This window comes from Colletotrichum fructicola, assembly GCF_000319635.2.
Source record: "Colletotrichum fructicola Nara gc5 chromosome Unknown KSG_Nara_v1_contig11, whole genome shotgun sequence".
NCBI lineage: Eukaryota > Fungi > Ascomycota > Sordariomycetes > Glomerellales > Glomerellaceae > Colletotrichum > Colletotrichum fructicola.
In genome coordinates, this window is record NW_027094061.1 from 1225503 (window position 1) to 1286273 (window position 60771).

The window sequence follows — 60771 nt, forward strand, 5'->3', positions numbered from 1 at the left end:
CTTTTATCTGTCCCTACCCTTTTCCCTCTATCTATACCTACTCCTCTCCTCTTCATATTTTTAACCCCTTTTGCTCTCTCCCTCTGCTCTTATGACCCTGACCTTTTGTCCTTAATAACCCTAAAAATCTATCCCTAACCTTTCCCTCTGCCCTGCTCCTAACCTTTTTCTTTCATCTGCCCCTTCTCTCTCCCTCTACCGTCATAACCCTGACCTTCTGTTTCTTAATAACCCTAAAATCTATCCCTAACCCTTTCCTCTTATCTATCCCTGACTACCTCCTCCTGCTCTGACCTTGACCTGTTTCTTTTGTCCGTCTCTACCTGCCCCTCTTGCGATAATCCTACCCTTCTCTCTCTCTCCCCTTTCTTTCACTCTTCCGTCCATGTTAAACGTAAACTTACCAATATATAACGTGACCTGCTATATGTAACTTCTTTGTCTTGCTCATCTCCTCGTCTTATCTGCTCTGTGTTTATTCATGACCCTAAAAACCTCCCTCTCTCCACTTTATTTCCTCCGTTCTAAAATCACTTCTGACTGGCTACTCTGAAACCTTCCTTCGTAACCCAAATTCTCTTCCCCCTCCTCGCTATCCCTGCTACTCCTATGTCATTATGGTCTTGATCTGTGGACTCCCTTATCTGCGTCGTCTTTATCCCTTCATTCACTGTTGAAATTCCTTTCTTCTGTCGCTACCTCCATCATCTCACTCCTTCTTTCTTAACTTACCTGCTTCACCCTATTACTCTACCTTTTATTTGACCCTGGCTTATTATCCAACTGTGGAAATTGTAAACTGTACTTCCACCCTAACCCTAAAATCTTATACCGCTATTCTGGCTGTCCTGTATTATGTAGCCTTGATATGTAACTCCTAACCCTTTTTACCTGCTTGGTCTCTCTTGCTCTGTTGGACCTCTTGCTCTCCCTCCTACTCTCTCCTTCTGCCTGCCTCTGGACTTTTCAACTCTCCCGTCAATCTTCTTTCTTCACCTCCTGCGTAACATTAAACCTTGTGATGTGGAAATGCCTTATACTTTGTTCTGCTTATCTTTCTACTGTTATTATATGCTGTGTGTTGTGATATCATGAACCCTTCATCATATGTGGACTATATGTCCTCTTTGCTGCCTGTGTTTTCTGATATAACCCTAACCTGCCTATCATTCGCTTAATAACTATCATAACCTTGAAATGCGCATCAAAAACTGACCTTTGAACTATACTATTATTATTCTATTTTGACGTTCTCTCTGGCCTGGTATTGCTTCTTCTGAACCTTATGTTAAATTATATATAAACTGATTTTGCTGTTTTCCTTTTGAATATCGCCTTACTGATGATTTTGTATACAACTGTGCATCTTTTCATAATATCCTAACCTAAATTTCCTCTTATTACTCTGTTATATTCAATCTTCTTTTGGCATTATACTGATGTCCCTGTTGTATTTCCTGGATGATTATGATTATCTTGGCGTTTGTGCTTATACGCTTATCGTTATGTGATTGTATATATAACTATACAATCTGACGATCTTCAATGTATAACCCTGACTTGGACGGTTATCTCCATCTATCCTACCTTAACTTACTTATACTACGTTCTATATATGTGTGGATGTTCTGTCTCTTTGCTCCTTCTTATTGGTATGCCTCTGCCCTCATTCTGTTTGATATATCGTCTGCATCTGCTCTCAACCTCCTATCCTCTACCTTTATGTTTTTCTCCTCTTTCCATTCTCTTCTCCTTTTCATTTTGTTGTTTTTTCTTATACTCTACATATCTGGTATATATACTGTGTCATCTTCCTTCTTTGTGACGTGTACGAACTGAATGCTATTTAACCTTTGGAAAATGCTTTGAACCCGGCTGTGCACTTTATTGCCCTATTACGTACGTACACTACATTTTTCCGCTCTTTTGACTGACATCTCTGCGCTGTCCTTGACCCTTTTCTTCCATCTATCCCTAACCTTTTCCTTCGTCTATGACTCTGACCTTTTTCCCTTCTTTTAACCCTGCTCTATCTACTTACGCCTCATATATCTACTTATTGATAAATAAATCTCCCTCCTTCTTTACTAACTTGTTGTGTTTATTTCCGTTTCCTTACTGATTCCCCCGTCTCTTTATTAACTCTGAATTTCCTTATCCACACTCTCTCCTCTCTGTGAATCCCCGTTCTGCCTTATTGACTGAAATTTTCCTTCATCGCCCTCCATCGACCTCCATCGACCTCCATCGACCTCCATCGACCTCCATCGACCTCCATCGATCCCTATCGTCCTCTGTTGTCCTCTATCTTCTTTTCAACTTACTATCTATTTCTGATACTGGCCCCTGAAATATCTAACACTGCCTCTTTGCTAACGTCCCACACCCACTTCCGGACCACCCCCACATCCGGACCACCCCAAAATGCCTCATCGAAAATGCACACCGCCACTTCCAAACTTGAATAACTTCACCAGTTTTTACTCAATCGTTACCAAACTTTCTACGAAGCATAATAACTACACGATGGTCAATTATACTGAAGATGAACTTTCTCAGGCACTTGAGGCTATCGCAACCGGTACTAGCCTACGAAAAGCTTCATTACAGTATGGTGTGCCAAAGACCACTCTACTACGTCGAATTCAAGGGGCTCAGCCACGAGATGTTGCCTTTTCTGATCTGCAAAGGCTTTCTCCAACCCAGGAAAGCCACCTGGCTGAATGGGTTCGAATCCAGGCTGCCCTAGGCCTTCCTCCAACCCATCAGCAACTCAAGGATTTTGCTGAACGCATCCTACAGATCCATGGAGACTCCCAGCCTCTTGGAAAGAACTGGGTGCAGTCTTTTATCAAGAGAAACCCATCTGTAAGGGTCCAAAGAAGCAGAGCAATCGATTCCCAGCGCATCAATGGAGCTTCAACTAATGTAATCAGGCAATGGTTCAAGCACCTCGCCATACCTGAGATCATAGCCATCAAGGCCTCCAATCGATATAATATGGATGAGACTGGTATTCTAGAAGGCAGAGGATCAAATGGGCTTGTTCTTGGATCATCAGAAACTCGTTCTATCCGCAAGAAACAGCCTGGATCGCGTGCTTGGACATCTCTGATCGAGTGTATCTCTGCAACTGGCAAGGCACTGCCTCCACTTGTTATATACAAGGGCAAGAGTGTCCAGCAGCAGTGGTTCCCTCTAGATCTGACGCCATATGAATCCTGGAAGTTCACAGCTACAGAAAATGGGTGGACTTCAGACTCTACAGCTGTCAAGTGGTTGACAGAGGTCTTCATTCCTTCAACCCAGCCAGGGGACCCCTCAGAGGTCAGATTATTGATCTTGGATGGTCATGGAAGCCATGAGACTACTGCTTTTATGTATACATGCTTCAGGAACAAGATACACTTGCTGTTCTTGCCAGCACACACGTCACACGTCCTTCAGCCACTTGATCAGTCGGTTTTTGGGCCCCTCAAGGCAGCATACAAGAAGGAGCTTGGATTACTGGCTGAATGGGATGCTGGTACAGTTGTGGGCAAGAGAAACTTCGTTATATGCTATAGCAAGGCGCGTAAGGCAGCCCTGACAAGCAAGAACATCATCAGTGGCTGGAAATGGACTGGTTTGTGGCCTGTCAGTATGGCTAGACCCCTCATGAGCCCTCTGCTGCTTGAGAACACATCAACCCCTGCCAAACCAGCTGGTCAGGTCTGCAAAGGGCTCTCTGATGGCAAGGCAAGCGAAAAATGGGCGGCAGATACATCAGCAGTCCCTTGGTCGACCCCCAAGAAGAGGGATGAGCTTCAGGATCAGTTCAGCCTGTTCAGTAAGCTAGATAACGATGAGCATACGCAGCGCCTGCTTTTTCGGAAGGTTCAGAAGGGCTTTGATGAGAAGGCATACCAGTTGGCAGTAGCCCAGCGAAAGATTGAGGCACTGCAGGCAGAGGTTGATGCCAGTAGGGCCAGGAAACGGAAGAAGGTCAAAATGAGCCCAAATTCGAAGTTTGCCGATATTGAGGCTATTCGGAGGGCTCAAATCGAGGCGGGCGAACTTGAAAGTAGCACAGATGAATCCAGCGAGTCTGAAAACCCTAGTGACAGCGAAAGTTGCATCGTCGTGGCATCATAATACATATAAATATTGGTTGAAGTTGATGTGTATAAATGTGAGGGCATCAAAAGTGGGTGGTCCGGATGTGGGGGTGGTCCGGAAGTGGGTGTGGGACGTTATATTATGTTTGAATCCTTCCCCTGCTCCTCCGCTCCTCGTGACTTTCCATTCTACATCCCTTTTATATTTCTATCCCACCCTTTGTATTCTTCCCTTCCTCACCTTTACTAACCCTGCTCCTCTGATTATCCTCTTCCTTCCCCTTACTAACCCTATGTCCCCTCCGTCACTCTCTGCTGTCTTCTTTCTGCCCTCACTTGTTATGCGAACTTATCCTGTGTGAAAACGTTTGATACTCCGTTTGCTATTCTGCTTCCCTGCTCTACTTCTCTACCCCTTACTGTCTAAGTACAATACTCTTATATACTACCCTTACTCGCCGGCTTTACCCTGCCCCCTCTCACCCGTCTGCTACGCCCTCCACTGCCCTCTGCCACAACTGACTCGTCAACCGGCACAACCAAACTCTCCTTCATCTCTATCCCTAACCTTGGAATATCTATCCCCTTCTTGTATCTGTCTCTATTTTCCCCCTCAACCTCGCGACCTTTTAACCCTATTATCTCCTACTACTCTTCTCTATCTTCACTATACCCGCACTCTCGCCTAACCATCATCCCAACCGTTTCTCAATCCATCACGCCTTAAACTCTTGCTTACCCTAATCTTAAATTCCTGCCTCCTTCTCTCTAACCCCTCCCCTATCTTCATTATCCTCTATTTCAATCACCCTTTTATTCTAACCCTGTCCTGTTCCTCTACTTGTTCTTCTTATCTTACCCCTCTATATATTGATGGATAAATCTCCCTCTCTTCATGAAACTGTTGTTTTTATTTGCGTTCTATTACTGATTTCTCTATCCTCCTATTTGCTTTGTCTTTCTACTTCCTTTATCGTTTTATCGACTCTAAATCTTCTTACTTATATTCCCTCCTCTTGATGAATCCCTGTTCTGCTTTATTGCTTGAAATCTTCTTTTATTGCTTTCTTTCTGTCATCCTCCATTAACCTCTATCGACCCGGATTAACCTCTATTATCCTCTGACCTCTCATCTACATCCCTACTACACTTCTCTACTCCCTGCTTTCTACCTCTGTTGCCCTTATATACTAACCCTACTCACCCCGCCCTCTACCGCCTTCTGCCACAACTGACTCGTCAAACGGCACAACTTGCTTGACTGCACCCCTCCCCATTGGATCATCTGCCCTAACCACTCGTACACCTCCTTCTCGCTTGACGCCCACTCCTCTAAACCGTCCGCCCTGCGCATCGCCCTCACCGTCTCCTCGTACACCCTCGACCCTACACCGATCGTCGCGACGGCGAACATCGTAACCATCAACCCTTGGTACTGGCATGAACCGCCCTCGACCTCCCTGAACCGCCCGCCGTCCTCGCCCAACGGCTCCCATCGCTGACACCAACCCTGCGGCAATCCGCAATGGAAACAACTGCTGAAATTCTCCATCATCCGTCCGTCGAACATGGCCTCCTCCATCTGCCTCCTGTACTGCGCCGTCCACCCCCACGCCTGCTCCCCGCGGCCTGGGCAATCGTCCAACGTGTGCCCGTCGCTCTCTCTCCGGCGTATCCCGCAATACGTGCACCGTCCCGCCCATCGCGCCAACTGCTGCTTGAACGTCTCCCCCTCCTCCCCTAACCCTGAACGCTCTGCCCTGGCCTGCCACCGGCGGAACTGCCCGGCTTGCTGACTGCTCTCGAACGCCGCCCTGATCTCTTCGTCTCTGGCTCCATGTCCGTCCCCGCCGTCTGCCCACATCACCTCCGACGCCCTCTGCCGGCATATGTCGCATGCCTCTTCGCCCTCCTCGCACCCTGGACGGTCCACCCGCCCGTCCATGACCTCGTCTAACACGATCCGCCGGCATACCTCTCCCCTGATATATGTCCTTGTTGACACCTCCCATCGCCCTCCGGCTGCCCTCCCATCTTTCTCTGCCTCCCCTACCTCCTTCTCCTTCTCCTTCTCCTCCACGACTGCCCTACTGCATATAACAACCGACCGGCTTGGCTGGCCGTCTCGCGCGGCACGCCCGCTCTCCTGGACGAAATCCCGCAACCGCCGCGGCATGCCCGCGTGGACCACCAACCGCACGTCCGGCACGTCGATACCTAACCCTAACGCGTTCGTCACCACGATGACGCCCCGATTGGCGCCGTCGCCCCTCCTCCACGCCTCCAACCTCGACGCCTTGTCCTCCGTGCTGTCGATGCTGCTGTGGAACGCCGCGCACCCCAACGCCTCGGCCATCCGCTCGACGCCCTCGATCGTGCTGCTGTACACCACCGCCTTGCCGCGTGGCTGCTGCCGCAACCAATCCCTGACCTCCTGGCAACCGCGCTCCTCGACGGCGCTCAACTCGCCGTCCTCACCCTCCCGAACTGACCCTAACCCTAACCCTGACTTTGCCCGGCGCCTGTGGCTTGCCGCACCACAACCACGACCACGACCCCCACCCCCTGACCCTAACGCAACAACGACAACCCCGTACTCGATATTCCTCCGCGTCGTCGCCTCGCGGAACACCCGCACCCGCTCCGGCCGGATCCCCGTCACGGCGAAAAACTCCCGCTCCTCCGCCGGCGGCAACGTCGCCGTCAAACACACCAACTGCGCCCCGAACTCCTGCACCGTCCGCCCCAACGCCCGCAACGCCGGCCGGAACCCCCTCGACCCGTCCAACACGACGTGGCACTCGTCCAACACCACCCGGTCCAACTTGCTGCCGCCGCTGCAACTGCCCGCCGGCGTTGGCTAACTGCAACCGCGTGAACCGCCGCCGCCGCTGCCCCTCGAACTCCTCGTCCGCCGCCGTCGTCGCCGTCCGCCGCCGCTTGGTGGGTGCCCCGCCGCCCCGGTCCTCCGCCCCGAACCCCAGCAACCGGTGCCACTGCCGGCTGACGGCCCGGAACCTGTCCCGCAACGCCGCCGTGCCGAACGGTGCCTCCTGGTACAACCGCCCGTATATCATCCCCGCCACGTGCGTGCCGTGCCCTGCCTGCAAATCCAATGCGCTGTCCTCGACCCCCACGTCGTCGTCGTCGTTGTCGTTGTTGTCGTTGTTTTTGTCGTCTGCCCGCCCGAACGCCTCGTTCAAATACCGGTTGGCGATGGCGACGGCCATCTGCCGCCACCCGCTGATGTTGATCTTGCTGCCGATCAACCGCTCGCTGTGCTGCTGCATGATCCGCCTTGCCTTGTCTGACGTCCACAACCGTTCGTCCGTCCACGGGGCCCGGCTGGGGGTGGCGGGGGTGCTCTCGTCTGTGATGGTGTTATCACGGGCGTCGTCGTCCTCGGTGTTGTTACGGGCGTCGTCGTCGCTTGCTGCCCTGCCCCTTACAACCACGTCGTCCGCCCATAAAAATGCGCTCTTCCGGTCCGTCTGATGGATAATGCCTCCTACCTGCTGCCAAAACGGCAACACTAACTATAAATACCACACCAACAACTCACTGACCTCGCGCGGCAAATACCGGTGTATCACCTTGGCCGTCCCCGTCTGGCGGTAATTCTTGTGGTACGACGTGACAAAACACATCATGCTGTCGTGTGCGAACACGTTCCTGACCCCGCCGTTGGCCGTGTTGCTGTGTCTGATGCCTGCTAACTCGGGTGCCCGCGCCGGCTGCCCTGCCACCATGTGCATCAACATCCACAACCGCTCACGGAACGATTCCAACGCCTGTCTGTATGCCTGCACCGTTCTCTCGCGGTATGGGTGGTGACTATTGCTGCAGTTGGACGTGGCCTCCTCCTCCGCCTCTCCTGCTGCTGCTGCTGCTGCTGCTGCTGCCGCCGTCCCTCGCGTCGGGTCTAACCACGCCCGCCGCCGTGCCTCCGACTCTGCGATACGCCGTGCGATCCACCCCTTCCCCTTGCCCACCCACGCCTCGTTGCGGTCGTCGTGTAAAAACGAATACCCTGGCCGGTCCTGGCTGTGGTCGTCGTGCATGCTCTCCCACCTGATGGCGGGCAACGCTGCTGCCAACGCTGATCGGCCGCCATACCCATCGCCGTGCCCGTCCCTCTCGGTATCATTATCCCTATCCCCATGCCCATCCACCATCGCCAACTGCGCCAACAACGACCGCGCCTCCTGCGCTACCCCGTGGAACATCTCGGCCAACTCGCATACCCGCACCTGCACCCGTCGGAACGATATCCGGTCGCCGCTCCAATCCACCATCCCCGGCGCCACCGTGTTGAACCGGATGTGCATTCCGTACGTCCGCGCATCGTAAATCCAACTCATCACCCGGGGCTCGTCGTCGGGCCGCCCGGGCATCCGCGTCATGAACCGCCGCACCTTGTCGCGCACCAAATGGAACACGCTGCTGGCCTCTTCGTACGCCGCCTCGGCCCCTTTGGTCGCCGTCAACGCCGCCACCTCGTCCTGCCGCTCCAACCACGCCTGGTACACGACGAACATCTTGGCCACCTTGATCACGGCCGAATAATTCGTCGTGTACTCCGTCGCCTGGTGCCACCCGCCGTCCTCGCGGATGCCCAACACCGCCAACGCGCCGATCATCGCGCTCTCCTTCTGGCTCTGCTTGTACGGGTCCTCGATGATGGCGATGATGGCGTCCAAACACATCCTCTCGACCTCCTCCGCCTGCGCGGCCTGCCTGCTGCTGACGTCCGCCGCGACACGGCTGGTGAACGCATCCCACAACGACCCCTGACGTATGGTGAACCGATACGGCGGCCGCTCGCGCTCCGGCCACTCGTCCATGCGGAACCATATGCTCACCATCTTGCGCCAAACCTCCTTATACCGCTGCCACGTGTCGTCCTCCATGCGGTTATCGAACGGCCGCACTGGCTTCTGGCCGATCTCCTTCCGCTCCGCCTCGAACAACGCGTCATGCCCGACCTTATGCGGGGCTGCTGTTGCGCGTGCCTTGTCGGCGACGCTGTTGAACACGGCCCACATATTTCGTAACGTCTCCTCGCCGTCCTCGATCGGTTGCGTGGCCTCCTGCAACTGCGTCCTGTTCAACCCTTCCAAATCCCTCGTCCACCCGACGCGGTACAACCACCCGTTCGGCTCCAACTTTTCGTCTACTATACTAACCTCCTCGCGCGCGTCGGCCTCGAACCGCTTCTCTTGGTTCTCATGCAACGCGACAAACCACGCCGTGTCGTCCGTCCCCGGCCCCGATGGCTCGCTTTGAACGGCCACCCCTAACCCCCGCCCGACCTCGAACCATCCGCTCGCGGCCCGTGTTAAAAAAAAACGCTAGCATGGCACGCCTGTCGTCCACGGTAAATCTCTGACTGCCGTGGCTTTCTTGCGCACATTGCCCCCCTTCTGCCAATCATTCGCCCACCTGTGTTCTGCCCGGCAATGCTCCTGCATGTTTCGCACGCGGCGGCACACATAACGGCACGCGTGGCAACGCAAACCGTCCGCCCGGGGCGGTGCGATATGGGCAACTGGCTCGACCGTGGGGTCTGGGTATTGAAACGACTGTAAATCGGCCTGGCTGCGGATGATGCCGGGAATGTCGCCGACTAATCCGGCGACCCTGCTCCTGGCCTCAGCGGGGATTGACCGATGGTTATCCCGCAAATGCGCCGTGGCTTCGTTGGCTAATACGGCGTACTTACACAATGTGCATATCAAAATGGAATACTGCGTGTCGTGGACGAATGGCTCCATGTTTGGCTATATGTATTGGTTACTTTCTTCTATCCACTGTCCATAACTCATTCTTTTCCTTCTCTCTTTATAAACTCACCTTCCTGCCCCTTAATTCCATATACTTTCTCCTTGATCTACTTTCCTCCCTGCCTGCGTTCCATCGCTCGGTCGGGCTTTCTGGCCTGGCTGATAGTCCTGTTATGTGATTGGCTGGTTAATGCGGGGATCGGGACGACATCACAAAAATATCTACTACCCTATTTCCCTATTTCTGGACTCAAATGACGAAACACAACACTGAAAACTGGGTTCCTATATTTGCACCGATTGCGGCTTCAATTGCATGCTACTTTTACCTATTTTACTACGGAAAATCTTAACGGCTTCCACCCTGCTGTGAACAACGGTTTCCGCCCCTACAGCACCTGTCAAACACCACAGGGGGGCTCCCAGCTGCTGCTGCCCGCCAAGCTGTTATTGCCTGTGTCCTCCCAACAGCCCTGTATGGAGCTGAGACCTGGTATGCAGGTTTAAGTAGACCAGCCAGGAACAGTGGCACTACTACCGCTAGCAGCAGTGCTACCAACCAGGTAGCTACTGTCAGTACAGGACAGAAGGGCCTGGTTAAGAGTGTTGGAAAGGTTATCACAGCAGCAGCAAGGGCTATCCTGCCTGTCTGGAGGACCACCCCAACCAGCAGCCTTCTCCGAGATGCTGGCCTGCCTACAGCAAAAGTAGCTCTTGAGGCAGCACGCTTATGCTTTGCCACGCGCCTACAGAAGGTTGACCAACAGCACCCCTTAGTCCCTAGGCTTTCACAGCTAGGACGGCAGCAAACAAGGTTACAAAGAACAGCAGCCCTCCTACCGAAATGCTCAAGGCCGTTGCTCCTACAGCCACAGCATCTCTCGGGATCACAAGACCCTACAGCTAGCCAGAGCAAGGAGAAGGCAGCTAAAGCGTTTCAGGACTGGGTTAAGACTGTGCCAGATAACCACACAATTATCTACTCAGACGGCTCTAAAGCCCCTGATGGGGCTACAGGGTTCGGCTTTGTCATCTACCGCGGCAATAAACGGATAGCCCAAGGGTGTGGCCGTCTCAGCATTGCAGAAGTATTCGATGGCGAGGCAGAGGGGGCGAGGGCAGGGCTCCAAAGGGCCCTCCTTACCTCCCAAGGCCAGCCTATACACATCTGTATTGATAACACCAGCGTCATCCAGGGGATACGCGGCAACATCCCGGACTCCTCACAAGCTGCCTTCTTAGAGATTCAGGCAGCAGCCAGGATACACAACATACAAACCCATTGGTCTCCAGGGCACCAAGGTATCAGAGGAAACGAGGAAGCAGATAACCTAGCTAAGGAGGGCACAACCCTGCCAGTCCCTAGGGGCCTACTGCCGACCCTATCAGGGATTAGGCGGCTTGCTAAAGAACCTAAACAACGCCAGCATAGGAAATGGTGGAAGCGAGAGGCAACCCCCCGGTATACCCAGCTAGGGCTTAAGGCCACCCTTGGCTGCCCTCCTGAATTAGCCCTACCAAGAGCTATCCTTCATCATCTCCTAGCAGCTCGATCAGGCCACGGGGACTTTGAACAGTATCATCAACGCTTTAACCACACAGAAGCACTACTCACCTGCTCCTGCGGAGAAGCTAAGGAGGTGGACCACCTGGTCTACTGCCGAAAGACGCTAGTGAGGAGGCAACGGTGGCCCACCCTTCACCCTTATAGTCGACGGGAGCCTCTAGGACCTATGGGTTCTCTAGAGCGTTACTTTAAGGGGCTAATCATCGACTCAGAAGGCTTCCAGGCTTTCATCAGCGTGACAGACTTCTTCCAGAAGATCTGCCCGCGGTACTGAGAGATAGGCTGTAGCCTACTCTCTAAGCAACAAACTACCACTACTAGGTAATAAGGTTATTACAACGGAACTAGGGCACCAGTGGGAACTAGGGAAGGATAGAACACATAGTAGCCTACGGGCAAGACTTGGAGGACGCTAAGAAGCGGCATGTGCTTAGAGTATACAGCTAGAATCTGCGGCCCTCCACGCCATATACCCTTCGGGAGGTCTGCCGCAGGGGCGTCTGCGCCCTTGCCGCCACGGCGTTAAATACCAAACAAACAAACAAACTATACCATCTGTGGAAGTGCCTCCCACGTGGCTCACAAATTTCTTCCCTTACAATTTTTTTCATGCCACGCCATTACTGCATTCCACGTGCTCGACTCCAAATTCTCACAAGTGCCTGGAGATCATTCGGAGCTATCATTCCGACCGTCTGAGGCTGTCCAAAGAAGTCTACTCAATCGCTAGTTGCGACGACGGCGTCTTCTGCCGACACACCGTAGTGAGGCGTGTTGCAATTCCTCCCTGACCCCAGGCCGTCTGTGTTATATTGCGCCTCTTGTGTGTGCTCTGAAGGACTCTGTCTCCATTCCCATTGGTTTCGTTCTCCGGCATCATCGTCTTCCATACACATGGTTCCCTGACTGTCATATCTGGGATCACTGCGTTCCTTGAGAGGCTGTTTTGTTGGCGTCTCTGTGGGCAATGCCAGAAGTCTGGAGTCTCGATAATTAAGTCGATTTGTTCTATTGATCCAGGCAGGGGTTGACGCAGGCGTGTATGCGCCAGCATACGGTATGCGCGCGGTTGATACGATAGGCTGGTGTTGACCGTCTTGACCAGGCTCAACGGCTGCTCGGCCATGTTCGCCTGCGCCAGAATAATTGAGCAGCGATGGGTCGATGTCTTGCTCCTCGACTAGAAGGGGGTTTTGGTGTTCAAGGAGAACGTCGCCAGTCAAGCTCAGTCCTGTTGTGTCACAATCGCCGTATATTCCTGTGGTGTGAAAGAATCCTCCATGCTGGCTGCCGTCGTGCTGACTTGGGTAGCCCTGTGGCTGAGATGCGAAATGGTAGGAACGCTGTGATGGAACAACTGGCCTTATCGGCCACTGCGCAGGCGATTCATCCCCAGAGAAGGAGACCTGAACTTGATCATCGTGTCGTAAATCGTCCATGGCACTTAAACGTTGCTGCTGGCGTTTCAATCATGCCGATTGAAGGATGGCGACCAAGTTATACGCGCGCCGCACGACCGCAACAGCGACGTCGACTACGCCGCTCGATACGTCGGCCTTGCTTGAACAGCAACTATTCCCTGATCGGCCCTGTATAAGTACCAACCAGTTTCGTGTTGGAGCTCAATGTGCGACATGGTGGGTAACGCCATGCTCGTTGGTTATGCCTTGGGTATGGACGGTGCTTTCATGAACCACTGCGTCGGGAATTAGGCGTCAAGGGAGGAGCAAACAGGTGGCCGGCGAGTTGTGCTACTCTTCGTAACGGACAATGTTGCGAGCGCCGATAGCTAGACGTGACGAAGGAACGGCTGGCGTGGTGGCAAGTCTTGATCCTATAAGGCCAGCGTGAAAGGCATTGTGCATGTTGCAGCTGTCCATGTCGTCGGCTGAGCTGCTCACCTAACGTCGGCTATCCGCGAGGCGCAAATCAGAGAAGACGTAGTATGCGTCTGTCTTCCAAACCATGAGAAGCATGCGCCCAGAGAGGACCTATGTCGCACTGCTGATACCAGCGAAGACATGGTCTGGACGACCGCAGATCGCCACGGAATCTCAAATTGAGAACAACCGGTGGGGAAGCGGTTACGCAGTATGTTACGTGTATGTGATCGCTTGGGTAGGAGACGAACGATCGCGGGCGCTGAATGTGGGGCTGCGGCGGTCATCGCGGGACGTTCAATCCGGGATTCGGGCGACAGACGCAGGCCCGAAGATGCCGGTTGCGGCCGCTTGGCTGTTGGGCTCTTCAATTCTCGTGAGTATCCCAGAGTCATGGCTGAGGGTTCCATCAATCGAATTTCGCGTCGCCAATAGTCCGTTTGTTACTGGGAGAGATCAACCTCCGCTGGCGGATGAGGTGAGCGATGGCTACCCGGCTTCTTTGCTTGTGTTGGGAAATTGCTGCCCTCGACAAGTAGTAACTGCAGGGTGACATCGCTTGCGTAGGGCGGTATGGTTGCGGGTCGCTACGAGCTAGCCGCACGTGGCCATGGATGGGTGTGTGAACTCGTCTTGTTGGTGCCATGAGGTTTGAGATGGCTGCCGTTTCGAAATTCCCACACCGGTCCCGACGCAACGCTGGACTTGGTAAACAAGATCTCGCGTTTCACGGCAGAGAGGCGCCACAAGACTTCGGGCGCAAATACGGAGGGCAGACGCATGGCGAAACTTCTCAGTCTTCTCGACGCTCAACACGAGATCAACTCGCAACTGTTCGCATCATGCGCAAGCCGATCCCTCGGTCGTGAGCCACACGATGTGGCGAAGCGAAGAGGCTCGAATTAGGCTTGTGCATCGCGCACTGGCTCTTCAGTCTTGGGACGATGTTGGTGCGGTCGGCTCGATGGGGTCGTCTCGAAGCAAAGGATGCGGGATTGAAGGAACTGCGTAAATGTTACTGCTGGCAGTCGCTTGTCGAAAGGTCGTTGGTTTGGCAGTCCAAGCCAGCGTCCTGCGGTAAACGACGGCTGACGACGGCGAAAAGAAGACGGAGCTGATTTGCCTGGGGCTAGGGTAGACCCTGTTTGTCCGCGGCCCCTGTCGCTTTTGTGGATGATCGTGGGAACAGGCGCCATTGGAAATGAGGAAGAGCCAGACTTGATTGCGAAATGTCGGCCAGTAGGAAGTCTTTCCGCCGCTGCTACCTGCCTGGTCGTGTCTAATGCGATTTAGCCAAACCGTTTGCGCCATCAGCCCCTGTCCCCGCCATGGACCTGACAGGCACGATTCGCCGAAACCACAATTAGTTGGTTACGGCGCTCGCATAACGCACGCTCCCACCAGAATGAGCCAACCCAAGCTGCAAGCTCGTTCAACCACTTCACAACTCTGCTACACCGGCCGGAAGATCGTTGCAATGGCTAGTGATGTTCCTCATCGTGTGTTGAACACGCCTGGTTGGAGCTATTTCGTTGCTGGCCTGCTGCTAGACATTACAACAGGGATAAATATGGGGCGGTTGTGGGGTAGTGATGAGACGATAACAACCGGAGCAATTCCCACGCCGACCAGCAAGGCCGGATGAAGAAACGCCGGACCTCGGAACGCCCCTGTGCGAGTCAATTGGAACTCGAGTCTTGAAGCGCGCCAGTCGCAGGAGCTCTGCTGTTATTTCCAATGGCGCTGGTCTGTGTGACTGTGACAGGGGCTCTGACAACCAGGGCTGGGCTCAGTTCCTAAATACAACGTCGTCCTTCCGGGTGGGATTCCGGCGGCTGCCACAATTCCCGGCGTTGCTGCAAGAGACATCTCGAAGCCGCCTTCTTTGCTCCAAACAGACCGCTTCGACCGACGCGTAGCATGCGACTATCGTTCAAAGCATCTTCGCTACACCAACTGGCACGTCTCGCGATAAATCAATCCATCGTACATATAGATGGGGGTGTCGCAGACCACCCGCGCGAGCGTCAATAGGGGCAATTGCTCCCATTCCTGCTGCTTGTTGGACTGCGCCGCTGTTGTTGGTCCTGGAGTTGATACCAACAAGCCCTGGTCATAACCTGCTCATGCAGCGCTAACATGTGGCGATTAATTTGCGGCGACCCGCAACAGTACCGCCCCCGCGAGCGATCTCATCAAACCTGTCGACAGCATAATTTTCCCAAACGCAAGCCTGGAGCCCGAGAGTTCTGCAAGGCGGCCGCCGCCACTATGAAGCCAAGCGGACATCACAGCATCACCAGGTATCGAAAGAATGTCTTTCAGTTGATCGACGATTCATCACAAGAGAGCGGAAGGATGCCCTACGGGAATTCAACGGACCTGATCCAAGCGACCGGAGTCGGGACATGCGGGCGAACTCGGGTCTACGCCCGGCTCTCGACCCGACCATCCTCTTATCGTCCTCGCAGCTCTCGGAGACAATTAGCACCGGACTGTGCGTGCCCTGAGGCAGACGAGTGTCCGCGTTCGGCGGCCGCTGACCCTCGTTTCCTCGCTGGATAGAAGACTTCCACCGTCATGCTTTGCAGCCACTGGAGTCTTGTGGCATTGAATTCTTGGCAGTCGGCATCAGCGGCATACATCTGTCGGCGGTGATTCTGGGCCGATATCAAAGGTCCATTGACCCTGTGCGACCCACTGCTTGACGAGACGAACATGCAGACACTGTGCCCCGTGCAGTCGACGGCCAAGCGATTATAGAAGATGACCGCACCTCACATTTGTTCTAGATTGGGAAATCCCTGGCGATCATGCGACGAATCGGTCATCTCGATCAAATACAGGTGCGGCAGTGGTTCGGGGCTGCGGTGCAGGTCTTCATTCAATTCCCGGTCCTCGGGAGACGTGCTTTCAATGGTTCGGGCAATGCATACGCTGCGCGCCGCGCAGATAATCACGATCATGTGAGGGGCAAAGTTGACGACATATGTCGTTGCGAGAAGAAAGTTATAAGGAAATCTGTCCTGGCAACTGCTACAGGGTCAACAACTCCCTCGCCGCACGTCTTGCTTTCGGCACCTATGGTTTAGCCCATCTACGCCAACGGAAGCGCGACTCACCCACCACCTACTTTGTTGCTCCCCCTGGCCACTAATTCCCGACGCAGTGGTTCGTCTCATCACCAAACTGCATGATATAACCAACAAATAGCGTTGACCATGCCATGGCGCACTATGTTCCAACACAGAAGCGTATGATGTGAAGATAGCAGCGATCAGGGAAGAATCGGTATTCCACCCAGTCGGTCTCTCCAGCGGCGCAGTTGTACATGCTTGTTGCGGTTGGGCGATGCGCATATAACTTGGTCGTGATGGAGGTCGTCGTAGCCGTTGGCTCCGCTGGAGGTTCGAGAAGGGGGTCCAGAGAACATGGCCGATGTTATGATGCATCAGCAAGCGCTCATTCCAGTGTGTCGAGGCACATCGCAACCCAGTCAGTGGGCAGATTCATCCATTCTCCCACATCAGCCATACCCTTCTGCTGGGCAGTCATCGCCGTTCTCGAATGGCGACCTTTGGCCCAGAGGCCCTTTTTCCTACGATCAAGCAGCGTCCGACACCTTCGAACTATCAAATCCCGACGCGTTCGATGATGTTCTTTTTTCCAACCACACAGAACCCAGCCAAACCGAGAAGGAATTCCGGGACCCTGCCTTGGCTGTCCGCCTCCAGCTTGACCAAGGCGAGCAGTACATAATTGAACGATACCTACGAGGGGAAACATGGCACACAATCAAGGAGGGATTCGAGGGGCGTTTCGGCGCTTCGGGGTCGTCGGAGAAGTCCGCCCTAGCCATGAGGTTCACTAGGTTGAAGCAGAAGCATTCCGAAATTCGTTCACTAGCTGAGGAAGCATTTCCGGATAGACACAGGCGACGGAAAGGTCGCAGGGACCGTTGGGAGACGGAGGCGCAGGGCGAGAGTATGCGAACGGATCAGTGGCCAGGAGCAGGACAAGGGAGATGTTCAGAGCAAAGGCAAAGAGAAAGACGTGGGAAACCACAAAACATGTCACAAAAGACCTTCAAAGAACATAAAACACGCCGGATCATGCAAAGAGAAGCCGCTCTAGCTGCAGATAGGTTACTCGTTTTTCTCGGCCTGCCTGAAGTGCAGGGCCTGATAGCGCAGTCAGACTGTCTGTCGGTCGTGAGAGTCAGAAGTCGTTTGCATGAGTAGGCAGACACTTTGTTCGGAAAGGGATTGAGCGTACAACGTTTGGAGTGGCTGATAGTTTTATAAGGAAAGCGCATTCGCTGCTGCTCTGCTTTATGTCTCCACGTTAGCAAGGTTATGTCTGCCATAGCAGCCGAGCCGGTTTCATGGAATGGCGAAAATGGAATGCTTCCACGCACGGTCTACTTGCCATTCGTCTCTGCGATTTGTTTTGTTGAGTTACAGAATAAGTCCTTGCAGCTTCAGCAGTAAAAGAAGTGGAAGGATACCGTTAATTCAATCACTGGCAGCAGCGATGACACTATGGACGATTGTCGCATTGGGACTAGGTTGGCCGGGTGGCAGCCCCAGGGCTGCCCTCAAAGTGAACGGTATACCAGAACCATGCCATTCATATCGTTCCCTGAAGGATAGCCTGGGGCATCCTACGGCTGAGGATGCGCAACAGAAACAAACATATTGATGTCCGAGCCATGGCTGAACTGGATGCGAAGAGAATGCCCTATGAGAGGGGGCAGAAAGCCGCGGGGAGAGGGCACCGACTCGTCCTGCAGGTACCCCCAAAAACATGTTCTTGGCGGCGTCGGTCGACGAGATCCACGCCGATGTGATGTCGTAGCACTGCACGTCGTCGTCTTAGCTGACCTGATCGATGGCGGCTCTCAGCCTCGGCGTGTGCACTCGGACGTTCCAATATGCCTCGGAGGCGTTATCAATCATCGCTGCCTCGCTTTCGTTAGTAATATCGCAGAGCGTCTAGAGCTGCATGAGTAAGCGAATGTGCGTCAAGTCTGGTGGCGCGTTGTCGATGCAGGCCTGCTGCATCGAGGTCGTCGTCAAGAGGGTCTGGCTTTCTAGAAGCGGCATCCACGTCCTGGATCATGGCTTGGACAAGAGTCTTCTCCTTGTCGGTCCTCTTTAGCACTAGGTAGAGGTTTTTTCATGTCGGCATGGCAGTTGGTCTGGTCGCTTTGCTCGCCGATCCCTGGTACAGCATCGGCTTGGCCGCAAAGAGGAAGTCAGCCATGTTCTTCGTAGGACTGCGCGTTCTGCGAATGCCCCAGCATCAGAAGCTGGCGGCAGCGACGCCGGGTGCATCGGGCCAGCGACGCTGCCAGAGCTTGAATGGTGACCGTATACTTCTGAGCCGGCGATTTCCGAGTCATATCCTTTCCCGTCGTCGCGTGTGATAATACGAGAAAGTCATGGTCCTGCGCAGGACTGGTGGCAGTGGCGTCTTAACCAGCATCGTCGTCCCCGGTGTCCTGCTGCAGATGCAGCCCTGGTCGTTTTCCTGCTGTTGTGAGTGTGCTTGTTCCTCCCCGTCCCTTCCGAGGTGTCTTCCCGTGCCCTAGGGGTGTGAGAGGCTGGCATTCCGTCATCCCAAAGTTGAGCGAGCAGCAGCCTCTGTGTCGTCGAGTCCCTCATTCGCTCGTCCGGGCCGCGACGCCTTGTTCTCCGGGTTTTTTAGGCGGCGCTATCTGCATTTGGGAATCGATTGAGGCGAAGATTGCTCGTCGCTTCGGAGATGACGATGCTGCGATGATGGACCAGGTTCCTCTCTCGGAGGCAAAAGAGGTGCTGCCGGCGTGGGCGGGTGCTGGTCGGGCTCGGCAGGGAAGACGTCGTCCAGCAAGGTGAGCACGATGGCCGCGCGGCGGCTTAGCTGCTCGGGTATGCCGCTGCATTTTCCTGCAGACGCGAATATCGGAGGCAGAAACCGGTCGATGCCGTCGATATGGACAGTGCTCGAATAACACTGACACCGAGAAAGGCAGAGATACAATTATCTGGGATGGCAACGACCGGTTCCTACATGCCGGCCTTGCGGCTACGCCCTGAAGCCGCTTGGGGAGCGCGTAAGCCGCCACCTGGCCGAGAAGCACGACGTGCCTGAGTTGCAACGCTGTGGGCTGCCTACGTTTTCGAGACGGATGAACATTGAGGGCCGGTCCCGAGGCTAGAATCCTGGCTCAGTACCCGTCATTCTCCTAATTTCGGCGAGGCTTGGCTCACTTATCGCCCTTTCCAACCTAATTCCTACGATCCCAGACACACTTTGTGGATTTATCCACATGTTGTGGTGCTGGGTTCAAAGCCTTGTCTTTCGGGTGGAATGAACGCGTCTCCGGACCCGGCAAGGGCACGGGCGCTTCGGTCCGGGGCCGCCGAACGCTGACTAGCATCACCGGGTACCATAGGCTCATGAAATCATCCGGGTAACAGTTCGCATCAACGCGGGCCGCTGTATCATCATCACAACACCCCATTCTTGTCGCGTCAACCAAGGCCTTCTCTCGACTTCAGCCATCAGCGCCATGGAACGGCGACAAACAGCCCACAGCGCTTGACGAATATATCGCTACCTGCCATTCTCTGGTCTTCTCCCGACTCGAATTTGAGACAGACCGCGAATTGACCCCCAAAGGGCCCATAACCAACCCACGAAACAAATGGTGTCCCACGAATCTCCGACCATGGGACGACTTCCTGCAGCAACAGGATGTCATGTTTGGCATGCTCTACGAAACCTTTCCCGCCGACAGACGCCTATTCGAGAGTCGCTCGTTCTTGTCCGGTCTAGGAAACAGAGTCGCGAAGCGCAAGATCAACGATGAGAAGGCCCTCGAGTATTTCCTGCACAACAGCGTGGAACACCCGGTCAGAACCATTATGGATGAGCTCAAGAACGTCGAAGAAATCAGACGCGCGCTCTCGATCTAGGAGACGGCACATTTTCGAGAACCACCCACATGCAATCAGCGATGCTGCCAAAGAGGTTGTCCGCCGCGGGAACCCGTCGACACCGCCCTCGACACCGCAACACACCCGCCTCAACCTGAAGCAGTTACGAGCCGATCAGAGCTGCATCTACCGATCCGAAAACACGAATTCGACGGAACGCACGATGCTTTTGTTTCCGAGTACAAATCGCCCCACAAATGGACTGCCCCGCACCTCCGTCTCGGTTTGCGAACGATGAACATCACAAGGAGTTAGTGAATCGGAAGACGAAACCGACATATGTTGACGTGGATGCGCGGTTCCAGTATCACGCCGAAAGGCTTACCGCGGCCGCCATCACGCAAACCTATCACAACATGATCGAGGGCGGACTCGAGTACGGCCTGTTAACGACGGGCGAGGCAATTGTTTTTCTCAGGATCGACTGGGCCGAGCCTGAGACGCTGCTATACCATCTGGCGGAGCCTACCGCGGAGGTGCAAGCATACCCCGACCATGCCCACCTGTGGACGGCAGTAGGCCAATACTTGGCTTTCAGTTTGATGGCTGTCGGCCTGCCAGGCCAGCGAAAGCTGCATGGGCAGGATGAACGGCACGACGTCATGAAGAATTTGAAGACATGGTTAGAAGATATCGAGACCACACTGCGATCACTTCCGGACGGTAAATGGTGAGCGCCGAACAGCTCGCTGGGAAACCAACCAACGACGTATAAGAATTTGACCGATCACCCTACTCGCTTCGGGTCAACAGGCGGATCGAGCGGGATCATGGGAGAGATGAGCCGCCCAGGAGGGAGCGGCGGAATCCAGAGGAGTCGTCCGATGACAAGTGGAGACGGGATTTGCCGAATTCGCCCACGCCTATGGGGCAAGAAGCACGCCGAGCGATATCAAATATTCAGGGCGGTCAGGGAACTCGACGCAGTCAACGCGTTCTAGCGCGTTAGCCAGGGAGCGGGGCAGCTGGGAGCAACTACCAAGACAGGCCATATTGCACCCAAAAGTGCCTGTGAGGACTCGCGCGGAGAGGTGCTCTCGACTTAATGTGCCCGAACGTGTTGATGCACGGCGACCAGCGCAGTGGCGCCTACGGTCGCCGTCTGGGCCCAAACCATACAGCTGCCTGTCACCTAATCGATCGGATAGAATTCCTCGGTCATCTAAGGAAGTAGATTCAGCAGACACTGGATAGGGGTACCACGCCACTAGGAAGAGGCAGCTCATGCGGCGTATTGTTCAAGGTGGTCTTGCTTGAGTACGGCTACAGGCTCGTCAGCAAGGGCACGGTGCAAGCATTCATCCAGGACGTTGAGAACGAAGCAGCTGTCTACGATCATTTGCAGCCTGTCCTAGGCATACATGCCGGTGTTTCTCGGGGCGGTCGACCTCAGGCCAATGAACCGGATCTACTACTACGACCACCGGTTCTACATCGTACACATGATCCCTCTGTCGTGGGGAGGGCAAGATCTCAATTCGGCCCGAGTTGGACAGGCACAAATTGAAAGGGCAGCGATGCGTTCACTGTAGGCAGCGCATTCACGAGGTGTGGCGCACAGAGACGTCCGAACACCGAACTTGCTGTTCAACGCAGAGGTCAAGGAAGTCATGTTGATTGACTTTGAGAGGGCCCAGGTGTTGGAACAAACTCGGCGTCCACTGGCAAAGCTTGTGCTGAATAAGCGCAGAAGAAGACCCAGGGCCTCAGATGACATGAGCAAGGCTGGAAAGCAAAAGAATATTGAACAGCTCCATGAGAAATATACTCAGGAAACGGAGACGATGAGGGCGGCGCTCAGGGAACATTTTTCTTCACAAGCAAGGCAAAGAGTAGCCTGATAACTTGTGGGCTTTGGTCCATGACATGCAGACATGTTACGATGCTGCCCCAAGCAGTATCATGTCACGGATGATGGTCAAAAGACGACCGCAGAGATTAATTCCGACTTGCAAACAAGGCTTGTACGACCGTATTAAGCTAATCTCACGTGCTGACTTCAACCCATGACTCTTGCCCTGACGTCTCTCTACATTGAAATGGATATTGACAGTCCCGAAAACAACCATTGAATTGTAAAGGCCGTCCGCGAAGCATAGTGCCTCGTTCGTAATTGACAACGTCCACGCATTTCGCTCGCCGATTCACACAGCTATAGTGTCCATCATTGAGACACCGATTTGTCGTGGAAAACCTATACTTCTGCGAACACACATGACAAGTCCATTCCAGTGTCGGCGGCGCCATACCAATGATGTACGGTAGCCACTGAGGTTATATAGCTAAACGATATCCAGCTGTACAGTAACGGCTGACTATAGGACAGCTTTGATGTCAGTCTGACTTTGCCATTGACAACACGGTGAGAAACCACAAGCCCATGACTTACACGCTTATGCCGAACGGCACATGACGATGACTTTAGCACAGTCATCTCCTGTCAAGAAAGCCTCACCCCCAGGACTATAAAAACGACAGTACGCCAGTTTTTGCAAAGAAGATGCCGTGGTTACGAATTGTCGAAGGAAACCCGCCGACTGCAGTCATCAGTCTACCCCCTACGCTGCAGCGTGCCGAGACCCTTCTGTAGTGAGCATCATTCGGCAAATACCTGACTCTCAAAGGGAGAAAGGACAAGAAAGAAACAAAGACAGGAAACCTTGTATTAAACTTGCCACTATTCTCCTATCTCTGTACGTAATATTCCACCTGATTTCTGCTTCACGTCTCCACGACATTTGACGAGATGTTAACACAACGCAACGTGAGCCTGTTGACCTGCTTAGCGGAGACAATTGCACGAGGTGATGAGCGACGAGCCACCAGCTTCAAATGCAGAGTAAAAGTCGCTATAGCCCTCGTCTAGAAATTGATCGATACAATCGTGAAGCCCATGTCGATTTGAGACATATATTCAATTCATATCTCAAAGCTACTACTGATCTTGCCTCTTGGCCAGCATGTTGAGACTGGAAGAAGGAGCGACAACACAAAGAAAACGAAACCTGCTGTCAAGCCCTGTGTTGTGTGCTCTTAAGCCGTACTACGCCGAAAACAAGAGTATGAGAAAACCGAGAAAACCACAAACAAGCGCCCAGTTCATAACGAGACCCCACAAACATCTCCGTTTCCAGCGGACTCTGTCTTTCTCCGTAGCTTGTAATGCCTCTTGTAAGAGTTGTTCTGACGCTTGCATATCGCAGATCATCTCGTCAAGCAAGTTTGGTCTGCAACGACACATGTCTGCGTGATGAAAAATGGCAAGATTGTCGCAAAGGTCGGCTGCGGCAGGAAACAGAGGCAATAGCGCTCGTCTTATGTTTGCTTTCCGCGATTTTTTGCTCGTGTTGTAATCAGACGAAGGAAGGACCAACAGAATTTAATGTGAAGGCCTTGGTTAGATTGGATGCATGAATAATAGGTTTGTTCATACCGGAAAAATGCATGCTTAAACGAATGATTACTTTTCTATCATGTACTCAAGTTAATGCTCGGCTGGGATTGCGAGCTGGTCATGGCACCCAACTGTGGCATATGGCAAAAGCTTCGGTAATGACAAATCCATTGTTATTATCTCCTGTTCTGCACTATATATTTACAAGCCTACAGAGACCAACCATAGCCAATCTCGTCTTCTAGTCACAACCTATCCAGGTTGACAAAGCCCAAGCATATGGCTACTCAGAAGCATAACCCGTCGACGCACGAAGGTTGGACGAAGCGGTCAAGGCCCAGAAGCCTATGTCACGATGAAAGCCTTACGTCACATATGCCAAGACTGCCGGAGCTCCGCATCGTGCGGCAACGAGCATATATCCAGCTCCGTACGCGAAGTAAGTGACATTCGATCCATTCGGGCCTGACGACAAAGACGCGAGTCGGGTAGAGTGCGAATCACTAGTAGAGCCGTTATAATCAAGCCAGGATTAAAATCAATAGGCAACAGTTTGAATAGGCTCTAAGAACTTTGATTTGATAGAATTGAGACGCAATAGGTTATTAGTTAGCTACTTCTGACGCTTCCATCTCAACTCTAGTAGTAACTGGTCTTGAAGTACTCAACTAGTGGATATGGCCGTAATCTGTTATCCTATGTCGAATATGATGGCAGATCACCCTAACAGGAGATATTCTAGATATAGCAAAGCTCACTACGTCTTTTACTGTATTGAATATCACCTTGTGGATGGAGTCAGTTAATGCCTTTGAATCAGTCGCCTTTGCGAGGACAAGCCATCTTCTCTGCAGATGACTAGCCTGAACGAAACCTGCAAACTCAAGTAGACATGCCCGGGAGTTTGAAGTCAGCAACGGGGTTTTGTCAGGCAAGTAATAAATCCTCACATTTAGCGCGGAAGAAGAGAACGTTCAAGGCAGAGGAATGAACAATTAATGCATAATGCGACTTGTTAACTCCATTAGATAGCGTCATCCACATGTGATGCAGTAGACGCCTTTAGCCTTCACACCTGAGCAGATTGTAGGTCTTAGTGCTAGCTCGATTTTCTTAGCTATTTGATTCTTTCATCGGATACAAAGATTATTCTGCAACAGAATCAAACATTTTATTCTATCCACTCAATGGGCTAACCAATAAAATACGAAATTTGATGTTACAGATTCAGAGCGGCAACTGCGATCTCTACCAATCTTGTCGAACTACAAAACAGTCCTCATCTTCCTGCTTACATTCCCAACCAATGAGTTCTAGGACACCAAGCTGCGCAAGTTCACTAGCCACAAAACACGAGACCTTTACGTTGGCCAAAGGGGCAGTACTCCGACAAAGTAAACTAGGCTTAGCTAGTAGCATATCGATAACACTCGCCTTACTCGTATGATTTGATATGTCAAGGAAGCGCATTCTGTGGCGTGGTGACACACAACTTGAGGCCGACAACCAGTTTCCCAGCTGTCGGATGCAGAACTTTTGCCCGACCCTCAATTCCTCCAGCGATGGCACCAACTTCTGCACTGTTTCGGTGTAACAGTATCCGATTCTGTTGCCTTTTAGACTCAGCTTCTTCAGCGACTTTGGGAGTGCCGACAGCAGCTTGCACGTGTCCGTGGATGCAAAGCGGTTGAAGCTGAGGTCTAGTACTTGAAGACCTTTGACTGAATCGTGATGGTGGAAAAACATAGTAAGTAGAGCCACATTAAGGCTTTTGCACCCTGATAGGTCGAGATTGAGGATTCGCGCTCTAACAGGAATTGCTTGGAGGTCCTCGATAGTTATATCGGTCGAAGCCAGATTCAAGTGGGTCACATGCTCAAGCCTCGAACAAACGTACTTCAAGCCGGAAGACGAAAGCCCGCTGCACTGTTGGAGTGATAGACTAGAGAGGTTGACCGTCGAATTTACACGGCTCGCAGTGAAGGTGCCAAAGCTTGTGATGCTGAAGTTGGTGATGTGTGATGGTTCAGCTTCCGAAAATCCTCGTACATCCAGGTGGCGCAGATTAGGCATGCGCGACAGCATGCAGAGCACTGTAGTGAATAAACACTCCGTCGCCGATGCGCATTTTTTTTGGTCCACGTCGCCAGGTCGGCGGTGCGACACCCGAAGTGTGCTCACCAACGGACCAAGCTCTCCCCTGGCTCTGACAAGGCTCGTAAAGCTGTGAAAAGCTGAGCAGCTCTGCAGCAGGACAGTGTTATAGAACGGGCGCAGAGAGAGATGGGAAAGCTTCTTAGAGGTTAACATCAGGGCTTTGATGTCGCGGACCCAAAATTTGCGTGCCTCAGCAGCCGGTGCATCGTACACAAAAGACTCGATGATGAGGCCTGACCAGTGTGCGATGAGCCTTTCGTTGTGATTTGAGATGGGAGTCGCACGTACCCGTCAGCTCGCCCGGAAGCTGGTCGATGGCGGAAAAACTAGAAGCAGGCGGGCAGGGCATGTACACTTGGTGAAATACGCGGACAAGCAAGATCCAACAAACTCCGACCAAGCAGCCATTGACCAAGCCGCCCAGGCTGACGTGGCGGAGAATAGAGAATGCGTGGGAAATATACTCACAGTTACGCCTAGAGCAAGTTGAAACGTAGTGTGCGCAGCACGCCTTGCTTATGTAGCATCTAGCGTAGTACTGAGTGAAGTAGATGATAGTTATGTCAATGCTGTGTCGATGACTCATAAATTATGCTGGAGCGCTATATATTCGTTTGCATTTGGTTAATTTGTCAAACTGTTTGACTGCTGCGTCAAGCCAAGGAGAACAGTCACAAGATTGTAGGCACAAGTTGATGTACGTTTAGAGACTCCATTTACATTTTTCCTACGACGTAGAAAGGGCTCTCAAGTCTCCTGTGTCGTTTATGCTGAAACTCAAGAAGTGGGGCGAATAAGTTAAGCCAAACGACCTCTGGCGCGCTCCTCCCGCATGACATCCACGGCGGGAATGATTTGTTTCCGGTCAACTCCACCCGATTGGCCTACTCCAGGAGAGCGCAGATCGACCACGTATCCTTCCCTTGTCAACTGAATGCGTACGTGGATTGAATGGGAAACAAAGAAAACAACGGGAATGATGGGCATATTCTTTCCCATAGAGTATACTGTGATCTGCCAGTGCGCATTCCAGACCCTCGAGCTGGTGTGCCCCGATTGGGGGGAGCCCAGCGATTTCCACACGGGCCGACCGTCCGAATTTGAAATGCCGGTGAACGAAACAGTTGAAACGTCTAAGAATTGAAGAGTTATGAAAACGCCTTTGACGGGTCTTTCTTGGGTATCAAGTAGTTGGAGATTGATATACATGATTGACGACTTGCAGATAACTTAACGTAGGTGGTGACATAAACTAGGAACATGTGGCGTTGCTACCTCTTATTGCCCATTCAAACGCTATGAACGCCCCCAGCCCATTGACACACCTTACGTTGGACACTCATCATCAGTCGATACCACCACTCATTATGTGGCATTTGAGGGTTATTGTGAGACTGAGTCCCTCCTCCCTCGTTACGTTACGTGTGATGCCATGTAGAACGAGCTGGGCGCGTCAGCGCTCGCAACACGGGTTCTGGAGCTGGCCACTCGCCTCTGAATATGGGCGGTGATGTGACTTATTGGTAGGCGCATGGGTGACCTAACCTATAGCCACCTCCCTTTTTCATCCCCCTTGATGAGTGCGACAGGGAAATGAGAGACGGCTTGATTTTGACGTATTCTTTTGAGCGATGATGTGGGCCAACAACATTATCCGTGTACAACCGCCAAAAGACGCTACTCATCCCAGGTCGATGTGCCCTGCGCCTTTTTTTCCTATCCTATATAACATGACAGCCCCACTGGACTCCTCAATCCATAACGTGTAACATACCGATGCTGCTGCCATGCCAAGCTCACAGCTGCCGTCACGCTCAGGCAGCTGCAGCCACCGGCTCGACCGGCGCGGACAAACGCCGGCGCACGCGAACCGCTATCTCTCTTCCGAGGGCGTGGCTGCCAAACGGCAGATCTCTATGCTTTAGGACAGTGAACGCCATCTGCTCGTGGTCTACAATCTCGACTTCCAGTTCGCTGAGCACCAGAAACGCCGTGACCAGCATCGTGCTCTTGGCCAGCAACTCGCCCGGACACTTTCCAGCCCCACCCCCGAACGGGAACCAGTGGTTTTGGATGCCGGCGCTGACCAACCTAGCCTTTGCGCCGTCGTCGGCTGTTTTGGGCGCCGTCTTCTCTTTTGCGTGTTCGTGGGCATGCCGGCGGATCGGCCCGCTCATGGGATCGTCCGCGTAGGCAAGGAACCGTTCCGCCCAGAAAGCATCGACGGGGTGTTCTGGCACCCCTTCCACCATCGCCCCGGTGTTCCAGAACGACTCGTCCAAGCCTCCGAGCCAGCTTGACGACATCACAGGCACCTCCGGCAGAAGCACCCGTCCGTCTCGGAGCTGCACCTCGTGGAGCGGCGACTTGCGCCCCACGGTTCCGGCCACGTGCAGCCGGAGAACTTCACGGTACACGGAGTTGAGAAGTGGGGCCTTCATGAGCAAGGCCAGATCGAGCTGCGGCTGTTTGCCGGGCAGTATGCGCAGCTCACTGCGGATGCGGCCGGCGAGGCTGGCGTCGCGAAGAATGTACATGACCATCCAGATGGCCGCCGGCACCGTGTTGGCAGTGCCGCTGAAAGACAGTCAAAAGTCAGTAACTAGCTCGATTGATTGGCGGAGAGACAACGTTACACGAATAGGTAGCCGAGCATGACGCTCGCCACTCCAGTTTCGGAGAAGCCCAGCGCCTCATGCCGTCTCACCATATCCCGTACATACGGCGTCCCATAGGATGTGTCCTCTGGTGTGCCAGTGCAAGATGACGCAGGCGAGCCCTGCGCACCTCGCCAGTCGATGAAGTTGCGTATCATCTTGTCCCGCGTTGCGTAGTGAGAACGAAAGAGCAGCTGCGGCGACTGCCGTGATATGACGGGAAATGCGTCGTAGAACGCCCAAAAGTCGGCGCACAGCGAAGGACAAGCAGTAAAGATCTGGTTCCCGTACAGCGCCTCGACCTCGGCACGGAAGATGATGTCTCGCAGGAAGTTGTACACGTCCGGAATGCATGTCGATTCGCGACGCTCGACGTCTGTTGGCAAGACGGACTGTCGGAAGACGGAGGCGTACTGGTGCATCGTCTGTTTCAGGTCCTCGCCGCTGAGGTACTTGGCAAAGTCTTTCCGCTGGTGCTCCATCACACGCCTGGACGGATCTGAGTGGTGCGTGTGATGTGTGGCGTGGTTCTTGGTTTGTTCAAAGTGCGAGATGCCCATATGATCGAAGACGGCGGCGTCCTCGCCGGGCAGTCCGAAAAAGATCTGGAGGGAGTCTAAAAGGCTGGGCGCAGGCAACAGGTTGTCGTCAGACTTTCTGAATATTGCTTGGATGTTCTCCCCGGGCAAGACATAATACATCGGGAGGATGGACGACAGAGTGATGATCTTGCCCTGAAACTGACGTCTACGTCCGGTTAGCAGACGACTCTATCGCGGCTGTGTGGGTGGTAGATTCCTACTGCAGGCTTCTCAAAAACGACTCTGTGTTGAAAAGAACAGCCGCGAGATGACTGATTCCTGGTATCAGGTAGGGAGGTTTTACGGGCTGGGGTGGTGGAGGAGTTCGGAACGAAGCCCAACGAAGCGTCAGCAGGTATGCAGAGATGACTGCAAGCAACCAGACGAAAGCCACTGCTAAGATTTACATGCTCGAAACACGCAGCGAGCCAGGGTCGTATGAGGAGAAGGAGAACCGCAGCGCAGCTGTCCTGGTGTGAGAGAGGATGTAGCAGGTAGAATGATGTATAGTCATTCCAAGCGTGTGTCAATTTAAGCACCAACAATTTCTTAGTTTGTCTTAGAGCACGACGGGTCCTTACGTTGCAACATTTCAAAACATGATCAGGTGGTGAGCGTGGACTAGTATTTCCTTAATAACACATATAACGCCACAAATTCACCTAAAAATTTACCTTGGTACTTAGATAAGCGTTAGTTGTATAACATTTTTTGCTGCGTAACCCTCATTTCAGTAGTAAGAATGCGTTGTTGTATCTAGATGTAAAAGCTATACATTTTCACTCAGCTTGCGCAACATAACTAAACCCCGCAAACTTATGCTCTGGGTGCTAAATCGTCTTCGGAAATGCCGCCGCCATGTCCACACAGATCACGGCTGCAATACGCGTACGATAGTGGAACTTCGGTACAGCCACTCCACATCACGTTCACAGCCTCAGCTAGGTTCTCCCCTTGGTTGATCACTTGGTGGTATGTCCCCGGGAGAGTGACCACTAGTTCTCCTTCCCGGCAGGTCGTTTCGGTAAACTTAATACCCCACTCGCGGAGAACCTCATTCGTGAAGAGTGCATTAGTATGACGTACGAATTGTGAGCATTCCGACCTCGCATAATGATGCTTGGCAGGCTTCCTCTGCCGCTGAAAAGTATCCCGACATCTGCTTTCAAAGGCCCTCACATTTTCGGGCTCTGGTGTAATAAACAGCCATTGCTTGAGCGCCCCCCATCGCACCATGTTGACTGACGGCACGGCGAGGTCTTCGATATGCATGCCGCTCCCAGTGAACGCGTCTTGCGAGTAGTAGAGATAAGACGTCGTAATGCCCGGTTTGACGCTATCCACGAAGAGGTCCTTCATTTGAGAGCCGCAGGACAACATCGGCGATGGCCTGCTATGTAGACATGACCAGTCGCCAACATAGTAGCGACTGGGCCTGGCTCTGCTTCTTAGAGCTTTCGATGAGAAGAGATAGTTGTCAACAACTGTAGGCGAATGTTTTGTAAATGAAATCTTTTCAAAATGAGAATGTGCAGTGTTAGTATAGTGTAAGTTAAATAAGGCGTTTATTCGCTGCGAAGGCTTTATTTTCGTGACGTAGGGGTCTACTCGGGAGCAGTCATTATGTCCTTCCAGCGAAAAGCTAGCGAGTCCGTTTCGAGCAAAAACGTCGGACGAACTATAGTCGACGACACGGCACTGCCAAAATCCTCTGGCTACTGAGTTTGGATCATTGCAAAATCGGGCCAACGTCTCGCTGATACGGGGCCCTAAGTCTTGTAGAGTGATGATGGTGGGCTCAGGAGTAGGGCCGAGAGACAATGAAGTTGGCCGCGGTGCATCACTCGGCGGTTGTAGCGACTGGTCGATATTCATGCCGATGACTTGAGCTCAATGGCTAGGTAGAGTAGGTTGGTGTTCTTATACTGTAGACGCTCTTGCCTATCTTATGACTGCGGGAGAGATGATAAGGTTGCATAGGACTTAGGACTGGGAACGGCAACTTATAATCCTGATTTTACGTCAGCATTAAATGCTTACTAGTTGAGAGTCTTATCTTTTGGTGAGAATTATTAATGAGGGGCTTCTATGAGCGGATGATGATATAAGCCTGCAATTTGAATTGCCCTCCTTTACTATTTCTGATTCCGGCAAAAATTAGTCAACGTCCTTAATATGGTGCTTTGGATTATAAATAACACATTTGTAGTATATCATATGACTTAACTATAGTAGTAAGCTAAGTATAAACTTAAAGCTGATACAGTCTACTTTAGCCCTTGTAAATATGAACAAAATACAGTTAAAGACAAGAAGTTCAACTTTTAGGTGACACATAAGTTAATTACATTAATCTCAGTTCACGTGTTAAAATCAGTCCACATCTCTTGCGCTGACGTCTCTTTGCATTGAAACGGATACTGGCAGTCCCAAAAACAACCCTCGAACCGTGCAGGTCGCCCACGGCGCATAGTGCCTCGTTCATAACTAACAACGTCGAAGCATTTTCCGCCTCGATTTACACAGCTGTAATGTCCGTCATCGAGGCATCGGTTTGTTGTGGAAAACCTATACTTCTTCGAACACATGTGACAAGTCCATTCCAGGATCGGTGGCGCCATATCGATGGTGCGTAGTAGCCGCTGGGGATATATAGCTAACCAGTATTTAGTTGCATAGAAGCAATGAATATAAATACATTTTTAAGTCAGCCTGACCCGAGAGGCTTCTTCAAACTCCTAGGTTATTGACAACGTGGTGACAAACCACAAGCCCATGACTTACACACTTATGCCAAAAGGCACAGAATGACACCTCTAGTATAGTCATTGTCATCAGGACAGCCTGATTGTCAAGACTATCAAAACCCACTACCACGGTCTTCAGAAAATGCCATGACCTACCCGTGGGTACGAATTGTTGAAGGGAACCCGCCCACTGCAGTCATCAGCCTGCCTCCTACACTGCAGCGTGCCGAGACCCCTTCCGTAGTGAGCATCATTCGCCACACACCAGACTCGCTCCAACGGCAGGGCGTGTACTCGTTGTTCGGCCGAAGAAAGGGCGTGGTCTTGAACGAGGTCAATCTCCAATGTAGCCCCGTAGCTGAAGGCCAATGCAGCCCGCATTCCAGACATGATCAGTACACATTGAGCTGTGACAGCACTAGCGGACTACTTAGTCGGTGGACGACCGCCCTGAGCGATGTCATCTGCTTCTTCGCGCATGATGCTGTGTCTGCCCGCAACACGCTCTCTCTATGGATGAAGAAATGCAACCGCCTAGAGCTTGTGTTCCGCCTAGCAGTAGCCGTCGTACTGGATGACGCCGTGGATGGTGTCGAGGTGGAACGACTACGAACCCTCCTCAAGGAAATTCATCATCTTCCTTCTTTTATTCAGTAGGCGTACACTCGGTCTATGAGTGTGGCGGAAGGCTGCCCAATAGCGTTTTTGACAGAATGAAGGAGGTTCGGGCGATGCGAGCCGAAAGTCATCTCTTGTGGGACTGTTATATTATGTTTAAGGTGTCTCGCGGCCTTCTACGGCAGCTGACAAGTCGATCTCCATCGCCTCTGCATAAGATGGGTATTAACTACGTCACTGCTCTCGATCTTGAACGCACACCACAGCCCTTGCAAGAGGCAAACAAGTGGCTCGCTGATGCCTGGTGTTCTTGGGTAGAGCAGGCCACATCAGAAGACCAAGTTCTACAGATGAGACTACCAGTACTAGCTCACGCCATTGCAATAGATGCCGCGACGTTATATAGGGGTGAGAAGATGTAACTAAGCTCTCGTTATCGACTGCTAACTATGCAACGCAGGCTTCTGCACGAAGGTCGTTTACGACAAGCTGCATCGAGGCATCGTGATGGAAGCACTCCGCCACCAGAGAGTCGTCCCCGCAGCTCACGGCATAGCTGTAGTTTCCTCCCAAGTTTGCAAGATAGCAGAGGCCATTTAGAATCACACGCCGCAACACTATCGAATGTCTCGTGTCGAGCTTTTGAGAGAGCATCGACGCGATCTTGCCAACCTTCGGTCCTCTCACCTCTGCCTTTTGTGCTTCGTCAGGCCAGCCGAGATCTTTCTGCCATGTGAATGTGCCGTGTGCAAGACATGCTGCCGAAGCTATGGTCGTCAGTTGATGGGAACGGTGACGGCTTTTGATCAGTGCATTTGGTGTGGCATGTCATTTGCTAGCGGGTGCGCTATCCGCTTGAAGCCGATCACAGCCTGCTGTCGGGTTCTGGCCTTGGATGGTGGTGGAGTGAAAGGCATTATACAGCTTCAGGTCTTGCAGACCATCGAAAAGCTTACAAAGCTGCCGATCCGCCTCTTCTTTGACCTGGCTATTGGCACCAGCGTTGGTAGGTCGACCGGCCCATCCTTCCTTCCGCCCACTCGTTTGCCCGTCCACGCATTGCGCCCGCGAATGGTTGACGGATAGCTGACCACGTGTAGGAGGCATCAATGCGCTGTCCATAGGCTTCATACAATGGCCTCTTGACAGATGCGAAAAGACGTTTGTGGAGGTGGCAAAGAAGATATTTCCGAGGGCGACAACGACGGCTGGCCGGTGGTGCCAGAAGGTGGCTCAACTGTGGCGCTTTCCTTTCAAAGATGGCATCTACAGCCCCAGTGGACCGGTGTTTCGGTCCATCGTGGGAGACGCCAGATTACGCGGGCCACAAGCGTCTCTGTACGGAACGAGGCCCTGCGAACAGATGAATGTGGCCGTGACGACCATAGAGTCCAAGACTAGGGCGTCCAGGCTTTTGACAACGTACACCGGGCCGGTGAACTACGACAAGAATGGCAAACTGGCAAGTAATACATTGGTGCGAGAAGCGTAGGTCTGCTGAAGCCTTGCAGAGGCACGCTGTGTTGACAAGTTTAAACAGAGCTGAAACCACGTCCGCAGCGCCCTGGTGAGTCGGAGGCAAGTGACACCAGTTCGACAGGAGCTGACGACTCATAGTCTGTTCCCGGACAAGCGTGTCGGAGGCTGTATCCTTTACGATGGCATAGAGATTCCTCTGTCGCACGTCCGGTCTGAAGTCCGTCGCCTGTTCCCCGCCAAGGAGTCGCCAGACTACATCCTTTCGGTAGGATGTGGAGCTGCGACTGCTGCGCCCAACACGAGGCTCGGATGCCTATCACGTCTCGCTCATCATCAGTTGACCGGTATGTCCGGGCATCAGCAGTACAGGAAGCTTTGCGTAGCGGGCGGCCACTCGAAGATTGTGCGAATCGACCCCGTTCTCGAGATGGAGGAAGTCGCGTTGGATGATTCAAGCGCCGTCGGGCGGCTGATATCGCAGATGAAGCGACAGCTTGGCATCGATGCGGAGCTCTGGTCGACGATTAAACAGACGTCCTGGGCCATGATCTCGGCTCTTTTCTACTTTCAGCTCCAGAACCCACCATATGTCGTTGGGCGGCATAGAGAGGTCCGCTGCGAGGGCACTATAGCGTGTAGATACGAAGATGACGCGGCGATCATGAAGATACTCGCCACCGAGTATCGCGGCCTCGCCCTTCTGGTTGATGGCAAGGAATACGGCTTGCTTCCTCGAGGACGAGCAGAAGTCACTTTTCGGGTTTCTTCATGGAGCCGGCGCATCGACATCCGGGTCAAACATAGCGGAAAGTCGGCCTCCATCACGGGGTTTCCCGCGTCGATAGAGGAAATATATTCCCTTCAGCAGAACCAACCGCTAGAAATGTACGTTATACAGGAGCCAGTAATGGGAAGCTTGAGCAAGGCAAAGCGTCAATGACCGGCACAAAGTCGGATGACTCTGCGCAAAAGGAGTACGTCCAGGTACTTGCTGGGAAATCGAGCATAGGTACTAATCAAAGAACACAATACCGCCTGATTTTTTCATCATGCCGATGTCTCCTACGGCCTTAACATAGCAGCTTTTATGATTGGAAACTGGCGCAGGAATTAGCCATAAGTAGACAGAAAATCATAAAAAAAGGAAGAGAAAAGATATAATATTGTAGGAAAAGGAGTGATACGCCCTACTATCTCTTTATATGATAATCTATTTAGTTCCTACTCAAACTGTCTATAATATTTTAAAAGTGTTCAATATAAAAGTATGAATGCCTATTAGCCTACTTAGGGGTGAGTAACTTTGCGAAGTGATGAATTGCTATATACCTTTAGGATATAGACTATAATACGTAATAGCGGATTATTTATGCTACTTAAATCTATATACAATTGAGACATATCATTAAGTTTATGAAAAAGCTAATTTGGGACCGTTTCATACTTATGGGATATCTAACATCCTACATCTTAGCCAGCGTGTATAGACTGGACGAAGTATTAAGACTGCAAAGACGAAAAAAGACGGTCTCAGATTCATATCGTTTAACAATCCTCTATACTACTCCCAAAAGAATAGCGCAAGAAAAACTGCGAGAAAGGTCCCGTTAATAGCGATACCGCACAAACATCTCCATTTCCATCGAATTCTGTCCTTCTCCGTAGCTTGCAATGCCTCCTGTAAGAGTTGTTCGGATGCTCTCACATTGCTAATCATCTCATCAAACAACTTCTGTGTGGAGCAACACATGTTTGCGAGTAGAAGGATGGCGGCAGACTGTCAGAAACGTCTACTATGGTAGGTGATGGATGGAGACCGGCCGTCTTGTATGGTTTTCATGATGTTCGCTTGTCTTATCGGAAAACAAAGAAAAGTATTTTGTGACATATGATAGCGTGTGACTCATACCACATAAGTGCGTGCTATAACTAATTATTAATTACTGCTTCTGTCATGTTTCTAAGCAGATACTTGGTGTTCGATGGAACATTGATGACTAGCATCCGGTTGCTGCTAGCTGCTTGTATTAGACGAACTGACCAACATTTGACGTTACTCAATCTTAGTGCATGTGCAGACCGAGCGGGTGTCAGCACCGATTGAAGCGACTGAGATTGGCCTATTTAAACCACCAACGTCTCGCTCAAACATGTCAAGCGACAATGCATCTGCCATTTGTTACTGCCGTCCTACTCGCCGCACTTGCGCTGGCTTTACCCGAACAAGAGGACGACGACAGCGATGAGAAAGAATGCCGGAGAGGCCCAGCCATGCAAATGGGCAACGTCGCATATTTCGAAACCTCCAAACTTGCAGAAGCCTGTCCCGAGGCACATGTGTACTTCTTAGACGCCCAAAATGAGGTCGTCGGCTCCCAGCACGTCAACATCACCGACTCAGTGACCGCGTGTGACACCAACCTGCTGCAGGCGATCTCCCTGCCGGCCGGCCTCACCTCAGCCTACGCAAAAGTGACATTCTTGTGCGGCGGTGATGACGAGCCTCAGTGCCAGATGATCAGACTGTTGCCGGCGACAGCGACGAACTCAAGCGGCCCCTCTTCCCTGGCAATGTCCCGAACGTGTATGGATATAGTCGGTTCAGCGACGAGCCCGGCGACGGATCCTACGACCCATTCGGGGACTCCGGCGACCAATGCGGCTTCTTCCGTATTTCCATCATCGCCGGCCGGTTCGGCAAGTGGGGTGGCGGGTGCGCTGACCTCCAGCCACCCGCTCGGCGGCACGCCGACAGGCACCGATCAGCGCTCAGCAGAAACCGCCACAGACCTGTGGCTTTCGACAGTCCCAGGCGACCCTTTTGCCACAGCTGCCACTACAGACGAAAATGGTCCCCCGCCTGCGTCGGGTACCTTTGTCGCTACTCCGGACAGCACTACTGCAGGGCAGTCTTCCGAGGTTTCGTCTCCGCCGCCATTTGAGAGTCCATCTGGAGGTTCATCTGGAGTGCCCATCGATAACCCCACGGGCGTGGTGTACAGTCTTTCTGCAGGGGCCACAGACGGGACGGGCACTACGTCTGGTGCTTCGTCGCCAGGGCCATCGGATGGTGTGCAGATTCCGACTGGCATGACGACGCTCATCACATCCACTACTCCCGGGACAAGTGACGCGCCCCGCTGTACGTGTCCGGCTTAATTATTTTCGCGAGAGGTATTGCTGTACGTTATCGCAAGCTCAGATAGGATTGTTTTTAAATTGTCATTGTTATGCTCCTGTATAGCTCCTGTCCGTTCGTGAAACAGGTAGCAGCACATGCGTGAAATTCAAGACCAAGCATGTCGCTATTCCTAGTCTTCCTCATGCCAGGCTATCCCCGCACATTCCCTCAAGTAACTTGACTTACGCTTAATTAGAGGTATTATCAAGGTCAGCAAGGATATCCCTATCCAGGGAATCAATCAAACACTCATTATAGATATGGGGTTCTTCCCATAACCATTCATTCGTCATTCTCATCAATATATACACAATGATCCCTGCCTGTCTAAATGCTGCTTGATACCTCATTTGGCCGTTATTGTAAGGTGTTGACCCGGTTGTTGTCCAATCTAACCCGTCGAGTGCAGCTGGACTCGGTACAAGTCGGCCCCAGTTATCTCCGCCTTTTCTTCAATGGATCTTCACCTCAAAAGTCACTACTGGCTCAAAAAGCAGCTGGGCTTATGTTGATTGGCTGTTTCTCCACACCGAAAGCACCATAGTACGTACCAATGGGATATCTCTCATGTGCAGTTATGTCAAGTGTAATTAAACAAGCGATAATACACAAAGGGCAAGATCCCCACTTGTTACATCCTGCGTTTGCTGTCTCTGCTTGTTTCCCCTGCCACCCTGCTGCGGGCCTCTCTCGCCTGGTAACCATGCCCGTGGCAACCGGCTTGTGGATCACCCAACATACGCCATTTTGGCAGGAGATTATGCGTCCTCGATAACATGGGGAGTCAATGGCCGCCGCATTCCGGCGTTTCTCTCCTCCACCTCGGCCGAATCAGGGCTTGACAATCTTTGGCGGCGAGACAGACGGTCCCACCCTCCCCTGCTGTGCCTAACGTCCCACACCCAAAAGCGGGACACCCAAAAATCATGCTCTTGTATACTAATACATCAATCTTGACTTAGTATTTCTGCTATTGTGATGCTACAACGATGCAACTTTCGCTATCACTTGGGTTTTCAGACTTGCTGGATTCATCTGTGCTATTTTCAAGTTCGCCCGCCTCAATTTGAGCCCTCCGAATAGCCTCAATATTGGCAAACTTCGAATTTGGGCTTATCTTGACCTTCTTGCGTTTCCTAGCCCTGCTGGCATCAACCTCTGCCTATAGTGCCTCAATCTTTCGTTGGGCTACTGCCAATTGGTATGACTTCTCAACAAAGCCCTTCTGGACCTTCCGAAAAAGCAGGCGCTGCGTATGCTCATCGTTATCCAGCTTGCTGAATAGGTTGAACTGATCCTGAAGCTCATCCCTCTTCTTGGGGGTTGACCAAGGGACTGCTGATGTTTCTGCTGCCCATTTTTCGCTTGCCTTGCCATCAGAGAGCCCTTTACAGACCTTACTAGCCTGTCTAGCAGGAGTTGATGCGTTCTCAAGCAGCAGAGGGCTCATAAGGGGTCTAGCCACGCTAACAGGCCACAAACCAGTCCATTTCCAGCCACTGATGATGTTCTTGCTTGTCAAGGCTGCCTTGCGTGCCTTACTATAGCAGATAATGAAGTTTCTCTTGCCCACAACTGTACCAGCATCCCAGTCAGCACGTAATCCAAGCTCCTTCTTATATGCTGCCTTAAGGGGCCCAAAGACCAACTGATCAAGCGGCTGAAGGACGTGTGACGCATGTGCTGGTAAGAACAGCAAGTGTATCTTGTTCCTAAAGCATTTATACATAAAAGCAGTAGTTTCATGGCTTCCATGACCATCCAAGATCAATAATCTGACCTCTGAGGGGTCCCCTGGCTGGGTTGAAGGGATGAAGACCTCAGTAAACCACTCAACAGCTGTAGAGTCTGAAGTCCACCCGTTTTCTGTGGCTGTGAACTTCCAGGATTCATATGGCGTTAGATCTAGAGGGAACCACTGCTGCTGGACATTCTTGCCCTTGTATATAACAAGTGGAGGCAGTTGTAAGGGTCTAGGACGAGGTCGATGCCATTGGTCTAGCCTACTACTACGAGTACAATAAATCTTCTTGAAGAACAGGAAACAGAACCGTATCCTCCCTATTTCCTGGGCATTCTTATAACCTTGCCATTGACCTTGTCGATATTCCTGGAACCTTCTAGCGAATGCGCCATTGGATTTGGTGGGTCCAATGAGTCGTGGCTGAGGGTCTTGCCGAAGGCCGAACACCGGTCCATAGACCGTGACAGCAGTGCCTTGCCAGTTGCAGAGATACATTCGATGAGAGATGTCCAAGCTCGAGATCCAGGCTGCTTCTTTCGAATAGAACGTGTCTCAGTTGATCCTAAGACCAGACCATTAGATCCCCTGCCCTCAAGAATGCCAGTCTCATCCATATTGTATCGGTTGGAGGGTTTTATAGCCATGATCTCAGGTATGGCGAGGTGCTTGAAACATTGCCTTATGACATTAGTCGAGGCTCCATTGATACGCTGGGAATCAATTGCTCTGCTTCTCTGGACCCTTACGGATGGGTTCCTCTTGATAAAAGACTGAATCCAGTTCTTTCCAAGAGGCTGGGAGTCTCCTTGGTTCTGAAGAATAAGCTCAGCGAATTCCTTAAGTTGTTGATGTGTTGGTGGGAGGCCTAGGGCAGCTTGGATCCGAACCCATTCAGCTAGATGGCTTTCCTGGGCTGTAGAGAGTCTTTGACGGTCGGAGTAGGCTGTATCTCTTGACTGAGCCCCTTGCATTCGGCGCGCAAGAGTAGACTTTGGGACACCATGTTCCTGGGCGGCTTTTCGGAGGCTTTGGCCAGTTGCTATAGCTTGAAGGGTCTTGGTGACCTCATTATCGGTATACTGGCTCATAAGACTTGAGGAAAGATCTATGCGAAAGATATAGATAATAGTTATAAAATTGATAAAGCTATTCAGGATTGAAGTTGAAGTTTAGAAATTTTAGCGAGGCATTTTTGGGTGTCCCGCTTATGGGGGTGTCCCGCTTTTGGGTGTGGGACGTTATGGCACACAATTTGAAAACCATATTGCGTGCGGCAGGGCCGAGGATATCTCTGTATGGATTTTCTTTCTATCAAGCTGCTCGATTCGCCGCTGCCAAGGCTGCCAAGTAGGTTGTCAATATACGCTTTCTGCGTCACCGTGTACTTCGCGCACGGGTGCGAGCGGCGTTTTTGACCCAGCTCAGGTCGAAGCTGCAGGTCCCAAAGAGCCGTATCCGGGGTTTCGTTCTGTCCTTGCCATGAAGCGCTCACTTTGGGCGGCTTGGCAAGAAACTGGTCGAGTCCTAGTTCGCGTATAGTCGGGAGTGGTACCCCGCGCTTACCGCTGGCGTACTGTCGTTGGCCCCTTCCAAAGGGGACAAGCTGCGGCGATGGGACGGGGGTGGGAGGCGCGTCACGTCTCGAGCATATACGGAAGCATACACGGCAGGCGAGCAACGTTTCTGGCTGGATACGATTGCCTGCGGATCCTGTTGCTCGGCCAGTGCCGTCGAGGGTTCTGTGGTGGTCTTGGGAACCGGCCTCTTGAGCGGAATGGGCCGCCAGATATCCCGGGCGAGCTTTGCGATCCGTGACCGGCAACATAGCGAAGGCGATGAAATGAGGTAAAGGTCTCACCTACTACATTTAGTGAGAGAAAAGCAGGTCACCTCATGGAGTGGGACCGCAACGTAATATATGGACAGATGCTGCTCTTTGCCGACTCTTGTCAATGTTACCAACCCTGTTTTCCTTCTTGATTGACGAAGGCCGGCCGCATGAGCCAGTGTAGAAAGACCAGCGCTGGTTAGTTAGCCATAGCCAGTTTGGCCTCCTTCACCGCCGATGCCCACCTTCACGCGTGGCTCCACCGCGGTTTGTCGCTCTCAATACCGGAAACCTGTTCATCATTTCGTTGCACGCACAAATTCGTTGGTTGCCAGACAACGGGAAAGCTTCCTGCATGAGACTGTGGAGAGGATCTCTAACATATGTTTTCATAACTACCAACAGACTGATCCCATCACCAGCAGGCCCGACGCTCACAAACAAACACACTGGAGAAGAGCCCACATGCACGTCCAAACAACCGCCCCCACCGAAAGCCATTGAGCTATACCCGGCTGCACCGTTACGTTCGCGCCAAAGACTGATAACACCTTACCGGCTAGCGGAGGAAGAGAAAGGCAGAGAGCCATGCAAGCTAAGGCGACGCATAACACAATGCAGAGAAGAGCGACCGTCAAGATGCGGGGAATACACAGCAGGATCAGACCCTGCGGGAGAATATTCGACAACAAGACGGCCGTACATGTGCCGACCAGGACAAACGACAAGAGCCAGTACGGGGCAATGCCCACCCCGCCGAGCGCGCTCAGATCCGCGCTGTCCATTTCGAACAACACGTCCTCCGGCAGACCGGGCACGAACAGCCGGGCCGCCTGCCACAGATCCTCCAGCGCTGTGACCCGGAGCGTCTGCGACATGTTCAGCTCCCCGTACGGCACGAACTCGGTCGTGTCGTTGGGGTACCCCAGCTGCCAGACGCCCCGGGTCTGCAGACAGACATAGACGGGAACGGCATCGCGCCACCTGTTCAGGCCATCCATGAGCCCCACGGCGCCCGTGCTGATGGCCTTGTCCGCCGACGCGACCACCGTGGCCACGTGTGCCCCGGCTTTGGTGGCGATGGATTTCAGGGGATCGGAAATCTCGTCGGGAATGGTCAGCCGTCGCTGGCTTTGCTCTCTCTATCGAAGACATCAAATGCGTCGCTAACGTTCTTCACTAGGTTTGTCGTCGTTACCTGCTGACATGTTTGTTTGTTTGTTTTGTTTGTTTTGTATTTAACGCCGTGGCGGCAAGGGCGCAGCCGCCCTTGCGGCAAACCTCCCGAAGGGTATGTGGCGTGGAGGGCCGCAGGCTCTAGCTATTGATTTTGTAGTACACGCCGCTTCCTAACGTCCTCCAAGTCTTGCCCGAGGGCCACTATGTGTTCAGTCCATCCCTAGTTCCCACTGGTGCCCTAGTTCCGTTATGACAATCTGGTTTCCCAATAGCTAGAGGTAGTCTGTTGTTAAGAGGATAGGTTAAGTCCTATCTCTCAGTAACGCGGGCAGATCTTCAGGAAGAAGTCTGTCGCGTCAAGGAAGGCCTGAAAGCCTTCAGAGTCGATGATTAGCCCCTTAAAGTAACGCTCTAGAGAGCCTATAGGTCCTAGAGGCTCCCTTCGACTATAAGGGTAGAGGATAGGCCACCGTTGTCTCCTCACTAGTGTCTTACGGCAGTAGACCAGGTGGTCCGCCTCTTTAGCCTCCCCGCAGGAGCAGGTGTGCAGTGCTTCTGTGTGGTTGAAGCGTTGATGATACTGTTCAAAGTCTCCGTGGCCTGACCGGGCCGCAAGGAGATGATGAAGGGTAGCCCTAGGGAGGGCAAGTTCAGGAGGGCAAGCAAGGGTAGCCTTGAGCCCTAGTTGATTGTAGCGGGGGGTTGCCTCTTGCCTCCACCATTTCCTATGCTGGTGTCGACGCTGGTGTTATCAATACAGATATGTATAGGCTGGCCTTGGGAGGTAAAGAGGGCCCTTCGGAGCCCTGCCCTCGCCCCCTCTGCCTCGCCATCAAATACTTCTGCGATGCTGAGACGGCCACACCCTTGGGCTATCCGTTTGTTGCCGCGGTAGATAACAAAGCCGAATCCTGTAGCCCCATTAGGGGCTTTAGAGCCGTCTGAGTAGATGATCGTATGGTTGTCTGGCACAGTCTTGACCCATTCCTGAAACGCTTTAGCTGCCTCCTCCTTGCCCTGGCCAGCTGTAGGGTCTCGTGATCCTGAGTGGTACTGTGGCTGTAGGAGTAACGGCCTTAGGCACTTAGGTAGAAGGGCTGCTGTTATTTGTAGCCTTGTTTCCTGCCGCCCTAGCTGTAGAAGCCTAGGGACTAAGGGGTGCTGTTGGTCAACCTTCTGTAGGCGTGTAGCAAAGCGTGGGCGTACTGCTTCAAGGGCTACTTTTGCTGTTGGTAGACCGGCATCTCGGAGGAGGCTGCTGGTTGGTGTGGTCCTCCAGACAGGTAGGATAGCCCTTGCTGCTGCTGTCATAACCTTCTCTACCCTCCTTACCAGGCCTTTCTGCCTTGTACTAATAGTGGCTGCCTGGTTATTAGTGCTACTACTAGCAGTAGTAGTGCTGCTGTTCCTGGCTTGTCTCTTTAACCTGCATACCAGGTCTCAGCTCCATATAGGGCTGTTGGGAGGACACAGGCAATAACAGCTCGGCGAGCAGCAGCGGCTGGGAGCCCCCCTTTGGTGTTTGATATGTGCCGTAGGAACTGGGCCACCTTCTTTGCTGCTGCTACCTTTATATCGACGTGGTGCCCGAAGGTGAGTTTCTTATCAAACCAGACCCCTAACCATCGTATAGGCTTAGTTGAGGCCTTAATAATTAGGTCTCTTGCCTGTATATCTGGTAGGTCCTACCTGCTGACATGTTAGACAGGCCGAGGCGGCGCCCAAGAACTTGGTTTTCAAGGGTCCTCACATTCAACAAGGAGCAATGCTGGGCGGTATCCCAGCCAGGCGCGACGTAGAAGAGGAAAAGAAGTAGGAAGCACACCCACACAGTGACGTTCAAGCTGTTCATGTCTACAATCTTCATTATTGATGTTCACGTCTCGAGATGCTTATATACTTTAGGAGAAAGTCATCCGCACGCGCGTGACTCATTTGACTATGTATGGCTTATCACGCCAGGCGTCTGGGTTTTCTTTGCATTACACTGTGCGCTTAGCTATCGAGATATGAGTATGATGTGGGCTACCGCTCGAGTGCACTAAGACGCTCTCTTAAGAACCTCAAGATTTTCTTGCGGGTGACCATGTCGGGCGTCGGCTCGTCCGCGGTCATCTGCTCGCACACCAGGCATTTTGCGTGTCGATTGTTTGTGCCTACGTAGACTTTGTGAGTCGATTTGGCTTGGTTCAAAGGTTGTCGTCCGACTTACAGTATCCGCAGATGAGGCTCTGACAACAAGCTAGCGTCAGGGCGAACATGGCGCGTTGGGAGCATAGCGAGCAGCGTAGATCGACCGGGGTCGGAACTGGGCTTGATGTGTCCATGGTGATAATGCATCCTAACGAGAGCAAGAAGTGAATACCAAGACATTGTCGGGATCTGTTCGCTTATAAGGCAATGGTACGGGTGACTAGGTCTTTCATTTTCTATGATTGAGGGTTGAGGCTTGAGGTAGTGACCGTTAGCCTCTCGTCACACTTGTGATATAACAGGAGCCTCAGGTAACTTGATGTTTCTCCCATCGTCGCGATTTTCCGGCCACATTATCCGTTTTACGAGCATGTAGAAACAGACTACACCTCGCTTTCGCTGTTGAACAGGTCGCATCGATGTTTTTCATGACTGTATTCGTCTTTTCAGTAGATCCTATCGACTCGATACTGACTCTTACTATCAGTCTATATCCTCTCCTTTAATGAGCGCGAAACACGACAAAAGGGCAGCGCCGTAGTCACGCGAACCCGGGTGACAAGATGTAGCAGTGTGACGTCGAAAGAAGCCATCCCTCAAATCAGATTCCCTCAATAGGACTACGGAACCTATCTTTAGGTTCTATAATATGTCGTATAGCGTCCTTTACATAGCTCTTATTGGTGAGCAGTGCGCATATCTGCCCACGGTTCGGCACCATTCTGGTGAAGCCATATCTGCACCTCGTATCCAAATGAAGGCAACAACTCAAGTGTCTTTGGCTCCGTCGAAGCGCCTTGTGTTGGTTCACATAGAACGCCGCGTCGAAGATGAGTACGAGAAATTGACGGAGCCCTCTGTCGATGATGAGCCCTGCCTGGTTCGACACCGTCGCAGCAAAGAACTCGCCGTTTGCCGATTGACGTGGCTCCAGAGCCTTGACGGGATTAGGCGCATTGCTCATCAGAATGTTGCCGCAATATACAGCATCTTCCAACAATCTCAGGTCGTCTTCCTCGTACACGAACAGCTCGAGGTCGGGCTGCAAGAGCTTGCGATGATAAATGAGATCCACATCGCTTCCGCCTTGTCGCAGGTGAGCAGACCCAGTGGCCATCTTCGGCTGTACGATGGTATTGAGCTGTTTGCTAGGTCATTGATGGCATTCACCATGTGGTGGCTGAGAAGATCCAATTTCCCATAGAGTCTATCCGCGTCACGCGTTGCGGCGTTGTCAAGATAGGTGCTTCGCGACGAGTTTCATTGAGTTCCTAGAAGTTGTGTCTAAAGCGCACAGTGCTGAACGTTTGTTTCCAACCGGCCGTCGATGCCGTGGCCGACGCTGAGCAATATTGGTCTGGAGTATACGACGATGTGATTCTTTGGATCTGGCCATGGCCACAGCGGCTGCCCCTAAGTTTCGTTGCGCGAGAGTTCCTGTTGAAACACCATGAACAGACTCTGCCCGACAGACAGGTACGCTTTGTTGACCGACCGCAACTTCGATTTCCACTAACAGAGTCATCAGCATCGGTTTTTAGAAAGATCCAATGGGCCTGACGGCTTGCTGGCTTTAGTTGCGCAAACACTAGATGCGAAGGAGGCCGCCGTGCTCGATCGGATGCATGACGATCCGCTGCCCTGCGATTTAGTTACGAGGATGTACGGTAGAACTAGTCGGGAGCAGCCATCTGGTGTGCAGAGGAAATAAGCAAGAAAGCGTGGACGTCTGTTATTAGACTACGAGAAACCGATTAATCCACATCGCCAACAGTTGGCGCAAAGGTCCCCTCGTCGAGAAACACGTCCCATATCGGCGATCTGAGGTCCGGGACAACCATACTCGTTTCCACAGGGTTCCCCAGACCCGGAAATACGCGTTGAAAACATCTTTCCCATTGGCACATGACCTGCTCGCACGTCCATTGCAGCTGGCTTATCGCAAGGCAGCCTGGCTCATTCCTTCTGGCCATATGTATCAAGTACTGCCGGGAGGCTGTCGCGCACTGTTGCTATTTCTCAATGAAGGAGACGATGTCATCCTTCTCTGGAATGTATGGCAGGGCTGGTAGGGGCAATTTGACCACATGGGTCTTGTTGTACCCAATAGGTGAAGTTCCTGTTTTCTTGCGAAGGCTCCCGTATTTCGCTCTCCGGGACCCAGATTGCGACCCAGATAAGAAGAGCGAGTATCTTGAAAGGCGGATGCTAGGTATGGGAAAGTCCATGTCGATCGGCTTCGAGCGTGAGTCGAGTCTAGAAAAGCTGCGTGCTTGATGGAATACAGACGTTCCTACGTAGTGCGCAAGCATCAATGCAAACGAGATGTGGTTGTGGGTACAAAAAGGGTGTCTCAATGCGGAAGGCGGCCTTAGGTTTCGAATATGTTGACTGATTCCCCTGTCACATGAAGTGTGCTACTGCTTGGCAGTAACCATCACACCACCCGACACGACCCTCCGTTCTCGTGAGGCATACAACAGGTGCAATGACATAAGAGCGTTCATTAGACGACAGTTGCACACATGAAGTATGAAAGAGGATATTCCATTCGCTCAGGGGCGGTGGAGGAGACCGTGCCGCATTTCCCTATCACGAATCTAATAGCTACTGACCTAACCACTTCGGCTCTGAGAAGCCTGGCGAAAGCCGCCGCCAGTGTATCTAACTTGAGGTGACCACTCGCAGCGTATGATTAATGCAATGACTGGGAATGCATTTCATATCGCTATGGCATGAAACCGTGTGCCTCATTTCGCGATGGTCGGAATGAGGTAAGATTCTCTGGGTTTATTGCACTTAATGCGAAGCAGTGAGCGGCGATGCTGAACTTATCATGACCGCGGCCATGTGAATAGATTCCGTGCCGCTTTTGGTTCTTCCAGAGATACTTTTTCCTTCGTAGTGTTGCATAGGGACCGACAATGCCGCGCAACGGGCATACGTCCACATCTCCGGTCCCAGGCTGAGTCAGGAAGCAAGTTTGACACTGCAGGACGTCTTCCTGCTTTACCAAAAGGCGATAGGGGAACTCTAAAGGAAACTGGAAGCAAGACAAGCGAAGCAACAGAGGACTCTGACCTGAATCCCAGTCTCTCCGGGTAGCCATTATGAAGTCAGGGCATGGCTCGCCGGAGGGCTCTCACGCATAGAGCAGCTCCAAATCATGAGGATCACCGTACACTTTGGCTAGCGGGGTGCAAGAGGGGCTTGTAGTACAGTTCTAGCACTTCTTCGGCCGTTCGAGCCGTCCAGCGAGATTGAGGTCTGGGAGTCAGAAGGCGCTGCGCCAAGTAAGCAACTGTCTCAATAGTGACATGACAAAACAAACCCTGGTGATGGCAAGAAGCGGGCTGGTCAGATAAGATGAGGTGAAGGTCTCCGGCATTTCCGCGTCTGAGGCACAAAATCTGACGGCTGTATTACGGTCGACTGCACAGCCTTCAACGCATGGAAACTGGAATTTCCTTCTCCTTGTCAGATGTTCCGCCCTAGGTCAAGATTGCCTGTCGCATACCTCATGATAGCATAGAGCGGACGATTCGAACTGCTGCGAGGAGGCCAGCACGACCTAGCTGGTCGGAACTCTTCGCCCTGACGGACGACCAGTTCCCGAATAATGCAGCCGGCAGACCAAAAGTCAGTCTCTGAGCCGTACCGAGTGCTGGCATCCTGCGATTCGAACGCACCCGCCATCAGCAGCTCTGGAGCCCGATAATATAGCGTGCATACCTACCGAGTGTTACACCGTGAGGCAGCACCACGAGGGCCTGTACGAGGTTCTGTAAACATACCACAGGAGTTCTGGCCTCAGATCCGCTAGCGCAGTATGACAGACCAAAGTCGCAAATCTTCACGCAGTCATCCTCAGAAATCAATATGTTGTCGGGTTTGAGGTCACGGTGGACGATTCCAATGTCGTGTAGAAAGCGTAGGCCCAGCAGAATCTGGTCGGAATACGAAACCGCAAGAGAGAAATCGGGCGGAGACCGCTGTAGACGCTGTCTCAGGTTCTCCCTTATGAAGGGCAAGTCCACCACAAGCTCGTTCTGAGTGTATTGGACGGCGAGCAGATGAATGCAATGTTTGCGGGCTTCAGTAGGATAGTTCTGGATCCGTCGGAGGCAGCCAATTTCTCTGAGACTCTCAGGCGATAGCCCGCCAGATTCTGGAAGAGGCATGTGTTTCCGCGCGACAGGCTGACCCTTCATCTTGTAAACAATACCATAGGAGCCAGACCCCAATCTTGTGGTAGAAGGGGATTCCATTCTCGGCCGGTGAGGTGCGCTTTCTACGACTTTGTTAGATATGGGTGCGGTTGTTGTTGTTGTTGTTGTTGTTGTTGTATTTAACGCCGAGGCGGCAAGGGCGCAACCGCCCTTGCGGCCGACCTCCCGAAGGGTATATGGCGTGAAGGGCCGCAGGCTCAAGCTATATACTCTAAAGTACACGCCTCTTCCGAACGTCGTCCAAATCTTGCCTATAGGCTACTACGTGTTCTATCCGTCCCTAGTTCCCGCTGGTTCCCTAGTTCAGTTATGCTCGTCAGTTCCTCTACGAGGAGGGGGTTCGTTACTAAGGCCTAGGTTCAGACCTAGGCCCTAGTACCGCGGGCAGATCCTCTGGAAGAAGTCTGTCACGCAGAGAAAGGCCTGGAAGCCTTCATGATCAGTGATTAGCCCCTTGTAGTACCGATCAAGAGATCCTAATGGTCCTATAGGCTCCTGTGAACTAGAGGGGTGGAGGGTAGGCCACTGAAGCCTCCTCACTAAGGACTTTCGGCAGTAGACTAGGTGGTCTACCTCCTTTGCCTCCCCACAGGAGCAGGTAAGCAGTGCTTCTGTATGGTTAAAGCGTTGATGGTATTGTTCGAAGTCTCCATGGCCTGACCGGGCTGCTAGGAGATGATGGAGTATAGCCCGTGGCAGGGCTAGTTCAGGGGGGCAGGCGAGGGAAGCCTTAAGCCCTAGTTGGGTATAGCGGGGTGTTGCCTCTTGCTTCCACCATTTTCTATACTGGCGGCATATCCGTTCTCTAGCTAGCCGTTTGATCCCTGACAGGGTGGCTTCAACTCTTATATGAGTAGTCTGTATATTAATCAACATAGATTTGTTCGTCTTTTCGCCGCATTTGATAACAATCAGTCATCACTGTTCTACCAAATAAGGTAGACCTCCTTATCAACGGTACCACTGACCATGCAAAGGCTCAAATCGACCCAAGCTTCCGTCGCAATCCACAAGTTCAACATTTTCACTCTCAATCTCAGTTCCGAGAATTCCCACGACGCTCACTTCAGAGTTTCTATCCCGCTTGTGAGCTGATACCATGCAAGGTCGCCGAGACACTGTCTCCCAATCGTTGTTCTGCATGGGGACATCCAAAATTGCGGCAACTCCTATGGCACCTTCGTAAAGTTCAATACCCCATATCCGCAGAAGCTCGTCTTGGTGATCGGCGTTTGTCCATGACGTGGCACGGGGACCTTCAGCAATCGAAGAAGACAGCTGCAGGGCTCTGACATCGTCTAGCCAGCGAGACAGAGCCCACACTTCCGTCAGAGCAACATGGGCAAGTTCTGGTTTTGCATTGGAGCCCACGCAACGCATTAGAACGTCTTTTCACCTTCGTAAGGAATGACGAAGGCTGGGAACTCCAGCGTTCGAGTCTTCGTCTAGCGACGCAATCAACCTAACAATCTCGAGATCAAGCGAAGACATCCTTTTGCGCGACGACGATAACAGTGAGAACTAGGTGGTCTAATTTCAACTCTCTTCAAACGGTGATATACTCCAAAAACGAAGCCTCCTACTTTCCCACTTATTAAGTTTTAGTACTACCAAGTTCATACCGTTCCTTTTTACTAGACGGAATCCTTTACTAACATCACCAACGTCTACAATGCTTTTCACATTAATAAGTACTTATATACTTATAAATAGATAAGTCTATAGTAGACCGTAAAAGCTCTAGAGATGCTCTATAGTTGCGTTACTCAACTATAGGCGTTACTTAGTTTATTTATCATTTGCACTATATCAACACAGTCTATTACTAATTACAATATAGTACTGTTGACCGAACAATATGTAACCCTTTATTGACTACTTTATATGTCTCGTTTCAGCTTGATCGAGGCTGTAGGTGCTTTATCTTATGAAGCCAAAGTTACAGGCGTGTACTTAAAGGCGTAGAACTCAACTATCTCTATTCAGCGATATGGCGGCGCGTTCTCTACTCATCATCTTATTCTTCATCATACTGTTGAGCGTTTTGGATTGTGTTATACGTCACGTGCTTCCCCTTTTCAAGTTCTGGGCTTCTATAGTTGTGATCATGGCGGCGTTGGAAAGCTCTAATCTGGGCATAGTGACGGTCGCGATGGCGCAGCCGTTGATGAATTATTTTCCGAATGCTAGGCATTTCCCTATCCTACAAAGCGTCCTTCAAAGTTTTCTAAATGCCTTCAATACGTGGTTCAACAACATACAGAACCGAGAAACTCAAAACAGTCAGCGTGAAAGCCAGATGTCTTCAAAGCTCTCATCACCACATCAACACAAAGTTGAAGAAATAATAAGGTCATGAATCTTGCTGGTTATGTCGCACATCCAAGGTTGGAGTTTCAAATCGTTCAAGCAATGTAATATAGAGTGTAAAGTAGGCATAGCCTGTGTCACTGAGTCACACTGTTGATCTTTAAATAGTCCTACAGCAAGTAGTAGGAACGCAATAATTTAGTAAAAGTCAAATAGTCTATAACGGTATTATTGCTTACCATAGCCTTAGTTAATTCATTAGCATTATATATCTATTAGACTAGTGACTTACGTACTTGGACGACATTAAGGCTCCACAGCATTAACTAAGTTTAAATGATTACTTTTGTTATATTATATTAAAAAGCTCACCCTATATATATAATAGGAAATACGTACTATTACGGTTCTATCTAAGCGCTTTCCGCGTTTGTTGTTGGTGTATATTGTACCCAACAAGACAGTTCTGCAACCCGTCCCTATAAAGCAATAACACACTTACGCTAGATGACTATGGCCTACCCCCCACAATCTAAGCCGCTCCACAGAAAGATGTTTAGCATCCAACGTCTACTTGGAGAAGGGAAATTCGGCAGGGTCTACGTCGCCCGAGAAAAGTCAACCGGGTTTATTTGCGCATTAAAAATCCTCTCTAAGAAGGCCTTTTACGTGCTCCAAGCCGAGGAAAGGGCTTTCTATGAAATCGAATGCCAACAGAACCTGCGTCATCCAAGTATCTTACGCTTGTACGGCCATTTCCATGACTCTCAGAACGTCTACTTAGTCTTAGAGTACACTGATAAAGGAGATCTATACGATCACATACAAAGCGAAGGTCCATTCGACGAGGACAAGTGTGCACAGTACATGGCGCAAATGGCATTTGCCGTCGATTACCTTCATCAAAGGCGTATCACTCATAGGGACATCAAGCCGGAGAACATCCTCATTGGCTTACATCATGAGATCAAGATTGCGGATTTTGGATGTAGTGTATTGGGTAAGGGTAGAGACACTGTTTGCGGCACGCCCGCATACTTGGCCCCTGAGATGTTCACGGTTCACATGCATGGTGGATACTATGACGAAGGAGTGGACATCTGGAGCCTAGGCATTCTCATGTACGAGCTTCTCGTTGGTATTGGAGAGGCTCCACGGCTCGATATCGAACGTATCCAAAGGATGAGCCCGACAGCACCATGTGGCACTCACTTAGCTATCCCGACGTTCCTCAGCCCGGAGGCCCATGACTTAATGAAACAAGTAAGTCCGATTTTCTCATAGTATGTGGTTTTTTGATACTCACCAACATCAGCTACTGGCGATCAAACCAAGCGAAAGAATTTCGCTACGAGAAGTGCAATCGCACCCTTGGATCCTGAAACATTGCTTGAAGGACCAACAGCAGGCTATTGAGCATCAATAGGTGCGCTAGAATAACACCGTAGGTGAGCAACACTCACAAAGGTTTTCTATTCTATCCTATTTACACGTAATAGCATAACGGATGAGTTAGAAACATTGTGACTAAGCCAATTTAAATAATTGCGATATATAAAAAGACCAACATTTACTGCTATATAGGGTGAATAAAACCATTAGGACCAAGAAATTTGTATGTAGCAAGTTAACAACTAGACCAGAGACCTCAGCCGCTGGGCGCGCGCAACCCGTTTCTTCGATTGCCACTCTAGATCTTCGTCCGTCCAATGGTCCCTAGCCCGTAGATCAGCGGCGCCTGCATTTCCGCGGCGGCAGCTTTCTCTTGGGTGAAATGCCCTCAGTTCGGCGTCCCCTACCGTGATGAGACGGCTTGACTGAGTGCAACTGGGCATTCATGTTGGCAACCGTCTGGTGCCAGTCGGACATGGCCCGCACTGTAGAGGTAACCAAGACATTTTGCCGTCGAAGGCGGACGTGATTTGGAATGTTGACCAGCAACGAAACCAGTAAGGATACAGCGCCTGCAACGAGTAGTTCCGCCATGGGGGTATAGCTTCCTCTTGAGCTACTCATACTTAAATACCCTTCAATTCTCCTTATAGACAGCGGTACCATGGCTCGCTGCGGCATCAGATGTCATGCTTAGTCATTAAAAACGTTCGTCGAGTCAAATGTACATAGCACTTTATTGAAGAATGTTTGTCACTGTGTTACGGCATGCATCTGTCAAATTGTGTCATTGTAAGTGCTCCAATCTGTAGTGTACAGCCGAGACCCGGCGTAGTTGCGCTAGCTGGATGGCTGGTCAATCTTGCTAACCATGTCCAAGGGCCAACTTAGATGGCGTGCCCCTGCTCATACAATATCGCAGATCCTTATTTATAACCACCTTAATGGATGCCGCAAGGTGCGCTATGTTGATTTGATTCTGTTGGAACGAATGTGGTCGAATTTAACATAAGTGGGTCCGTCACGCCATTATACAAACACGTGCGTATTAGCTCTTTCCTACCCCTGCCCCGTCTCGGCGTTGATTGGATGTGACACAGAGTGGAGATCCTATTGATCCACTTTTGTATCTGTTTAGGGCTTAGGTTCCTGCGGCATACGTAGCCCGGCATACCCGGCGTAACCCGGTGTAACCCGGTATAACACACCATGCCCCAAACAGTTCAGTGCCCCCACCAGCAATCCACAGCCACTGTCACCTCTGATGCACGAAGTGGACGGACCCAATGGAGAAGCGAGATTGCGGGCTTTCTGACCGTTTATGACTGGCACATCACTTTTAGACTGTCTGCTGTCCACGTTGTCAGCTATGGAAGTTGGCCAAGCCTGCTGAAAAGAATGTATGGGCGAATACGGACATGATAAGTCTATGCTTCTTCAGTTTCTGTTGCTTCTCGGTTTTCTTTTTTTTTTCTTTACTGGTAAAATCAGCTTTCATAATTAGGCTATGCTTAACCTAGCTATAGCTACCGTCTCAAGGAGTCCGTTTTTTTGCCCGGATTGTGCGTATGGATGCAGGGGGTCAGCCAGTCGTTACAGTAAGAAAAGGCCAGCTGCAACCGGTATATCAATAGGGTTATCAAAGAACAAACACCATAGCTATAACCAACAGCCGCTTATAACGACGCACTACACCTAGACGTCCAATGTTCACTCTCAGGAACAGCGGCAGCCGATTCATTGCTGTTGATGAACCGCATCACAGTCGGCAGCACGCCGTGTACCCCAAGAAATAAATATGCTGCAAGTTCCGCCGTCTCTTCTCTATAACACCACTACTAGCAGCTGAGCATAGCCTCATCATTTCACTTATCGCCTATTACACATAGTTCTTAGTATGGCTGCCAACTCAATTAGCGACGCCTTTTATGAGGTTCCTTTGCTGGGTAATGGCGATTTCAGCTCCCCCCCAGACAATCTCAACGAAGTCTTGGGAGCTATGAGAAAGACGCGTTACGGAACACACGACTCTGAAGCAGCATGTGACGGAGAGAGGGGTGGAGGGGGACAAAACCAAGCGCTGGCGCAGCTAGCCGTGCACCAACACTTGGAGAGAAAAATTCAGCATCTGCTTCTCTACATCTCGAAACTGTCGGAAGTACAAGGCAGACGACCGGCGGGCCGGTGTGAAGTTCAGCTCGAGTCCGGAGATACAGACAGCAGCCGGTCGGAGGTTGGGTATTTTGGTTGACTTGATTTTGCCGCATTCCAGTGGATGACCGTGCATGGATAATGATGGATGCTCGGTGCTTGGGCGAAAGGGCAGCTGCGGCATTTGGTCTGGGATTGGTTGTGGATTCTCGCATCGGCTGTTTGGAAACAAAACTTGATTCGCACCTTCTGTAACAGCAGAGAAATAGAACAATCGCCTTCACCTGTAACCGTAGAAGACTTATTTCTTCACTCCGCTTAAGTGCTGCTTTCACTATGGTATGACCTCGAATGCGTATCAGTCTGATCATCTTTGTGGCCGGCAAGCTAGGCCTAACCTCGTCTGAACGAGGTACTGCCATCACCCTTTATAGACCTTTCCGGTCACGTCCGATCCTTTTGTACCACTTCACCCTGGGTCGCCCAATCGGCGTGACGGACCTGTCAGCAGACTCCTCTCTCTCAGCTATGCGCCATGTCTTATCAGTAGAAGAGGCACAACGCAGATGATGGTCGCCACTACAGCAAAGACACTCGCCGCCCTGGATCACGTAGATCGATGTGCGTGTAGGCAAAGCAATATGATTGCTTGAGTAAGGTTGGATCTGCCTTGAAAAGAGCGGAAGACAATCCGGCGTCTAAGTGGTGTGATAATGAGTAAAGTAGGCTGTAACAGACTTGCCGCACTGGTTTCTAACAGAAACATCACAGCTGTTTGTTTGTGCAGTTCCCTCTCCCCATGAACAAGCTGCCTGAATTATATGTACATAGCTCGTCTGCGCCAGTTTAAAAGAATGGCATAACACCATCCGTCTTGTTCCGCCTCCTCAGTAACCGCGCCGTGGTGACCATCACCTGTAAATTTGACAGTAAAATCTTTAATCAGAGGAAGACGGCTTGAAATTGGTGACAAGTCGTCGAACGAAATTGTGCATGCCCGCATAGATGTATTGCTTCTCCTACATGCCTAAAGTGCTTTTCGCTCCAGCTTTTTTGCTGCCTGTCCTACTCAACTGCTTGACCCGTTTGCGCCCACCTCCCCTTCGACCCTTGCCTTTGACTGCTGTCCGCTGTCGCCGGAGATGCGGGCTGTGCGCATCTGAAAAGTCCGCATTCGTCATCTTCTGGCCTTCGTAATGCCTGACGAGCTCGGGAAACTTGCGGATCATTCGCTTATAAGGCTCTTCCGACATCTCTGGGGAGCCTTCCCAGAGAACCACCAGAAGTTTGCCGCCTTTGGGCTTCGTTATATCGCCCATGACCCGGAGGGGGTACCAGTGCTCGTCGCATTTCCGACCCCCAACGCTTTCCCAGTACCGGTAGAGGAGTTCCGGCGCTCCAAGCTGCACAAAGCCCTCGGGTTCCCAACGGTCGACGCGTGCGCCGGTAGATGATACATAGCAGACTTTCATCTCATAGCGGATGTAGCGTGAGCCCGTTGAGCGATGTCCTTTGATGGCAGCGCTAGAATAATCAATCGGTTCGACACGACTCGGAATGCTGCTTAAGCTTGGCCACTGCTGCCATAGGATTCCAAGGAAGTTCATGTTCATGTTGCTGAGCCGGCCTGGGCGACAGGTTATCACGATGAATGGAACATTCCAACGTTGCGATTCCTCGTCTGTTCCAATACTTATACCGTGGATGACGGTATGTTGCTGCTAAGCCTACAAGCCAGGCTGCAGTCTTGCTTACTCCGTATGATGCTCCATTAGTAGAAGTGGGTCTCGTTAGTTGAGCTGCATCGCCGCAGTCCATAACATAACACCCAGCCGATGGGGAAATGGCAGATGCGGAAGGCAATCCTCCAAACCACACGTTTGACGAGGCGGTCAGGTTTGACCGACGACACTCGTGATGTGTCATGCAGCTGTTTCTGTTTGAGATTGGCAACCCGGGCGACCCGACCCACCAGCCTGAGAGCCCCTATAACTTGCTCTGTTAGGCGGCAGGCGGCAAGCGTCGACGAACCTCGCAGCGCTGCCGCTAAAGCCAATAAATCAAATAACGCCAAGATTTGACTGATTTGATTGCCCCTTCGCCAGTATTGGTTGATTTGCCCTGTTGGCCAATATAACAAAGCAAATCCATAGAACACGTGACCCAAACCCGCCAATACAGATTACCTAAATAGGAAATAAATGAAGCTATTCAGAACCGGTCATGATCCCATCAATGAGCTAACCTCACTCCCCACAGGCATAACTCTGCCCTTTAGCCAATTCTTCGTCAGCTGCAATTGACCCATAGTCTGAGGCTTTATTGAGTGCCTTTGCGACGTCAAGGTCAACTTCGCAGTACTGAATGCCCTCTCACAGTCAGTAGCCATAGCTGGTGTTGCCATCACATCAAGTGCTAGTCTACTAAGTAGAGGGTACGTTGACTTATGGTCTCTCCACCACTCAATAGGATCGCCTGTGGGTTGAGGAGGTTGCCTGAGGTATGTCTCAAGCTCATCCTGCTGTCGAGAAGTCTCACAACCACGTTTACTCTGTACCCATTGCCTGAAGTGGCTGTCTTCATGGGATGGAAGTGTGATCTCAAAAACAGCCGTAGGGTCATCAGACTCTTCCTCTGACCTATACCAGCGGTCAAAGTAATCCCTAAGCCCCTTCTTTGCATCACGAACCCACTCAAGCTGAACTCCTTCATCCCAGACTGCCTCAAGGTATGAGATACCAAGTGAAGGGTGGAGAATAACAGAAGCAGCAAACAAAGGGGACTCCTCTAACTTCGTATAATAGGAGGAGAGCTTCTGCCATGCCAACTCAACAGAAGTACAAAGATGCTCCTGGTACGAGGAAGAGAGACCCCTGAATCGAGCAGTACGTTGGCTACAGTCCTCCCTTACATGTTGTGGAAGTATAGATTCCTGAAGAGGCTGGGTCTGACTGTCGACTGAAGATCGAATGGGACGCCCTGATCGAGTCTGTGATGGTAGGGACTCTTCATCAGCAGTCAGATCGATCGTAGACGACTCATCTTCCTGTTGAGAATCAATAGGATGGAGTATGGAGTTGTATAGACTCTTCCACTCCTCTAGATGCTCAAGGAGGTACTCCATGCCAGTCATGACTTCCCAGAGACGACCATGCCCATCCCCTTTACCCCATCCCTCTGTCCTCTTCGTCTGCAGGTAGAGAGGCTCAAGGATAGATCTAATCTCAACCAAGACTTTCCAGTCTTCTGAAGAAAGGAGGTCATCGTCAGGTATCCTCCTGGTGGCAACATCCTGCTCCTGAACCCAGTTGACGTAGGTCTCAATCTCTGCCCTCTTCTGAAGAGCTCGATGGATCATGAGGTAGGTGGAATTCCATCTTGTCTCGTTGTTGAGGAGGAGATGTGACTCCTTAGACCCTTGGGCGAATAGCTCAAAGTCTGACCCAGCATCAACTTCCTGGGCTGCTTTCCTGAATCGCTCAGATCGCTGAGGGGAAGCCCTGATGAACTTCACGATGTTGCGAAGCTTGCCAACTGGCCCAGTCTTCCTCCAGAGTCTCAGATCTTCTTCCTCATGGTGGACAGTCTGGTAGAAGAGTGACTCAGCCTCAAAGACTTCGCGATCAGCACCAAAGAGAAGAGCCCGTGCTACCAGGTTGAGGATGTGGCCGTAGCATCGCATTCTCCTTGCCTGACAGTCGAGCTGATTCATCGTGGGGTTAAGTCTCTTGAAGAGGGCGAAGACACAGGTATCGTTATTGCTGGCGTTGTCACAGACCACCACACCCACTTGGCTAGTGATCTCCCACTGCTGAAGAGTCTCGTAGATGTTGTTTGATAGGTTGAGACCACTGTGGTCGCCACTCATGTGGTTGAAGGCGATGAGACGAGACTTGTGCTGGCCCATATTGTTGACGAAGTGGGCAGTAACTGCAAGGTAGGCGTAGTTGTTGGGTGAAGTCCACAGATCAAACCCAATATGGATCTTGGTGAGGGCACTGTGAAGTTCGGCCTTAACGTAGGCTTGGCCCCTGGTGAAAAAAAGAGGAAGATGGTCCATCATTACAGTCCTGCCCCATGGCACTTCTTCAACCAGAGAGGGGTTGTGAAGTCGTAGAAGCTGTTGGACGAAGTCGTCTCGGAAGTGGTCGAATGGTAGATCATTGGTGATGATGATGGAGAGGCAGAGATCTCTGACAGTAGCCACTTTGGCCCTGGGTACGTGGGATACCTTCCTCCTTTTTGACAAAGGAGTACCATCCTCTGAGCTATAGAGAGTTTCCCCTGAGCTTATGTCATCGGAAGAAGGATCCCATTGTGTGATCTGGTGGCATCTGTATATAGATTAGTTAGCAATAATCATAACAGAAGACATATAAATACCTGCGAAGATGGTCTGCAGCAGAGCTAGAAGCAGCGGCAGAAAAGAACTCTGGCTTTCCTTTACTATCACATCGTTGACAGCACCAGTAAGCACCAGCTGCTGGCCCTTCATCACAAAGATCAACAAGGAAGACCCCATGGTCCTTGATCCAACTCTTCCTCCCCCTGCCTCCTTTACGGGCCAGCTGCTCTTCAACCACGTATCTCTTATTATGCCATGTGATCGTAGGGAGGTCAAGGATAGATGGATTTGAGGGAAGGACGATGGAGAGACTGCTGGCCACTTGAGTGGTGACGCTTGGGGGGGATCGAAGCAGTTGAAGTGCGTTGGTGGTCAATGGAGTAGGGGATAACATCTGTGAATAGCATCGTTAGTTGTGAGTATTTGGTCCCTGACATTTTGGGGTATTCCAAGGGGATAGTTAAGGACAACGGTGATGGGGACAATGAGGGGCATGGAAATATAGCAAAAGTGTGGCATTATCCCCCTTTTGTGTGAAAAGGGAGGCACAACACCATCATGATCCATGGTTCTCTATCACGGCGATGCCATCGCCGCTGATCGAAAGAACCAAGACATCATCGTGCCTGGGGAAAAAGAGCTTCCTGGATGGATGGGGACGCCCTTATATAGGGCCATGGAGAGGGGGAAGAGGAAGAGGGGGGGAGTAGCTGACGCACGGTTGAAGTCATCATGGCAAAGGTAAGCAAGCCTAGGATGTTGGCGATGTTGCTGATGCTGGCTGCTTATGAGGCATGAGGAAGAAGAAGAAGAGACGTTGAAAGAGGGCGATTCTACTGCTTTTATACCTATATCGAACGTATCTGGGAGTCACAGATCACTCAGGAGTATTATTTAAAGAGGAAATTTGGCCAGAAGGGTAGAAAATAACGTCCTAGAGCTGCCAGGATTAATGGTGCTGCATATAGAAAAAGAAAGCTGACCGTGTTAGGCGTGAATATTCGCGATAATGGCATCCTATTTGCTATATGTATGCTTATATAATATGCCAAGCCAAATCAACCCAATATATCAAATCGGGGGGGTCAGAAATTGTTTAATTGACAGTTGGGAATAGCTTCAATTGTTTGATATATTTGTTAGTAGGTTTGATAGATTGGCTTTGGCGGCAGCGCTGCTACAGTGATCGAGTCCTGAGTGGGTGTAAGGGGACGTGGGCGTTTGGATCTAGGCTGCTGTGTCTGCCTAGGGGTTGAGTCTGCCTGTAAGTTCTGGCTTGCTGTATAGAGAGCCTCAAAAGCCTTCTGGCCGGCTACTCGGGTCCGCCTTAGTTCTTTCCGGCTAGGGAGGGTAAGGTGTCCGTTGACTACTAAAGGCCTTGCTGGGCATTTATTGTAGTCTGCTGGGTGGGGCCCGTGGCAGTTGGCACACTTTGGCGTATCCATACAGGGTCCAGTTGCATGGGTGTCTAAAGGCTCGCCACAGTTCTCGCAAAGGGCCCGCCGGGTGCAGTAGCGGTTTGAGTGGTAGCCCTGGCAGCCAGGGGAGTGTCGTCTGGGGACCTGCTTCCTCGGTTGAAGTAGGCGGGCAGGGCTTGACTGGCCAAAAAGGCGGAAGCCTTCGCTGGCCTCTTGGGGGAGGGCAATAATTATGCTTTGTGTAGCTATCTCTGGGTTAGGGGCTCGAGTTATGCGCCAGGATAGGAGCCTCTGTTTTGTCTGTAAGAGGACCTCCTCCTTGATTTCCGTCTCTATGCCAACCCTACTACCATCAAGGCCTATAAAGTAGAGCGGGCAGTATGGGACAATTAATATACTGGTACCACCTAGTAGGCACCTCAACCTTCTCAGCTGTAAGACAGCTTTGGATTTCTGGGGCTCTTTGTAGAAGTAGAGCTTGGATCTCCTTGTTCCTGGGCCTGAGGGAGAATCCAGTTGCGATATGCCGGACCTCTATGAGATCCTGTGGCTGTAGGTTGAGTTCCTTAGTCACTACCATCTTGACTGTGTGAGGGGCAAGGGTCCTAGATGTGGGGGTATGTTCAGCTGGGAGCCTGACCAGTAGGCGGAGGTCAGGGTCCTGTTTCTGTTGATGTGTAGGGTTGGGAAGTCTAGGGCTCCGGGTGTCCCGTCGGCTTGTGAAGTTCGACCCGGGGGCCGAGCCCGAAGTGGGGCCGGGGGCGGCAGTGGGGCCAGCAGCCTTGGCGTACGTTTTTCCGTGCCCCGGAGTGGGTCCCGAGAATTCTGCAGCTGCGAACCGGGTGAAGGAGTCGATTA

At 51.7% G+C, this 60771-nt stretch overlaps 13 protein-coding genes across 13 annotated transcripts; 6 read left to right on the forward strand and 7 right to left on the reverse strand.

Moving 5' to 3' along the window:
• Positions 1–2545: 2545 nt before the first annotated feature.
• On the forward strand, positions 2546–4134 carry CGGC5_v016876 (uncharacterized protein; the record flags this gene model as incomplete). Its single annotated transcript, XM_066153631.1, has 4 exons — positions 2546–2609; positions 2691–2727; positions 2803–2868; positions 2937–4134. The coding sequence occupies 4 exons, from the start codon at positions 2546–2548 to the stop codon at positions 4132–4134; spliced, it is 1365 nt and encodes a 454-aa protein (XP_066006919.1).
• Positions 4135–5280: 1146 nt separating this feature from the next.
• On the reverse strand, positions 5281–9871 carry CGGC5_v016877 (Bloom syndrome protein-like protein; the record flags this gene model as incomplete). Its single annotated transcript, XM_066153632.1, has 4 exons — positions 5281–6606; positions 6695–7612; positions 7664–9393; positions 9820–9871. The coding sequence occupies 4 exons, from the start codon at positions 9869–9871 to the stop codon at positions 5281–5283; spliced, it is 4026 nt and encodes a 1341-aa protein (XP_066006874.1).
• Positions 9872–20073: 10202 nt separating this feature from the next.
• On the forward strand, positions 20074–20289 carry CGGC5_v016878 (uncharacterized protein; the record flags this gene model as incomplete). Its single annotated transcript, XM_032027481.1, has 1 exon — positions 20074–20289. The coding sequence occupies one exon, from the start codon at positions 20074–20076 to the stop codon at positions 20287–20289; it is 216 nt and encodes a 71-aa protein (XP_031876159.1).
• A 218-nt stretch (positions 20290–20507) lies between these two features.
• CGGC5_v016879 (uncharacterized protein) lies at positions 20508–20984 on the forward strand (the record flags this gene model as incomplete). Its single annotated transcript, XM_032027480.1, has 1 exon — positions 20508–20984. One exon carries the CDS (start codon positions 20508–20510, stop codon positions 20982–20984), a length of 477 nt encoding a protein of 158 aa, XP_031876171.1.
• A 6691-nt stretch (positions 20985–27675) lies between these two features.
• Positions 27676–29690, reverse strand: CYP7B1-3 (25-hydroxycholesterol 7-alpha-hydroxylase; the record flags this gene model as incomplete). Its single annotated transcript, XM_066153633.1, has 5 exons — positions 27676–28438; positions 28498–29142; positions 29218–29265; positions 29321–29468; positions 29681–29690. The coding sequence occupies 5 exons, from the start codon at positions 29688–29690 to the stop codon at positions 27676–27678; spliced, it is 1614 nt and encodes a 537-aa protein (XP_066006754.1).
• Positions 29691–32682: 2992 nt separating this feature from the next.
• On the forward strand, positions 32683–34883 carry PLA1-0 (Phospholipase A I; the record flags this gene model as incomplete). The annotated part of the gene is made up of 6 exons (XM_032027478.2): positions 32683–32872; positions 32925–33022; positions 33275–33470; positions 33565–33952; positions 34005–34031; positions 34082–34883. 6 exons carry the CDS (start codon positions 32683–32685, stop codon positions 34881–34883), a joined length of 1701 nt encoding a protein of 566 aa, XP_031876170.2.
• Positions 34884–36106: 1223 nt separating this feature from the next.
• Positions 36107–37102, forward strand: CGGC5_v016882 (uncharacterized protein; the record flags this gene model as incomplete). Its single annotated transcript, XM_032027476.1, has 1 exon — positions 36107–37102. The coding sequence occupies one exon, from the start codon at positions 36107–36109 to the stop codon at positions 37100–37102; it is 996 nt and encodes a 331-aa protein (XP_031876151.1).
• Positions 37103–39185: 2083 nt separating this feature from the next.
• On the reverse strand, positions 39186–41904 carry CGGC5_v016883 (uncharacterized protein; the record flags this gene model as incomplete). Its single annotated transcript, XM_032027475.2, has 6 exons — positions 39186–39546; positions 39615–39680; positions 40254–40726; positions 40832–40891; positions 41224–41834; positions 41895–41904. The coding sequence occupies 6 exons, from the start codon at positions 41902–41904 to the stop codon at positions 39186–39188; spliced, it is 1581 nt and encodes a 526-aa protein (XP_031876150.2).
• Positions 41905–43900: 1996 nt separating this feature from the next.
• Positions 43901–44202, reverse strand: CGGC5_v016884 (uncharacterized protein; the record flags this gene model as incomplete). The annotated part of the gene is made up of 2 exons (XM_032027474.2): positions 43901–44031; positions 44088–44202. 2 exons carry the CDS (start codon positions 44200–44202, stop codon positions 43901–43903), a joined length of 246 nt encoding a protein of 81 aa, XP_031876172.2.
• Positions 44203–44822: 620 nt separating this feature from the next.
• Positions 44823–45779, forward strand: CGGC5_v016885 (uncharacterized protein; the record flags this gene model as incomplete). The annotated part of the gene is made up of 4 exons (XM_066153634.1): positions 44823–45164; positions 45221–45311; positions 45366–45544; positions 45597–45779. The coding sequence occupies 4 exons, from the start codon at positions 44823–44825 to the stop codon at positions 45777–45779; spliced, it is 795 nt and encodes a 264-aa protein (XP_066006894.1).
• A 1462-nt stretch (positions 45780–47241) lies between these two features.
• Positions 47242–48279, reverse strand: Cdk4 (Cyclin-dependent kinase 4; the record flags this gene model as incomplete). The annotated part of the gene is made up of 4 exons (XM_066153635.1): positions 47242–47352; positions 47400–47535; positions 47586–47800; positions 47863–48279. The coding sequence occupies 4 exons, from the start codon at positions 48277–48279 to the stop codon at positions 47242–47244; spliced, it is 879 nt and encodes a 292-aa protein (XP_066006755.1).
• Positions 48280–55169: 6890 nt separating this feature from the next.
• CGGC5_v016887 (uncharacterized protein) lies at positions 55170–55763 on the reverse strand (the record flags this gene model as incomplete). The annotated part of the gene is made up of 1 exon (XM_032027473.1): positions 55170–55763. The coding sequence occupies one exon, from the start codon at positions 55761–55763 to the stop codon at positions 55170–55172; it is 594 nt and encodes a 197-aa protein (XP_031876158.1).
• A 706-nt stretch (positions 55764–56469) lies between these two features.
• TRA1-4 (putative AC transposase) lies at positions 56470–59229 on the reverse strand (the record flags this gene model as incomplete). The annotated part of the gene is made up of 4 exons (XM_066153636.1): positions 56470–56480; positions 56527–58484; positions 58534–58889; positions 59050–59052. 4 exons carry the CDS (start codon positions 59050–59052, stop codon positions 56470–56472), a joined length of 2328 nt encoding a protein of 775 aa, XP_066006756.1.
• Positions 59230–60771: the final 1542 nt, after the last annotated feature.